The sequence below is a fragment of the Zingiber officinale genome, chromosome 2B (assembly GCF_018446385.1).
Source record: "Zingiber officinale cultivar Zhangliang chromosome 2B, Zo_v1.1, whole genome shotgun sequence".
NCBI lineage: Eukaryota > Viridiplantae > Streptophyta > Magnoliopsida > Zingiberales > Zingiberaceae > Zingiber > Zingiber officinale.
The window spans coordinates 106,597,919-106,670,007 of record NC_055989.1 but is presented as its reverse complement, the minus strand read 5'-3'; the positions used below and the strand labels follow the sequence as shown (position 1 = coordinate 106,670,007).

Genomic DNA, 72,089 nt, shown 5'->3' with positions numbered 1-72,089 from the left:
GTCGAACCGTCGGTTCCGAACCGTGGTCAGGTCTAGCCGGAACAGGGGCAACTGCTGGGAACAAAACAAAAAAACCAAATCATCAATTTTCCTTCCAAACTATGTTCCCAAAACATAACCATTACCTCTACGGTGGCAGTTCCTTGTGTCTAACTGAAACACCCCTCACAACTTGCTGCTGGTGACCTTCTGTGGCCGGAGAAATGGCTGACAGTGTACACCGCCAAAAACCCAAATCCTAACAGCGTAAGGATTTGGTGAAGAAGGAACTCGATAGTGGAAACTAGGGCTCGGCAGAACCCTGCGACCTCAACTAGAGCTCACGGCAACCGTGCTAGGGCTGAGGCTTCGTCAACAATGGCAGCAAGCTTTCTAATGACTGGCTAGGTCAAGAAATGGCGGTGCTGGGTCGGCAGATTTAGGGCAAGGGAGCTTGGTCGTCTGTCGGCGCTCGGAAGAGGAGAAGAAGAATCTCGACACCGAGGAGGTGGCCGGTCGAGATGCTAGGGCAGAAGGGAGACCGGCGGGGTCGCAATCGGGGACCGAGAGCCGTCGGCCAGTGATCGGGATCTCACGGCTAGGGCGACGGGCAGTGGCGAGGGGAAGAGGTGAAACCCTTAGCCGAGGGCTATTGTACGCAGAGGGGAAGAAGAAACAGTCGCGACCGGCGGTTAGTGCTCCGGCGGTTAGGGCTCGGAGGCGGCGGGCGCAAGGGGGAGAAGGTCGCGGCGTCGGGGGGTTTCGGCAAGGTAAGAACAAGAAAACAAATAAAGAAAATAAAAAGGAAAAAAGGAAATGTAATTATAAACATTTCCTCGCTTAACTGGGGTAGCCAAAACAGGCTTTTCCGGGCCCTATTTTTATCCCCGTGAACTCGTCCATACGAGCTCCGAAAAATTCCCGAAAAATTTCCAAAAATTCCGAAAAATTCCCTTATTAATATTCGCCCATTTTCAGGTATTTTAAATTTATCTCTCATAGATCTCATACATCTAAATGAGTTGATCTGGTCAAAATCAGTGCTAAAAAATAGTTTCAGATTAATATCAGTTGACTGCCTCTAACATCAGTCGACTGGTCTCTTCGATACAACCTCATAGAAACATTTTATGGTCGAAAAGCACTGTTACCAATCGACTGGTAATTGCATCAGTCGACTAGTACCCTTTTCCAGGCCAAACTACATTTTGAACCCGATTTCAGAAATGCACCAATAATTCCACGAACATCCAAAAATTTTCAAATTTTGTGGAGAAGTTTGTTTTACCCATGTCTACTTGGAAAAAATATATTTAAATATGTACATATCTCAGATCCCAAGATTGATACAAAATCTAAAACTATCTAAATGATTCAATTGAACCTTGACCTAAAGTCCTAGTTTTGGTTTCCTCTTGATGTATTTGCCCATACTAAACCACAATGCATCCCTAGCATTGGTTTATATGATATCTATACATCCAAATCAATTGTCATGTCATATGACCCCAATGTCATATTTCTAAGCATGAAACACAATCCAATTGTGCCAAATCCCTAGGTTTGAGACTCAAGTCCATCTCCAAAATCCCTTGGCACATTCCATGACTCATCTAGAATCTCAAGTAATACCTACTTGAGATCCATTGGCCATGGATCCCAAATTAACTCTTTGAGCTATCTCTAGAGCTCTTAACCTTAGTCACCTCCCTAAGTGACTTATCTATTGTGGCTAAACCACAATGATGCTCCTTAGAAGATTTTCTTCTCTTCTTAACCTTGGACATTTCATCATTGCCATAATTATATGTAACCCTAGCATATTTCTTCTTGGCTTTGGATGACTCTCCCTTGCCATGATCATTTTCCACCCTAACATATGATTTCTCCTTGTCTTTGGAGGAACTAGATCGGTATCCAAAACCTAATATATCATGGTTGAGTCTTTGGCTATCTAATACCATACTTAATCCCTTAGATCCAACATTGAATCTCTTAAGGAATTGTTCTAACTGATCAAGCTTTGCCTTTAAAGTTTGATTTTCCCTTTCTAGGTTCCTAAACCTAGAGTCAACATGTCCACCATGGACATTCCTATACCTACCCTTTTTAAGCATATATCTCCCCTTCTTGGGATTAATGTCTTGCTTCTCCATTACCTTATTCTCCTTAGGTAATGAGAATCTAACATATCTAGGTTTCTCATGCATAGGTCTCCTACGGTTATGATCTATATTTACCCTATTTCTATCATGATATTTAAAATCAAAAATTTTCATTGCTACATAACGATAATCATTATTTTCCTAGCATGCATAGGAACATAAGAATTTGAATTACGATTCAAATTAAAGTATACCTCCCTTACCCTTGAAGCTCCCTCTCGACTTGAGCTTCTCTCCTTCTTCTCCCATTTCTTTAGATGCTCCAACTTTTTTAGCTCTATCTTTTTTGGGCATTTTGTGTGGTAGTGACCCTTCTCCCCACATGTGAAGCATATGATGCACAATCTCCTTTCTTAGGTTTCTTAATTCCTACAACTCTTGTTAGCATTTGAATTAACTTGAATGAGTTTAAAAGTTACCTCCTTCTTACCCAATGCACACTTACTCTTTAGTGTCCCTTCTCATTGCACCTGAAGCAAGTGATGTGATCCTTTGACTTCACTTCGGTGGAGATGCTCACTAAGTTGACCACTTCCAAGATCTCTTCTTCATCCGTCTTGGCTTCTTCTTCAACCTTTGAGGATGTTTCCTTATCCACACTTATGGATAACATTTCTTCATCCTTCTCTTCTTCAGATGTTGAACATGGCTCAACTTTCATTTGCTCCTCCTCAACTTGAGCAATTAAATTCATCTCCTTGGGTTCTTCTTCTTCTTGTGGAGGTTTAGGTTCTTCCCCTAGAACCATCTTCACTTTGCTTCACAAATCATGGGCGTTCTCATATTCACTTACACCACTTATCACATTAGACGACAATATATCTATTAAGATTGATATTATCTTTGAGTTTGCCTCCGATCGTGAGGTTTGCCCTTTCATCCAATATCTTGGTCGGAGTATCTTTCCTTTCTTGTCTTTTGAGACTTCGAATGACTCCTTAATTACCATTATAGTGTCCCAATCCATGTCGAAGAAGACAGAGCTCATCATCCAAAATGTGATGTCTCATAGGCTTCCTACTTCATACTTTAGCGGTTCTATCAAGCCGATCATCTTCTTAAGTATTGCTCTTCTCGACAGTTAGTCCGGTGAAGTGCGACCTTTGCTCTCATACAATTGTTGGGGATCTTATATGACCATCTTGGGGGGGGGGGGGTTGAATAGACGTTGCTCCCAAGTCGATTGCTTCTTACGTATTCGTTAGTGCACAGCGAAAAATAAAGAATACGAATACAAATACAAATACAAATACAAATATGAAAGCTAAAGACAAGACAAGAAAGCAAACCGCTAACACATTTCTTTTAATGTGGTTTGAAGATTAGGGCTTCTACTCCACGACGGTCTGTATGGTAGACGATTCCTATCCGTCAGTGGATTAGTCCCCGACAAACTTCGACTATCTCAAGTCTCCTTGTGGGTGGAGAAACCTCACCACAACACTCACCAAGACCTCTTAGATTACACAAGCACTTGAGAACTAGTTGACTATTAATTAGGCTTTAACCAAGTCTAATTTCATCACCTTAGCCAGTCATCCTAAGCTCCATCTTATAGAGCTTGGGTAGAAACAACAAGGCTGTTTACTGTTACCAGTCGACTGGTCCTTGCACTAGTCAGCTGGTGTCTGACCAACGACTCTCTCAACGACTCTTTACCAGTCAACTAGTCCTTACACTAGTCGACTGGTCCCTGTCGTTCGGGCACAGAAACTCTCTATGCTCACCCCTAGTCAACTGGTCTTAGTACTAGTCGACTGACACAATCCTAAACTTAGGGGTTTCCTTCCTGAGTACATTTCTCTCGCACTCGGACCGCCATGACTCACTTGACTCTTCTTCACAACTTTGACCTCTTACCTTCAAGCCTACTTCTTTTGGCTCTCGTCTCTCGAATGCATTTAAGCTTGTGGCTCGTCCTTAATGTCATCTTTCGCGTATGCCTCGAAGCCGCTTCCCTCGACCCTTGTCCTTGCTGTCTTGTCCACGGTCCCTCGGATGCTCCATCCTTCACCCGATCGGAAGCCATCAAACTGAGTCATATGTGTATCCTGTAAATCTGCACACTCACATATATATATATATATATATATATATATATATATATATATATATATATATATATATATATATATATATATATTTAATCCCCTTTTTGTCAAACACTCCCACTGTAACCTCTATAAAAGGCTTGACTCCACTACTGCTCAAGTTCATATCCTCCAATATTTGAGTTCGAACCTTTGAGCGCTCAGGTTTGGATCCTCAAGTGTTCAGGCTCGAGCCCTCAAGTACTTGGGCTCGAGCTCTCGATAGCTCAGGATAAATTACGTTAATCGGATATGGCTCACACATTGTCTTACTCTTTGTATTCTTATGTACAATATTTTTAATTTCCGTGTTGACCTGGAGATGAACCGAAGGAGGTATTGAGATAAGTGAATCATTTATTATTAAGGTCAGATTTGTTGGTCCAAAATTTTTTAGATAAAAAAATTTTTATTCATTCATTGGATGGTGGACTGGATCCCACGAGGGTAGATCCTCTGAACCGCAAAAAGTGGTCCAGGGGATGGTCCCTTGGTTTGGATTGGTTCAGAAGATGATCCTCATTCATAAAATAGATAGGGACCATTCATCTCTATCAATCCAAATCAAGGGATCATCCCCTGGATCGCCTTTTGCGGTCCAGAGGATCTGGGCTGAGATCCCACCTGTTAAACAGATGGGATCCAATCCATTTACCTAATGAATGATTAAGGACTAGGATTGGTCCAGGATTGGGATTAGAGGATCCCTGCCCTTTATTATCACCCTGTATAATATTTTTAATTAAGTTAAATTTAAAAAATAGTTTATAATAAATACGATGTAAATATGAAATAATATTAAAATAGTTTTTTTTTAAAAAAAAAATTAACAGCCATCACCATTCACCAAAACGGTAATTTACGGCGTCCTAAAAGAGTTTTATTTTTATATAAATTTACCGTCGATATATTTTTTTTCCTTAGAGGATAATAAAAGCTGAAACTTATGGGCCTGTACGATTCGTGAGGGAATCCCTTCCAACGGCTCCGATTCTCCTTAGATGCACTTTCACCCCACGAGCCTCTTCCTCGAATCGGCTTCATCGCGATGCACGTCAGCAGCAAAACCCTCGCTCTCCATCGTCGTCGCCGGCAGCAGCCGCCATGGTGGAGATGGTCGCCGCAAAGGTGGCTCGTGAAGGTTCGCCTCAAGTGGGTGAAGAATCGCGGTCTCGACCACATCATCGATCGCGATACCAACGTCAAGGCCGCTTGCCTCCTCAAGGACGCCATCGCCGCCGCCCCCTCTGGCCTCCTCCCCGCTCGCTCCCTCGCCCCCTTACAGAAAAACCTCGGCCTCACTGTTCCCTTCCTCCGCTTCCTCCGCCGCTACCCCACCCTCTTCCACGAGCAGCCCCACCCCCGCTTTCCCTCCCTCCCCGCATTCTCCCTTGCCCCCGCTTCCCTCCTCCTCCACCGCCGCGAGCAGGACGCTTTCGTCTCCACTCTCCACGACGACTCCGCCCACCGCGTCGCCCGCCTCCTGATGATGGCCCGCTCCCGCGCCCTCCCCGTCGCATCCCTCGCTTCCCTCCGCTACGACCTCGGTCTTCCCTCGAACTTCTCCTCCGCCCTCCCAGCCGCTCGCCCCGACCTCTTCAGCCTCTCTCGCCGACGCTCCGACGGCGCCCCGATACTCTCCCTCACAGCCTGGCCAGAACACCTCGCCGTCTCCGCTCTCCAGATCCGTCACCGCGACGCCCTCGCCCAGCCTTCCACCGCGCCGCTCGTCTTCCCCATGAAATTTCCACGAGACTACGGCAACATGAACAAGGTTAAGGCCTGGATGGAGGATTTCCATCGCCTTCCGTACGTGTCCCCCTACGAGGACACTTCTGGAATCGACCCCGAGAGCGATCTCATGGAGAAGCATGTGGTCGGCGTCCTCCATGAGCTCCTCAGCCTCACCATCCACAAGAAGACCAAGCGTACCTACCTGCGCAGCCTCCGGGAGGAGCTCGGCCTGCCTCACAAGTTCACTAGGATCTTTAACCGCTACTCGGGCATCTTCTACCTCTCCCTCAAGTGCAAGACCATCACCGTGGTCCTCCGGGAGGGCTATGAGAGGGGCAAGCTGGTGGAGCAGCACCCTCTCGCACTTCTCAGGGACAAATTCTGCTATGTCATGAGAACAGGGATACTGTATCGAGGAAAGGGTTGTTCCAAGCTTGCGTTCGACGAAGATGATTTATTAGGCGAAGGAAATTCCAAGGAGGAGGAGCAGCAGTACAGTGATTTCGATGAAGACGATGCCGACGCCAACGACAGCAGTGATGAACAACACTATGAATTGGATGATTCAGATGATGAGGAATGAACTTTTTAGTCCAAATTTGGTTTCTTGCTCCTTGAGACAGCTCGATGTCTGCAACCTCGGCAAGTTAAGGTGAGTTCTGATTTGATTCAAAAAAACAGTGCATGTTTATGCGAACTAAATAAGAAATTAAGCATGTTAATCAAAATGTTCTTGCCTATGATGTCATTTAGTAGTACAGATTAACCAGATGCAGTTTAACAAACTATTTACAAGCTATTTAAACATCAGTTAGGCTACAGACCAAACGTAATTAAGAAGAAAACAAGGTTTTGGTTGATAGAGATTTCCATTATGTCACAGCCAGTTCCAACAATCAATGATTCGTACTCCAGGGTTTCATCGTGTCGACCAGAATACAAACTTATACTGCGAGCAATCACAAAAGCTTCAGTGTCTGAAAATTATGAAATTAGAAAAAAAAAACGTTCCAAGTAATGAATTATTCTTGCAAGTTTCATATTAACCCTATATTTGGATGGAGTGAGGGAAGGTTCATTAACGGAAAGGGAAGGGAGGGGAAAGAATTTGGGAGGGATGAAAGGTTTGTGTTACTTTGTTTGGGAGGAAAGATAGGGAAATGAAGGTTAAATAAATAAAGTTACAAAAATATTATTTTTTTTAAATTAGAAAATTTTCATAATATTAATATTTATTTTATAAATATAAATTAGATATTTTTAATAATAAAATTAATTTTTTATATTATCATTTAAATTAGCTATTTTTTAATAAAAAATTAATTTTTTTATACTATTCATAATAAAACAATGATTTACCCATAATCAAGTAATTAAATGAGAAATATTGAAAATAATAATTTTAGAAATCTTAAACAAAAAAATTTGAAAAATAACGCTGATAACGAGAATTCCTATTCTTTAAAATTTTATTAAATTTTGATGAAAAAATTAAAAAATAGTAGATATTTTCTTAAATTTTGACGATAAAAATAGTTTCATCCTTCAATTCAGTTAGAAGACGTATCGGATCCCCTCCTCTAATAATCTGGTAGCAAACGAGCTGTGAAGAAGGTGAGGAAATTGAACTCAGGGACATAGTAAAATTAGAAATTGAAATATTTCTTAAACTATTAAGAACAGGGATAGAATTGGAATAAAAAATATTTTGCTTTCCCTTCCCCTTCCTTCCACCCTAATTCGGGGTGTAAGAAAATTTCTCTTTCCATGGGTAACGAAGGTTAAAGCTTACCCTTCTCTACCTTTCCTTCTCTTTCCTCACTCCTTCCCAAATGAGGTTCAAAGTTTCCCTTCTCTTATTTCCCCTTCCTTCCCATTCCCTCACCTCCTCCCAAACAGACTATAAATGTTTTTAGTTTTCTGTATTGCAAATTATGGATATGCGAGGTAGAAAATGGAGGAAGAGAGGGAACCTTCAAGGGATGAAGACCGGCTTTGATCTCGTGAGAGTAGCGTTCCTGTTCGACCGCATCACTCTCCGTCTCAGCGTAGGCGCCGACGGTGTCAGCTGGAGATAGCGCCGCGGAACCCTGGGTCTCCGCTTCCTCTGTCGGCTCCATTGTGCCTTCCTCTCAGCAAGAATAGTTCAATCTATCTATACAGCAGTAGATATGGCTGCCGGAAGGCGGAAGCGAATCGAAGAGAAGTCGACGGAAAAGAAGGTTCTTGGGAGAACAGCGGCCGGCGACGAGGGATTTTTTATTTTTTTCCGTTTTCCGTATGTTAATATTTATAAGGGAAAATCTCCCTATTTAACCTCCTATTTTTTATCAAGCAATATTTTACTCTTCTATATTTTAAAAATAACATTTAATTCCTGGCAGCAAAGGTCTTATCTTTTTTATTAATAAAAAATTTGAAAAAAATTATATTAAATTTATTAATAATTTAGTCCATTTCTATTTTTTTTATCTAAATTAATTTTAGATAAATCTTTAATTAATATTTTCAATAGTGCATTGATGCGATGATAGGGAGGAGAGCCCTATCCCGTTGTCATGGTGGAGGTCAGTGCCATGATGGGAGTCAGTCAAGGCGGTCAAACGTCCTTAGACCACCGGTCGATCGGGTAGCACACTCGCCCGATCGGGATAAAGAAGGCCCGATCCGAAATCATAACAGCTCAACGAAGTTCCGAGCTTCCGACGCTCAGAAAGATTTCCAGATATCTGCAAGAGCATGTCGAGCGGCTTCCCCGCTCGACCCTATATGAAGCTACAAGAACAGAGCAGATTTATGACAGAGCTATTAAGAAATAGAAGGGCAGCCGAGCGGCTTTCTCAGGACAGCGGAAGCGCATGTCGAGCGACCTCCCCGCTCGGCCAGAGAACACACTCATCCGAGCCGAGCGGCAATCCTGCTCGGCGAGTAAAAGACACTGCTAGCTGGATATTAACTTTTTGGGAACATGTGCCGCTAACAGACGACATGGTCGGCGGCTGGTTCGGACAGAAGATCGTACGGCAGAAGCTTCCACTGTCACTTTAGAAATATGCTCGACTCGTTAAGGTATTGTGTCAGAGACACTTTACTGATACATATTTTCAAGGAAAGCTTAAGGAGGCGTGCACGCCTCGGGAAGCATGCACGCGCGCTATAAGAGCCCTATACAAAGGGGGTCCAAGCTTCAGCGGAGGTATGTGATAATCTACTGTTGTTGCTACTATTCGCTACTTTGCTTTGCTTCCACACATCGTCGATGACTGACTTAAGCGTCGGAGGGTCATCGCCGGGACCCTTCCCTGGCTCGACACCGACGTAACTGTGGTTGCAGGGTCTCGAGAAGTCTACACACGGTCAACCGGAGCGCCACGCCCCCAACTTCCGCCCCCTCGACCATCAGACATGATCAAATTTGGCGCCGTATGTGGGAACACGACTTGCATCCGAGCCGAGAGGATGGAAGACGCTGTACGACTTCACACAGTGACGCTTACCCAAGAAGAACTCGACCTGCTCATGCAAGCCCGAGCATAGAAAATTATCGAGTAGCAACAACAGAAGGCGCTAGCCGATCAGCAAGCACAACAAGCAACGCCCGCGGCAGGAGGCTGAGCAGCACAAGAGGACCGTCCGGAGCAACTCTCTATCTGGGGGCAGAATAGGTTGTCGATCGACATGCATGGCGAGGCGCCGCCCGCACCCATACCTTTTCATCGGGCACTGTTCCAAACACCCTCGGAGATAGCTTAAGCCAACCAAGAGCGGGGATCTTCTTTGGACGAAACACCCGTTCGGGACGCACGAAAGGGCAAGGCGCCTCGGGGCAACACTTCTCCCGAGCAAATCAACTGTCAGTTCTCCGAGGACATATTACGAGATCCTCTCCCTAAGCACTACACCCCGCTGGCGATCGGGTCCTACAACGGTTCGACCGATCTAGATGATCATCTGGATAGGTTCGATAATGAAGCTACACTCCACCGGTACACGGATGGAGTGAAATGCCAAGTCTTCCTCACCACACTTTCTGGTTCGGCGCAACGCTGATTTAGAAGGCTACCGGAAGGATCCATATGAAACTTCAAAGATTTTCGAACGACCTTCTTACAACATTTCGCGAGCAGCCGACGCTATCAAAAGGCAACCGTCAGCCTATTTTCCTTGAAGCAAGGGCCGAGAAAAGCTCTACGAGCCTATATTCAGCGTTTCAATCAGGTGACCATTGATATCCCCTCGGTCTTATCTGAGACCATGATGAATGTATTCACTCAAGGACTCGTTGAGGGAGACTTCTTCCGATCGCTCATAAGGAAGCCGCCTAGAAATTATGATCACATGCTCAAGAAGGCCAATGAGTACATTAACGTGGAGGAAGCCCAAGCGGCTAGAAGGAAGGAGACGCTAGCCGAACACTTGGTGCTGACCGAACGCCGTCCGATGAGCAGCCACCAGCCGCCTAAGGGACCAATAGCCAAAGGAGAGTGGTCGCATGAGACAAGGATGCATGCCGTGTAGCATGCCGCTTCCGACCGACCGAAAGCATCAAAGGGCAAGGTATGGACACTTATGTTTTGCTCTTTCCACTAGTCCGCGTCGTACAACACACGCGATTGCCGAGGATTGACGCCCATCGTCAGTCGACCGGCTCAGCGAAACTACCACCGTCGATCCCTCTCGATCAATGATATAGACATCAATCCACTGGGCAACAAGACGTGGGAAGATTGCCCGAGCGACAGCACCAGCGAAGAGAGCATGCTGAGCCTGCCCCGGGTTGGGACGACCGAAGCAGGCCCTCCACTCGGGAGGAAGAGAATCGAAGCAATGCCGCCAAGGGAGAAATAAACATCATCGCTGGCGGTCCGACCAGCGACGATTTCAATCGAGCCCGGAAGTCGTATGCACGACGATTGGAGATACATGCGGTGGGATGCAACCAGGAGAAGGCGAGCGGGTCCGAGATCAGCTTCGTACCTCGAGACTTGGAGAGAGTCAAGATCCCTCACGACGACGCCTTGATCATCCGTGCGGTGATCGCTAATTATACCATTCACCGTATCTTTGTTGACACAGGGAGCTCGGTGAACATCATTTTCAAGAAGGCGTTCAATCAGCTGTAGATCGATCGGGCCGAGTTGTTGCTTATGACGACCGCGCTGTATGGGTTCACCAACAATGAAGTATTGTCGATCGGCCAAGCAAAATTGGTCATTTCACTCGGAGAAGAACCGCTCAAGAGGACCCGAACCACGAACTTTATCGTGGTGGACGCCCCCTCGGCTGTCATCCTGGGTTGACTGACCCCCAATGAGTTCCGGGCAGTAATATCTACTTACTGCCAAAAGATCAAGTTCCCGGTAGATGGCCGGGTAGGAAAGGTCAAGGGCGATCAACTAGCTGCTCGGCGCTGCTACGTCGAGATGGTCAAAACCAAAGCTAGGTCCGCTCGGAAGACTCCACGGCTAGAGGTAAACACTGTTAATGAAAAACCTCCTGCCCTAGCCTATGAAAAGAAAGAGGAAGTCCAAATCCATCCTTGCCGAGCGTAGGCAACTACTTTCATAGTTGCGGATCTAGGAGCCGAGCAGAAGGCTGAGTTGATCGCATGTCTCCAACAAAAGCATGATGTGTTTGCATGGTTAATACAAGAGTTGCCCGACATCTCTCCAAGCATAGCTCAGCATGAGCTACATGTCCGACCGGACGCTCGTCCGATAAAGCAGCGAAAAAGGGATTTTAGCGCCGAGCAGAACCTGATCATCTGGGCGGAGGTAGAAAAGCTGTTGCAAGCCGGACACGTGAGGGAAGCTCAATTTCCTAGTTGGCTCGCCAACGTTGTCCTCGTCTCCAAATCGGGCAACAAGTGGCGAGTCTGCATTGACTTCTGGGACCTGAACAAAGCATGCCTGAAGGACTTCTACCCGTTGCCTCGGATCGACCAGATGGTGGACTCCACTGCGAGATGCGAGCTGATCTGCATGTTGGATGCCTACCAAGGTTATCATCAAGTGTCGCTCGCCCGCGAAGATCAAGAAAAGGTAAGCTTCATTACGGCCGACGGTACGTACTGCTACAACGTCATGTCGTTCGGACTCAAGAATGTCGAGCCACTTATCAAAGATTGATGAATAAAGTGTTCCGACGACAGATCGGCCGTAACATGGAGGTTTACGTAGATGATATCCTGATAAAATCCCTTCGAGCGGCTAGCCTATGTGCAGATATTGAGGAGACCTGCCGGACACTTAGGGCTTATGGGATAAAGCTGAACTCAAGTGGGCGCTTCCTCGGTTACATCGTAACCGAGTGGGGCATCGAGGCAAACCCAGTCAAAGTAAAAGCATTGCAAGATATGCCCCTTCCCCGCAACCTGAAGGATGCTCAGCGACTGACCGGTCGGATCACCGCGTTATCCAGATTCATCTCTAAAACCGTCAATCGGAGCTTGCCATTCTTCAAAATACTACGTCGGGCGACAAAATTTCAATGGGATAAGGAGTGTGACAAGACATTCGAAGAGCTCAAAGAATACCTCAACTCCCTGCCTGTCCTAGCCAAGCCATGTGTTAGCGAGCCACTTCGGATCTACCTGTCGTCCACAGAGCATGCGGTCGGTTCGACATTAGTTAGGCAAAGTGGCGAGGAACAACCGGTGTACTTTTTAAGCCACATATTAAAAGATGTCGAGTCTCGCTACACTGGTCTCGAGAAGTTAGCTTATGCTTTAGTGCTCGCCGCTCGAAGGCTTCGCCCCGTACTTCCTCGCTCACTCTATAATTGTGATGACCAACAGTCCATTGGGGAGAGTACATCTCAATCCCGAGGCATCCGGACGGCTGATCAAATTGACAATGGAGCTCAGCGAGTTCGACATCCAATATCAACCCCGAGCTGCCATTAAAGCACAGTCCTTGGCGGATTTCGTCACCGAGGTACAGGGCCCATAGCCAGAAGCCGTATGGAGGATATATGTGGATGGTTCGTCTACTCGACAGGGGAGCGGCATCGACATGCTACTCATCTCCCCGCAAGAAGATCGAATGCAGTTGGCCGTTCGGCTAGACTACAGGGCCACCAACAACGAAATCGAGTATGAGGCGCTAATAGCCGACTTACAAGCCGCTCGACACGTCAGGGCAGTCAAAGTCTTGCTCCATTCAAATTCTCAGTTGGTCGCTTAGCAACTGCCCGGAGCATTCGAGATAACCAACGGCCGACTCAGGCTTTACGCAGAGGCCTTTGAAAAATTGAAGTCCAACTTTCAAGAGGTTGTCGTACAGAAGATCCTCCGATCGAAAAATCAGGCTGCAGATGAATTGGCCAAGTTAGTTAGTTCGCTAACGCCGATCGTCATAGGTCAGCCGATCGAGCAAGTCTCTTTGGTGGCACACATCGATCGAATGGAAGGACTCACTTTCCCGAATGACTGGAGGACGACTTTGATAAAATTCTTGCGGTCAGGAACGACACTGTCCGATCGGGAGGAAGCTCGGTTATTGAGAAAAAGGTCCAGGCGATTCACTCTAATCGGAGATCAGTTGTACAAGAAAGCCTTCACCCGACCCCTACTTAAATGCGTCGGACCAGAAGACATCGATTACATCCTGAAGGAGGTACACCAAGGCGTTTGTGGGGGTCACCCGGGCGACCCGCGTTGTTCCGAAAAATACTTCTGGCCGGATACTTCTGGCCGACCCTCCAGGAGAAGCCGCTCGGACGGTGGCCACCTGCTTATCTTGCCAGAGATACCACAACATGACACACCGACCGACTGAGGAAATGAAACGTCCACGGTAGCGTGCTCGTTCAACCAATGGAAATGGATATCGTGGGACCTTTCCCTATGACAACCGGTCAGCGGAAGTTCTCGCTCGTCGTGGTGGACTACTTTTCCAAATGGGTCGAAGCCAAGCCCTCAGCCAAGATAACTGAGCAGATGGTCATGAAGTTCGTATGTCAGAACATCATTTGTCGGTTCGGCATCCCTCGCCGGCTCGTCTAGGACAATGGAAGACAATTCGCCGGTCAGAAGCTCATGGAGTGGTGTGAAGGATATGGTATCCAGCAGACCTTCACTTCCGTGGCCTACCCGTAGAGTAATGAGCAGGCAGAAGTCACTAATCGGAAAATTCTTCGAGTTTTGCGCGCTCGACTCGACCATATGGGGGCAGCTGAGTTGATGAGCTCCCGAGCATGCTGTGGGCCCTTCGCACGATGACAAAGGAGGGGATCGATCTGACCCCATTCCACTTGGTGTATGGCGGCGAAGCAGTCGTCCCAGTAGAGGTCGGATTAGAGTTTGATCGGGTGCAGCATTATGATGAAGGCAACGCCGAGCGGAGACTTTTGGAGTTGGACTTAATGGACGAAGCGCGCGCTAGAGCAACCGTCTGATTGATGGCATATCAGCAGCGGATGAAGCAAACCTACAATCGAAGGGTGATCCGAGGTCCTTCTAGGTCGACGATCTCATATGGAAGAAAGTCAAGCCAGTCGGGGACGTCACCAAGCTCGAAGCCCCATGGGTAGGGCCTTTCAAGGTCATGGAAAAGCTCTGATCAGGTGCTTATTATCTCGAGGACGAGACGGGGAGGTGGTTCAACGACCATGGAGCACAAACTATATCCAACCCTATCGGGTCGGATGAGAGGTGCGCAAGTGTAGAATCGTATTTATACATTTTTGTACGTCCTCTCTGAATGCAGGGTCAAAATAAAAGATTTCTAAGCTATACGTTAAATGTGTGTCTTCATCAAATGGTCGAGCGGCGACCTTAAACCCAGTCTTCACCAACGGTCGAGCGACGACCTTAAACCCCAGTCTTCACCAACGATCGAGCGGCGACCTTAAACCCCAGTTTTCACCAACAGTCAAGCGGCGATCTTAAACCCCAGTCTTCACCAACGGTCGAGTGGCGACCTTAAACCCAAGTCTTCCCCAATTGTCGTACCAAATCATCGAGCGGCGACCTTAAACCTCGGCCTTCACTAAATCGTCGATCGACGACGTTAAAACGCATGTCCTCACGAACGGTCGAACGACGACCTCAAATCCGAGCCTGGCCCTTGGCCAAACAGTTAGGCGCAGATACGGGATCAGGGGCATTTACAAGCAAAGATAAGAAAACTGTGAAAGGAAATGCTTCGTCGAACGGGCACCCATATATTAAAACCAAAATTTTCAAGATTGCATTTCAAGATCACAGTTGCACGATAAAGATAAGAGCTTCGCCGAACGGACGAGCTTACATTAAGACTTCAAAAATTTATAATGCTCAACCTCACTCAAGGTAATCCAGAGCGTCATCAGGTAGCGACTCGATCATCTTATCTCGACTGATGACGCTATCTTTCAAGGTCTTGGGAAGGTGTCCACCTGCCTTGAGCTGGTTGATCGTCTCATCTATTGCCAAGTTGCAGAGCCGGAGATACCGAGCCACGACTTTATCATTAAACGTGTCTGAGCGGATGTAGTTCTATCGCATTGTTGCAAATCGGCTCTGCTCAGCGTCCTGATAGATCTTCATCGCCGCTCGGGAGCCTCCAACTCAGTCTTCACTTTTTCTAGCTCATCCCGGGCCAGCTTCAGTGCTGCGTCCTTAGTGGAGAGCTGGCCTTGGAGCTCGGTTTCCCTTGCCGTCTGGCTCGCTCGTTCAGTCACCATAAAATCTTCAGCGTCTTTGAGTTTGCTGGCGAGATCTCGGGCCTCCTTGTTCTTCAGTTCCAGGTCCTCGATGGCCCGGTTCTTTCTAGCGGTGGCCGACTTGATCTTCTTGTCAAATGTGTTGACTTGCTTCTTGAGTCGTCCCAGCATCTCCTCGTGGCCGGAAGATTTAGCCCATTCGGCCTCGAGAAGCTTCGTCGTCTTCTCCAGGTCGGCCTTCAGTCTAGCCATCTCCCTCGGATCGACAGTGGGTTGGAGTTGGAGACCTGGAGTTTCCTGAACTCATCCTCCAGATGAGCTAGCCTGTGGAACATGGCCAGACTCTCCACCCAATACTATAATCAGGTAAAAGGATTAGAGCTGATCGGAAGAAATATAATTATAAGGAGCTTACCCTAGTTATCATCTGGGTATGACTGTTGGCAAACACACCCGGGGGCATCACCGCCGCTCGGGCTCGAGCTTCTTCCCAGACTTGAGTGAGCGGACCTCGCATGATGACTTGATGCCTAGGAGTGCTCGATCGGGCGCTCGACTCGCTGTACTCCTCCTTGGGCAGGTGAAGGATCGCCGTGACGGATTGTCGGCCGCTCGGAGCCGAGTGGGCCGAGGTTGTTGGGCCGGCCGGCCGGGACACAGATGTCGGGAGGATGGGCGATCGCCAAACCCTCGATGGTCGTGATGGCGGCATAGAAGCTAGGGGCTCCACGGCGATAGGCTCCTGTGACAACTCGGCCACCGATGGAGTCCGGTCGGAGGATACCTCGGGCGTAGTCGCAGGAACTGCGGAGGGATTCGAGGTGCCGACCTCGACCCTTTCGGCAGATCCCACCACCGAGGCAACAGAGCGTGAAGACTTTGTGCGGCGCTTGTTACGCCTTGGCAACGACTCACCAAAGGAATCCGAATTCTCCGAGCGGACGATGGGCACTGGCTCGGATGGTTGCTTCGCACCACCGACAACCTCGACACTGGGGGCTTGGCTAGCTGCCCCACCACTCGCCAGGACGGGAGTCGCTACACTCTCGTCTTGAGAGCCGACCGATTGTAGGTCGCGGTTCGCCAATTCCTCAACTGCGACCGCCTCGATCTCGGCATTCTAAAGCTTCGCGAGGTCAGACATCTGAGCACACAGCATGATTTCGACTGCAAAAGAAGCAGAAGAATCAGTTAGAATCAAAGGAGATATATACATGAAATCTCTTACCTAAGCAGTCGGAAGCCCAGTACAGATCGGACTCAGGCCAAAAATGTATAATACACCCTCAAGCAGTAGCTTGTGGATGTCATACTTTTAGTCGGCCAGCATGGAGGCGACATGAAGATAATCCGAGTGGCTCTTGTATTTCTTCAGATCGGGTTGAGGTGGTAAGCCAACTTGCCAGCGGGTCCGAAAGCTCGGTCGTTCGGGGAGGCGTACAAAAAAGAAATATTCCTTCCAATGTTTATTGGAAGTCGACATTTTGTCAAAGAAAACCAACCCGATCTGAGACTGAAACAAGAAGGTATCCAGTTCGGACTGTTTGGGGTAATATAAGTAGTGGAAGGCTTGAGGAGTTAAAGGGATGTCATGCAGTCGGAACAACAATATGCCACCACACAAAAGGCGAAAAGAGTTCGACACAAGTTGCGGAAGGGGAACATGGAAATAATTTCAGACTTCGATGATGAAGGAATGAATAGGGAAGTGGAGACCACCCACAAATTGGTCCATGAATAGACAAATGGTGCCGGTAGGCAGATTGTTTGGCCGGTCGGATGAGGAAGCTAAAATGATCTCGTGATCAGGGGGAATCTCAAAAGCGTTCTTAAGGTTCTCAGTGTCGTCCTCATCGAACCTGGTTTCCATGGTGGTGTACCAGAGCCCAGGAGGGGGGTTCGACGGCTGAGAAGAGCTCGTCATTGCGATAAAAGGCAAAAACAGCAAAGGAAATGCGAACGAAGAAGCAAAAAGATCACCGAAAAAACACCAGGAACAAGGAAAGGCTGGAGAGCAAAAGCGAAGAAGGAAGCTTACGAGGATGTAGGTCACCGGAAGATAAATGGTCGGAGAAGATGCGCAGAAGGCTACTAGAGGAGGAGAACGAAAGATCACCGTATAGCAGGAGACGAGAATGCGGCAGCAGAAGTGGAGAAGGCAGTGAAGGCGGCAAGCTCATATACCCCGGGCCCAGCCGACTGGAGCCGTCCGATCTAGGTCGTGAAAACCTAGGTGATGATCCGACTATTGAATTCAAACCGTCAAATGTCGCCATCAATGCCTGTCACGTCAGGCGTGCAGCGGTTGTGGGCATGACACATAGTGTGCTTTCACTGGTCGACAATTAAGAGTAGTATGGGAACCCGCTCTGCCTTAATGAAAAAGGATTTGCACGAATTCCAAGATATTCGGGTGACGTCAGCCGATCCCTCGCTCGCTCAGGACAGCCAAAGGAAAAATTCTATAAGGATAAACCTTTGTTCTTCCGACCGGATCAAAGAAGTATGATGCTCGGTCACGCGACTTCTTTCAGAAGGCCGATCGGCGAGGATCAGATACGGCCTGACCGGAGTCTATACAATTATAAAGGCCAATCAAGAAGAAATCGGCGTGCACTGGTCCAGTCAGTCGGACTACAGCCTCCTTCAACTAGACTTGAAGGGGAGGTTTGTGATGCAGTGATCAGGGGGGAGGGCCCCACCCCGTTACCATGGTAGAGGTCAGTGCCATGGTGGGAGCCAGTCAAGGCAGTCAAACGTCCCCAGACCACCGGTCGATCAAGTAGCACGCTCGCTTGATCAGGATAAAGAAGACCCGATCCGAAATCATAACAGCTCGGTGAAGTTCCGAGCTTCCGATGCTTAGAAAGACTGCTAGGTATCTGCAAGAGCACGCCAGCAGCTTCCTCACTCGGCCCTATATGGAGCTATAAGAACAGAGCGGATTTACGAGAGAGCTATGAAGAAATAGAAGGGCAGCCGAGTGACTTTCTCAGGACAGCGAAAGCGCAGGTCGAGCGGCCTCCTCGCTCGACCAGAGAACACACTCATCCGAGCCGAGTGGCTATCCCGCTTGGACTAGTAAAAGACACTGCTAGCTGGATATTATCTTTTTGGGAACATGTGCCGCTGACAGGCGACATGATCGGCGGCTGGTTCGGATAGAAGATCGTATAGCAGAAGCTTCCACTATCACTTCAGAGATATGCTCGGTTCGTTAAGATATTGTGTCAGAGACACTTTACTGGTATATCTTTTTAGGGAAATCTTTGAGAGACGTGCACGTCTCAGGAAGCGTGCACACGCGCTACAGGAGCCCTATATAATGGGGGTCCAAGCTTCAGTGGAGGTATGTGATAATTTACTGTTGCTGCTACTATTCGTTACTTTGCTTTGCTTCCATATATCACCGGTGACTGACTTGAGCATCGGAGGCCATCGTCAGGGACCCCTTCCTTGTCTCGGCACTGACGCAGCTGTGGTTGCAGGGTCTCGAGAAGTCTACACACGGTTAATCGGAGCGCCACGTCCCCAACTTCCGTCCCCTTGACCATCAGACAGGATCATGCATGATTAGTGATTTACTAATTAAAATTAATAAATTATATGTAATCTCTAACAATATATAAAGATTAATATTTAATTATACGAATAAAATAAAATTAAGTAGTTTAAAATATATATTTTTGTCGTCCTGGTTGCGCAATTTTCGAATACAATGTATAATAATTATTTTCTTCACTTGCTCTAAATTTAAAATTTTAGATTCGTTTTTGTCTATGATTATATAAGGTTCTGTGAAAATGTACGAAGATATAATTTTCTTTTCTTACATAAAGGTAAATTTTCTTTATCTTTTTCGAGCTCTTTTATTTTCTCATGCATGTACATGAGTCTCACATTTCAGTTCACCACTGACTTAGACCATCAATGAAGGTAACACCGACAATACCAACCTTCAGCTGACAAGTTTTGCTTTACAGAACACGTAGAGCAGACGCACCGATAAATTAACATCAACCACAGATCCGAGCGAGTGAGGAAAGACACAATCACTGAATGCTTCTATATTTTTTTTATTCTTTTATGTATAATTTTCTCCTTGTGCACACCCAGAGCCGTAACTTCCATGAGGCTAGAGAGGCAACCGCCTCAGGGCCCAGCCCAATAAAGGACCCATTTTTTTTATTATACAAAAAAAAAGACATGGACCCTAAATGACAAACCTATTCTCACGGCTCTAAGGCACACACTAACGCATGACTCTTCACGATTTCTTCTTGACGTTCTTTCTACCAAGGCACGAATTCATTGAACAAGAGGTAATCATAATCTTTTTCTTCGACCATCTTCTTCGTCTTGCAACACGCGACACCAATTGTATCCTAATCGTGCAACAACGGTTGTTTGTGTGACCTAATCGAGTTGATTCTCACCTGGCTATCTCATGCGACGTGGGCTGCCAGTTGGCTTTTGCTCGTGTGACCTAATTTCGTACGCGGTGGCTGTCGCACGCTACCCCGGTCGCTTGTGCGAACTACGACACTACAACAAAAACATTAAAAGACAACGGTTAAAAACCATTGTCATAGGCCCTTTAAACCCGTTGTAACTGACATTGTTGTTAAATGTGCGGTAAAAGACAACGGTTTAAAACCGTTGTCTTTGACCACATTAGACAACAGTCATGCAACGGATTTAAAGTGTTGTCTTTTAATACCAAAGACAACAGTTATGCAACAGTATAAAACCGTTGTAATTGCCAGTTTTGCAAAAATTTGATCGCAGTTGATATACTATTAACAACATATACACATGTTGTCTTTCTTCAAATTTTAGTTTAAAACCATTGTCTTAGAATACTTTTCACAACGGTTAAAAATCGTTGTCTTTGTACATTCAGTTGCATGTCTATATATGTACTTTTCACAACGATTAAAACCATAGCCATTGCACACAAACTGCAGGTACAACATAACATTTATACATTCACAAAAATAATTTTCAACATATATACATTCGATTAGTTGTCTTTAATTTATATATACATCTTGTCTCAAACAAAAACTGGTACATGTGTACATTCACTTAAGTTTATAAACAAACATGACCACAAGTAGTATCCAATATATCATGACAACCACAAAAGATGAAACCACAAAATTAAGTTTATAAGACCACAACCTTGCAAACCCAGCTATATATTAAACCCAACAATTTCTCCCTGGTTCTTTTTCTGCATTCCCAGCTTGCAAACCCAGCAATTTCTCCCAGCTGGTTCTTTTTCTGCATTCCCAGCTTGCATACCCAGCAATTTCTCCCAGCTGGTTCTTTTTCTGCATTCCCAGCTTGCAAACCCAGCAATTTCTCCCTGTTATGAAAATAAAATATAGTTAAAGCCATAAAAAAAAAGGATGGCCAAATAAGCACGAGAAACGTTGCCGCTTCACAATTTCATTAGTGAAGCAAGTGAGAACAAAAAAAGTTTATGAAACAGCTGGTTCATATGGCTGTTCGATCCAACCCTTCAAATTCATTTCTTTTGTTAGTTCAAGGCTAATTGTACAAAGTTGGACAAATAGTACAGCAGATAAGTTAAATAAATAAGGTAATTGAATTAAATCGTCTTGTGCATGAAATAGAGCAAAAGTGTGCAGTGGACAAGGACTGAAACCAGGATTAGCAAAAACAAGGACTGAAACCAGGATTAGTAAAAACAAGGACTGAAACCAGGATTAGCAAAAACAAGGACTGAAACCAGGATTGGCAAAAACGTCTAGCAAGCAGATGAAGTTGAATCCAACACATACCAAGTACACATGAGCTATACATAATCTAATATGATAACACCACCCTGCTTAAGTCAAGGTGAAGCCTTACACGGAATATACCAACAATCCCTGTAGCTAGTAACAGCAAATAAAGGAGGGCAGAATACATTGGGAAGAAAAAAGCAGTCAGATCAGAGCAACTCTAGGTAAGTCTAGATAGTTTGTGTATCTTGCATACAGTGATTGCTAAATTGGTATAAGTAAGTTGAAACAACTATGTGAATGAACTTGATCATTGTGATTCTCAACAAAGTGTAAGTTATTTCCATCCAACTTTAACCCATTCCGACCATTCATCATGTCCAACAAATTGCAAATTTCAAATATTTTCAATTTTGTTTGATTGAGAAACCATTTTCATTCCCAAAGAAAACAAGAATCTCAATACTATTAATTAAATTGGTCTTGCTCCTGCATTTTCCCCATGTATTATCATGTTCATAAATCAGGTAACTGCTCAAAATATTTATCTAGCTCACCTCCTTTACGTGTAAATCCTAGTCTTCAGAAAACTGTCCATTAAGAAAGGAAACAATTCATGATGCTCAAAGTTAATCGGTTCATCATAATCTGACAAGTGTGTTAGTCCTATAGAAATGTGTTTACCAGCAAATGATATATATGTTTGAACATCTCAAAATCTTAAGATGTTGAAAAACATTTCATGCATTCCAGTATAAGAATAATAATAAAATAGAGATGTTCTACCTAGATGTCCTACACACTAAAGTTTTAATAATCATGATGTTTCCAGGGGCATATCTGTTAGGATCAGATTATGTAATTTGCATTATATGCAAATACTTGCCGAATAGATCAAGTCATTGTATGATTTTAAATACCTAGTCATAAATATAGTCTTGTATGCATTCTGCCCACTCGGAACGCACTTCATCAATTTCTTCTCTAGAGTACTGGGGTTTGATGAATTGTGAACAAAGATTAGATTAGTAAAAAACAATCAAAAGATGATAAGTGCAAAATGATAAATACACAAATATTTGAGAAGATTGAGAATTGAATGTCAAATATTACTATTGATCGAAGTGAATCTCTCTCGATAGTTGCCAATTCTTCAATAATATCTCTCATATATCTCATCACATAAAAACTACACTGTTTCACATCTGGTTGGCGAGGACCCTATGTTAAAAACAAATTGTAAATGTCTAATATACATGTTTAATTGTTTATAATTTAATCATAAGTAGACATGCATACCTTTACTACTTCCCATGTAACATGTTTTTTTCTCTTTTTTTTTGCCTTGTTTGAATTAAACAATCTTATGCTCCTTTATACATCAATAAGAATGGACATATGAGAGTTTTACTGATTAAAAAAATGCTTAATAAAATTTAAAAATGTACTCACATATCTACTACGTATTTCCAATCCTCGTCATGAATGCAATGACTAAGCGAATCCAACAAATAAACTGTCTCCTTATATGGATCAATGACAGTGAGAATCCAATGATAACTATGCACAAATCACATAATTATTGCATGCATATTTCTCGAAATAATAAATTAAAACTGATATTATAAGTCTTACTTACCCAACATTATGTGGCACCAAAACAAGTTGATTTCTTGATGCTTGACTCAGCTTATCTGCCAAAACACTAGCTCTTTCATTCAACTGCTCGAATTTGCTATTTTTGTCCAGTCGAGTCACACATGCCACATATGGGATAATGTGTGGATTAACAAATCTGATTTTGTGGACATTGTTATATGTTTTCAGCTTTTTATAAAGATGCCTACCATTTCAAAATGAAGAATGTTACAATGCTAAATCAATAAAGTTTATACAATTTATATGGTAAACAAATAGAATAAGAAGACTTACCACATGTAAATTACTATACAATTTGCAGTTATGGGATCCAAATGATAAAAAGGAATGATATCTTCAAGGTGCACAAGGATTTCATATTGATCGTCAAAGAAACCCTCCTCACAAATCATTGATATATTTGTTTCATCATTTAGAGCACTGTTACAATAACAATACAGTAGATGCAATGACCTTGGCACACTTGATGAAATAATTGGGTTATTTCTTTGGACAACACTTCTTTTCCTTTGAGGATTCTAAAAATTACAAATGTACACATGTTAGGTGCAACACTAATCTTTGTTGGACAATTTAACTATAAATATAATATGACATTTACCTCATCTTGCATAACTACCAAGTTAGCCGGCCATCCCACATGTGTTCCAATAGCATCACCAATTGTATCACATTGATTTGGAATTGGACATGACAATTGTGCTAATTCATCCACAGCCTTATCAATGGAGACACGCATACAATTAATAGGTAATGGAACACCATGAAGTAATTTACCAACCGCATTGACATGAACAATTGTACCATAGGCAACAATATTGCTCTTAGAACCCAATGTCAATGCAACCGGTTTACCCTAGAAGATAAGTAATCATGTTATAAATTGATGCAACTCATAGTTTCAATAATACTAAGTAATATAATGACAACTAAATATATACCTGGAAGAAATCATCATTGTTCAAAATTTGCATGTCATCATCATCCAAAATTTCAATATTTGGGACACACTTTTCAATTTTGATATTTTCGTCACTCATGGGATGCAACTTTACTGAGCAACTACCTTTTTCATCCGTATCTAAGTCGCATGCACCCTTTCTGAACATTGCTTCAAGTTTCTGTATGCGTTCATCTTGATTTGATATGCGTGCATTTTGTTGTGAGATTAATATCTTTGCCTCCATCAACTCTTTTTGTTGAAGGATAAACTGCTCATCAACAAGGTGTTTCTGCACTATGCTGCCAACATTAAAATAGAATGTTGGAGTGACATATCTGTAGGACCGTTAGATTCGATAGAGGGGGGGGGTGAATATCGATTCGAAAAAGACGAGTATAATCGCAGCGGAAAAATAAAATAGACACAGATGTTTTTACTTCGTTCGGAGCCTGTGACGACTCCTACTCGAAGGCCCGTGGTCCTTGACCACTTTCGTTGGGCAATCACTAACAAGTCGAAATATGATTACAGAATAAGTACAGGAAATGCTAGTAATAAAGCAATACCGACAAAGAAAATTAAATAAAAACCGGAAGAGCACTTTTATCGGAGCGTAGTTGACGTCGCACTTGAACGTCGAGCAGCAAGATCAGCAGTAGAAGAGTTCTCAGTAAAAGTTGATTCTGAAGCTCCTGCCTGGGGCTTCTTTTATATGCTGTTCCGGGTGCCTGGATCCCTTCCGGGCGCCTGGAGTGTGACGTAACTGCTCAAACCAAGATGCTCCACGTGGCGACGACTTGTCTAGATAAAAATCGCCTTCCGGGCGCCCGGATCCCTTCCGGGCGCCCGGATCCCTTCCGGGCGACCGGACCTCCGGGCGCCCGGATCCCCTCCTGGCGCCCGGACCACCTTGTTCCAAAAAGACTCCTTTTTCCTGCAAAACAAGGTTAGTCCGAGGCAAATATACATCCTGTAAAACAAATTGTTAGCACAGTTAAAGTTCAACATATGGATAAAAAGAGTATGACTTAGATTCCGTCTTTCCGAGACCGGAATCTAGTCACGATCTCGACTTAGGCATCCGAAATGGATCTAAGCCAGATCGACGCCTAATGTCCCCTTCCCGGGAACGCGTCCTCACAGTCACTCCCCTCCACTTATCCGGTCAGCCCGTCGACCTAGCTGGACTTCTCGCCAAGCGTCCGGTCAGCCCGTCGACCCGCTTGGACTTCTCGCCAGCTATCCGGTCAGCCCGTCGACCTAGCTGGACTTCTCGCCAAGCGTCCGGTCAGCCCGTCGACCCGCTTGGACTTCTCGCCAGCTATCCGGTCAGCCCGTCGACCTAGCTGGACTTCGTGCCAGACATCCGGTCAGCCCGTTGACCTGTCTGGACTTCTCCTGCACACTCGATCAAAGTGTCAGACAACAACAAGACTAACTTAACCTATTTGTCATTCATCAAAACCTGGGTTAAATCGTTAGTGCTAGCCGCACCAACAATCTCCCCCTTTTTGATGGAATGACAACCTGGTTAAGTTAGTGAAAGCATATGCAAGAAACAACGCATTTGTGTGGTTTTAAAGTTAGTTTGTGTTTTCAAATTGGTTTAGCTAACTTAACCACCTAACCCTCCTCCCCCTTTGGCATTCATCAAAAAATGAACAAAGGTAAAAAATCATAGTGAAGAGTTACTGTAACAGGTAATCAAATTTTGAAAGATATCTAAGTTTGGTTCAAAATTTGAAAGATAAGAGTGCAACACCAAGTTAAAAAATAGTCAAGTTGACTTGGGGGAGACAGGTTGAGTTTTGAAAAGTATAGATTTAAAGTTAATCAAGTTTAACTCTCAAGCGTGTGGAAATTTTCAAAATAGGTTTTTCAAATTTATTTTTTATGTTTAAGTAACATTTACTTTTCAAAAAAGGTAAAATTTTTTTCAACTTTGATTTTTCAAATCAAAAAAATTAAGTAATTTTTTTAAAATTTTTTTTTTCAAAAATTAATTCTTAAGGCTAATTTGATAAAAGCTAAATTTGGAAATAGTTAACTTTTCAAATCAGGTTTGAAAATTAGGTGAGATTAAAGTTTCACATTTTTTCAAATACTTAGTTAAATTTAATTTTTTGTAAATCAATGTTCAAACATAGGTTAGGTTTTAAGAAGCATTTTTCAAACATACAAAATTTTGAGTTAATTCTCCCCCTGAACTTGATACTTAACTCTAACCAGCTGTCTAACCAATTAGGTACTAACTAACTATCAGAAGATAGTAGCTTTCACTTGGTTAGTCAGATTAAGTTAATTATAACCAGTCAGTGTTTGACTTGACTGATAAACTTTAATCTGATTAATATCTGAATTGTATTTAACGTCCAGACTTATGCTGATGCACTGAAATAAGCATCTTAAGTCCAGACAGTTGGCCTATGCATCTCACCCCTTTCTATGTTTGTCAAACACAAGCAAGGTAAACCTAAGGTGTTGGTGAGATGCTCAACAACTAGTCCTATGGGTACATGCTTTCTAAGGATTCAAGAACTAGTCTAAGGCCAAAACTGTTTTTGAAAATCTAAAAATGGAAGGTTTTAAAAACAAACAAGTTTAACCTATAATTTGATAAAAACTATTTTGAAAGTATTTTTGAAAGATCCTAGTCTATTGAGCACATCCCTAATTTTCGTCGTAAGTTGCTAAATTCACTTTCAGGGAGTGGTTTTGTGAAAATGTCAGCTAAATTTGATTTGGACTCAATGTACTTGAGTTCAATATCACCTTTAGTAACATGATCCCTGATGAAGTGGTGTCTAATTTCAATATGTTTGGTTCTTGAATGATGCACAGGATTCTTGGTTAAGTTAATTGAACTTATATTATCAATTAATACTTTTACATTTGTGATATTTAAGTTGAAGTCTTTTAGAGTATGCATCATCCATAATAATTGTGCAACACATTCGCCTATAGCTATGTATTCTGACTCAGTTGTAGACAGAGCAACACAATGTTGCTTTCTACTAAACCAGCTAACAAGTGATGAACCTAATAATTGGCATCCACCACTTGTGCTTTTGCGGTCTAATTTGCATCCAGCATAATCTGAGTCAGAATATCCTATTAGTTCAAAATTATTTGTCCTAGGATACCAGATTCCTACATTTGTTGTTTGATTTGTAATCCTAAGAAATAGGTTAGTTTTCCCACTAAGCTCATTTCAAATTTTTTTCCATTAGATTAATAAATTCTTCTAAAAATTCTGAATTTGTTGAGCCAAATATTATGTCATCCACGTATATTTGTGCAATAAATATGTTTGTATTTAATGATTTAACAAACAAGGTTGGGTCAATTTGACCTTGTTTGAATCCTTTAGATGTTAGGTAAGATGTTAGCCTCTCATACCACGCCCTGGGTGCTTGTTTAAGTCCATATAGGGCTTTCTTTAATTTAAACACATAATCAGGGTGTTCTAGACTTTCAAACCCAGGAGGCTGACCTACATAAACCTCTTCTTTGATTAGTCCATTAAGAAAGGCAGACTTAACATCCATTTGGTATAGTTTGAATCCCTTATGGGCTGCATAACTTAGTAACATTCTAATGGATTCTAATCTGGCTACTGGGGCATATGTTTCATCATAATCAAGTCCTTCAACTTGACTAAATCCTTTGGCAACCAGCCTAGCCTTATTTTTAGTAATTTCCCCAGTTTCACTTAGTTTATTTTTGAATACCCATTTTGTTTCTATTATTTTCTTATTCTTAGGTGGTGGGACTAGGTCCCAGACCTCATTACGCTCAAATTGGGCTAGTTCTTCTTGCATGACTATAATCCAATCTGGGTCTAGTAGGGATTCTTCCACAGTTCTGGGTTCAATTTTTGAAATTAATGAAATTTGACTTAGGTTTCTAAAAGATGATCTGGTTTGAACTCTTAAGTCTGGGTCACCAATTATTTGATCAGTTGGATGGTTTGGGTTTACCCTTATTGTTTTAGGAGGTTGATTCTCTTGATGTTGTTCCTCGTCTTCATGACTTAGAGTTTGGTTGGTTTCTGGAACAAACTCAGTTGGTTGTGTAGGTTCTATGTCTTGTGTAGTTTCTTTAAATTTTACATTAGTAGTTTCTTCAATTTTTAAGGTAACCTTATTATAAATTCTGTAGCCTCTACTATTTAAGGAATATCCTAAAAAAATTCCATTTTCAATTTTAGAGGTGAATTTTCCTAAGTGTTCTCTTGTATTTAAGATAAAAACTGGGCACCCAAATACCTTAAAGTATTTTATGTTTGGTTGTTTATTATAGAACATTTCGAAGAAGGTTTTGTTATGAGTTTTGTTTATTGTTGTTCTGTTCTGTACATAGCAGGCTGTACTAACGGCTTCTGCCCAAAAATATTTAGGTAGGTTATACTCATTTAACATTGTCCTAGAAGCTTCAAGTAAGGTTCTATTTTTTCTTTCTACAACTCCATTTTGTTGGGGGGTTTTAGGACATGAGAACTCGTGATGGTAATCATTTTCTAGACAAAAACTGTTAAAATTGTGATTTTTAAACTCTCCCCCATTGTCACTCCTAATTCTTTTAATTTTAATATCTTTTTCGTTTTCAATCTGTTTGCAAAAGTTTGTAAGAATTTCAAAAGTTTCATCTTTATGTTTTAGGAATTTTACCCAAGTAAACCTAGAGTAATCGTCTATAATTACTAAACAATATAAGTTTCCATTAATGGATTTGACTCCATGGGAGTCAAAAAGATCTAAATGTAGAAGTTCTAAGATTGAGTTAGTTTGTGGTTGATTTGTTTGTTTGTGGGTTGATTTAGTTTGTTTTCCTTGTTGACAAGCATTACATATAGTTGAATCTAAGTTAGGTAACTTTGGTAAGCCTTTTACAAGTCCATTTAGTTTACTTATATTTCTAAAGTTGGTGTGAGACATTCTCCTATGCCATAACCAAGTTTCTTCTTTTTGTGTTAAATAACACTTAATGGAAGAAATGGTTAAGTTGATGACATAGATGTTGTCTTTTCTAAAACCTTTTAGGCTTATGGTAGGATTATCTAGATGTTTAATTGAGCATTCTGTAGATAGAAATTTGACCTTATACCTAGTATCACACAATTGACTTATACTTAGAAGATTATATTTAAAGTTTTCAATAAGTAAGACATTTGTAATTATAAAGTCTAATTTTAATTCAATATTACCTATACCAATTACCTTGAGTTTGCCGTTGTTTCCAAAGGCAACTGTTCCTAGGCTTTTGTAAGTGAGTTGAGTGAACTTGGTGTGATCTCCAGTCATATGTTTGGAGCAACCACTGTCCAAAATCCACTTGGTTTATTACAGTAAGTAGGATTTCAAGTTAGTCTTTTGAGCATGCATTAATTTAGGTTTAAAATTAAAATTTGGAAATAATTTTTACGTTTAAAATTAAAATTTTGAAATAAATTTTAAGTTTAAAATTAAAATTTTGAAATTAATTTTTAAGTTTAAAATTACAATTTTGAAAATAATTCTTAAGTTTTAAAATTTAGAAATTATTTTTAAGTTTAAAATTAAAATTTTGAAAATAATTTTTAGGTTTAAAATTAAAATTTTGAAAATAATTTTTAAGTTTTAAAATTAAAATTTTGAAATAATTTTTACGTTTAAAATTAAAATTTTGAAATAATTTTTAAGTTTAAAATTAAAATTTTGAAAATAATTTTTAGGTTTAAAATTAAAATTAGCAATTTTTAAGTTTAAAATTAAAATTTTGAAAATAATTTTTAAGTTTAAAAATTAAAATTTTGATGATAGTTGTTAAGTTTAAAATTAAAATTTTGAAAATAATTTTTAAGTTTAAAATTAAAAAAAATAATTTTTAAGTTTAACATTAAAATTTTGAAATTAATTTTTAAGTTTTAAAATTAATATTTTGAAATAATTTTTAAGTTTAAAATTAAAATTTTGAAATAATTTTTAAGTTTAAAATTAAAATTTTGAAAATAATTTTTAGGTTTAAAATTAAAAAAAAATAATTTTTAAGTTTAACATTAAAATTTTGAAATTAATTTTTAAGTTTTAAAATTAATATTTTGAAATAATTTTTAAGTTTAAAATTAAAATTTTGAAATTAATTTTTAAGTTTAAAATTAAAATTTTGAAATTAATTTTTAAGTTTAAAATTAAAATTTTGAAATTAATTTTTAAGTTTAAAATTAAAATTTTGAAATTAATTTTTTAAATTTAAAAGTAAAATTTTGAAATTAATTTTTAAGTTTAAAATTAAAATTTTGAAATTAATTTTTAAGTTTAAAATTAAAATTTTGAAATTAATTTTTAAGTTTAAAATTTAAATTTTGAAATTAATTTTTAAGTTTAAAATTAAAATTTTGAAATTAATTTTTAAGTTTAAAATTAAAATTTTGAAGTTAATTTTTAAGTTTAAAATTAAAATTTTGAAATTAATTTTTAAATTTAAAATTAAAATTTTGAAATTAATTTTTTAAGTTTAAAATTAAAATTTTGAAATTAATTTTTAAGATTAAAATTAAAATTTTGAAATTAATTTTTAAGTTTAAAATTAAAATTTTGAAATTAATTTTTTAAGTTTAAAATTAAAACCTTATTCATCTCACCCGATCTATATTTTCAATCAGGGAATCCTATGATTTCGTGAGATGAAATTGGATTTTTAATTATAGAGTTTTGGTTTAACGTGTGTTAGATTCAGATTTAGTTTTGGTTTCCACAAATAAGCATTTTTCGGATAAACTTATAAGCTTGGTGAGTCACATGGACATCATTAGAAGTAACCAACCTTTCGAGGTTTTCCGAATAGTCCTATCCACGGAACTTAGAACTAAATCTTGGTCTAACTGGTTAGGATTCATTTAAGGGTAGCTTCGGTCAGTTCCACTTGGCCAAATGCACCAGATCGAAGCCATATCTTTCTAGACATGCGATGCCCAAGCTTCCCTAACGTACTATCATCCAAAAATTTCACCAGTACCATGATTCAAGTTAAACTTGGTCTCTTTTTAACTAATCCTAATTACCCTGCCGGGTTAATTTGTTTTGGGTTACCCTGTCGGGTAGGTTAGTTTTGGAGGTGCCAGCTATTCTGGAGCCTCCCCCTGAATTATTGGCCATTAATTTAGATTTTGGTTTTAGGCTTGTGTCGATTCTCTTTATAGTTATAGTTAACTTGGTGATAATTTTGTTGATTTTTAAACTGTTTAGATTTTGAATTTGATTTAGGTTTGTATTTTGGATTTTGGTTTGGTTTATACACTTTTATATAATGTATTTTTTCTTTAGGTATATAATATTGATTAAGTCCTACTTGCGTGGTCAGACACGCTTTCGAAACCCAAGCTAAATTGGTTGACTTGTATTGGGTTATTAATGATTTGAAGGTTTTATTTGAATTTGACTTATATCCTAGTCCGGTTTTATTATAACATGCTTTTTGATTATTTAGGATTAGGTCTAAATTTTTTGATCTTGTTGTGAATTTTTCTAACATCTCCTTTAAATTGTTTATTTCATTTTTTAATGATAAATTCTCCTCCTCAAGTGTTAGATCTTGAGTTGGATTCGAATTTTTTAATTGTTCCTTGAGGTTCTGATTTTCCTCAAGAAGTAATTTGTTCTCATTTTCTACTTTGGTTAATTTACTATTTAAACAAGAAATGATTCTAAAAATTTTTTTGTTTAAATTAAAATATACCTCATTCGAGCCTTCGGAAACGAGTACGGACTCGTGGCTTGTTTCGGGTTCGGACCCGTCTTCATCTTCCGACTCATTTTCAGTTTCGGCTTTGCGAGGTGGCTCTGATGTTTCTGCTCTTCTTCCTCTGATTTGTCCGAGGAGTCGTCCCACGTTGCTTTGAGTGCTTTCTTTTTTGTTGGCTTTGGTTTGTCGAATTTTAGTTTTGGGCATTTGTTCTTGTAATGTCCCTTTTTGTTGCAGCCGTAGCAAGTCACGTTCTTTTGTTCTGAGGGAGAGCTGATCTTTTGAAGATCCTTTTTGCTGAAGCTCCTCTTTCTCCTGGTGAACATTTTTCTTACCAAGTTCACCAGGTGTTCTTCGTTTTCGGAGTCTTGGTCAGATTCTTCTTCAAATTCAGGCTTGCTTTTCTTTTCTTTGGAGGACCCTGCAAATAGAGCTATACCTTTCTCGGCTCTAGCATTAGTTTGTTCGTGTAATTCTAATTCACAGAAAAGCTCATCTAATTTTAAATTAGAAAGATCCTTAGAAATTTTGTAGGCATCCACTATTGATGCCCATAAACTATTACGTGGAAAGACGTTTAATGCGTACCTTATTAAGTCTCTGTTCTCCATCTGGTGGCCTATCGCATGAAGCCCGTTGAGGATGTCCTTGATCCTCGCGTGTAGTTGATTCGCTGTTTCTCCTTCCTGCATTTTTATATTAAAAATTTTATTTAAAAACAGGTCTCGTTTTGTTACCTTAGCGTCGCTCGTTCCCTCGTGCAGTTCGATCAACTTGTCCCATAGCTCTTTAGCGTTCTTGTGTGGACCGACTCTGTTCAGTTCTTCTCTTGTCAATCCGCACTGTAGAGTGTTGATTGCTTTATTTTCTGTTGATACTTTTTTCTTGAGATCTGCTGTCCAGTCTTCTGGATCCACTAGATTCCCGGCGTTGTCCACTGGAATTTTGTAGGGTCTCGTGATGCTCATCCACTGGTCGAAGTCTGTTTTGAGGTAGACCTCCATGCGCTTCTTCCAGTAAGGGAAGTCGTCCCCGTTGAAGAGTGGAGGTCGCACTGTGCTGAATCCTTCTTGTTGGGATATTCTGTGCACAGGTAAATAACCAGAAAAAATCCCAAGACTTGGTCTTGGATTAGTAGTGCGGGAAGAGAAAAAATAGAAAAGAATCTAGATTCGTGTTGCACTAATTTAAATTGTTTAGAGAAATATTAAGTTAACGAAACAAAAGTTAATTATAAAAAAAAAAAAAAAATCACCCCCTATCTGATTGGTGGTTGCACCAAATCAGAGCGGTACCTGCTCTGATACCACTTGTAGGACCGTTAGATTCGATAGAGGGGGGGGTGAATATCGATTCGAAAAAGACGAGTATAATCGCAGCGGAAAAATAAAATAGACACAGATGTTTTTACTTCGTTCGGAGCCTGTGACGACTCCTACTCGAAGGCCCGTGGTCCTTGACCACTTTCGTTGGGCAATCACTAACAAGTCGAAATATGATTACAGAATAAGTACAGGAAATGCTAGTAATAAAGCAATACCGACAAAGAAAATTAAATAAAAACCGGAACAGAACTTTTGTAGGAGCGTAGTTGACGTCGCACTTGAACGTCGAGCAGCAAGATCAGCAGTAGAAGAGTTCTCAGTAAAAGTTGATTCTGAAGCTCCTGCCTGGGGCTTCTTTTATATGCTGTTCCGGGCGCCTGGATCCCTTCCGGGCGCCTGGAGTGTGACGTAACTGCTCAAACCAAGATGCTCCACGTGGCGACGACTTGTCTGGATAAAATTCGCCTTCCGGGCGCCCGGATCCCTTCCGGGCGCCCGGACCACATTGTTCCAGAAAGACTCCTTTTTCCTGCAAAACAAGGTTAGTCCGAGGCAAATATACATCCTGTAAAACAAATTGTTAGCACAGTTAAAGTTCAACAGATGGATAAAAAGAGTATGACTTAGATTCCGTCTTTCCGAGACCGGAATCTAGTCACGATCTCGACTTAGGCATCCGAAATGGATCTAAGCCAGATCGACGCCTAATGTCCCCTTCCCGGGAACGCGTCCTCACAGTCACTCCCCTCCAGTGACTTACCTCACTTACCTGCCAGACGTCCGGTCAGCCCGTCGACCCGTCTGGACTTCTCGCCAAACGTCCGGTCAGCCCGTCGACCCGCTTGGACTTCTCGCCAGCTATCCGGTCAGCCCGTCGACCTAGCTGGACTTCTCGCCAAGCGTCCGGTCAGCCCGTCGATCCGCTTGGACTTCTCGCCAGCTATCCGGTCAGCCCGTCGACCTAGCTGGACTTCGTGCCAGACATCCGGTCAGCCCGTCGACCTGTCTGGACTTCTCCTGCACACTCGATCAAAGTGTCAGACAACAACAAGACTAACTTAACCTATTTGTCATTCATCAAAACCTGGGTTAAATCGTTAGTGCTAGCCGCACCAACAATATCCTCCAACACCCCTCACACGCCCAGAATGCTCCTCAGATGAAAGTGCTTTTGAAAGGATATCCGTGTTTGCCTCTTCTAAGTGCAACTTACCCTCCCGTTTTTGTTGCACATAATCATCCTGTCATGCAAAAGAAAACAAAATAATTACTGGTACAAAATTAATTACTGGTAAATAACTCCCTATTAAGTACTAACACTAATATGGATATACAAAAGCAGATGCAGAAATCATCTATTAAGAAACGATTTTGATGCAGAAATCATCAATTAATAACTCCCTATTAAGAAAACAAAATGATTTTGATGCAGATGCAGATGCAGAAGCAGATGCAGAAGCAGATGAAACGATTTTAATGCAGATGCAGATTTTGATCAAGAAGCAGATGCAGATTTTGATTTTTTTCTACAATGCTGTAGTGTACATAAATGTAACAATATATTATTGTTGCGACAATAAAGGACAGAGGCATAATAAAAACCATAAAGGCATAATAGATTTAGTAGGAAAGATGCATAATGAGCTTGCTTACAATCTTTTCTATTGCCATTTTCAAATCATCGCCTTCAAATTGCCCCTTCTTATTCATCTGTCCTTTCTTCCAAATAATCGCTCGATTAATCTCTTCATCATCACATAATTCATCTCCCTACAATCAAAATGTATAATATATACAACTTTATAAATCACATTAATAGATTTAGTAAGAATAAAATATAGGCAGATTCTAGATCATATTTACCGAATTAAGCAGAAATACTTACTATTTCATCAGCAAAACGAGCATAACCTTTACGGGCAAGCCGATGTGGGTATACATTCTGCTTTCTTCTCTTCTTTTGCTCATCACTTACTTTCTAGTTAATTGAACATTCCTCATATATACCAGCTTTAAAACTAAAACAGTGGCTTGTGATCAACTCAATTGAAAATAGCAAATTATAATCCTTACCTTGAAGTCGTCCGACATGCGACTGATTACAAACGCACTCCAATCATCTCGTGTAATACCATACCCAATTGGTGGTTCTTTCAACTCTTCCGGTTTAGCAAGCTTGCTAAAAATAAACTTATGAGTGAGGAGAGCTTTATATTGCCGCCACTTACTATTTGCCGAATTCAAACACCCCTTTTTCCATCTGGGGTCAACATTGTAACTCAACTATAAAAAATATTAACCCATTACATTAAATAGATCATAAACATATATAAGGTAATTAAAATTTTCAAAAGAAATTTAACTTACATTAACTGATTCCCATATTAAATCCTTAACGCCACTTGGAACTTGCTTCCATGACTTGTAACTTATCCTAACCTTTTCCCGAGCGAGAATGCCGATATAACTTTGCATTTCACTAGCAAAGTCTCCTATTGGCTGTCCAAATTTATTGAATTTTATATCCTTTCTAATTCCGTGGGCCCTTTGCCTAACCAGCTTATCCAAACGAGTGCGACCTCTTGAAGTTCTTGTTGTTTCGGTCTCTTGAGATTCCATTACTGTACCAGAATTTCCAGAATTTCCAGAATTTCCAGAATTTGTCATATTACCTTCTTTGGTTCCTACAATATTTCCATCTACCTGAATTCCCTTTCTTGTACTCTTTTTTCCACGAGATGTCATAGTTTCCACAAAGCAATGAAGAGATACAATTCCAGAATCTTGTTAAGTTCTTCAATGATGCAATTCCTGCATTATGCATTGACAACTTGTTAGCCATTCATAAAATTATACTATGCACTGCATTGGTAAATAAAGTACAGTAGTTTTCCATTTGCATCATACATCAATGTCATTCAAAATGCTACTCATACAAGAACCATAATAAAAAAAAAGGAACATGTTCCATCACTTATTTATTGATAACCCAAGTCCCATCACAATCTTCACGGCTACATGGTGGTTCTTTCTCATCTATTCCATCAACATCCATTGATAGAAACCCTCTTGTAAAACATTGGTAGTGGATTACATCATTTTCCAACTCATCATCATTTATATATTCAATGTTCTCCCTAGTAGGTGTTGCAAGTACAACATGCCATGTAGGCTCTTGAGGATCTTCAATGTAAAATACTTGCTTTGCTTGACTGGCCAATATAAAAGGGTCAGATTTGAATCCAATTCTCTTGAGATTTACCAGCGTGAAACCAAGATCATCAAATTTAATACCATTATTATTCTCAACCCAATTACATTTAAACATTGGAACTTGAAACTTTTGATAATCAAGTTCCCATATTTCTTGAATGACTCCATAAAACTTTTGATAACATGATTTAGCAAAAAAAACTTCTAGTTATAGATCATGCTTGTATGGATTGACAAGTTATATGGAACCATGTTTTCGATCTTTATTGGCATCATATCAAACGTATTGTGATTTCTTATTAATTGTCGGACAACTTCTTACCTATGGAAAACTTGAACAAGAAGTAGTGCAAGCTCTTGTTTTAAATTGGGAAATCTAAAACCAGAAGTAGCGTGTTTAAATGCATCGCTAGTATATTCGTTTCCCTCATCTCCTTTTTAGTTGAGCTTCTCTTGTTTTAAAAAAAATAACTTGTGTTCAAATATTGCTCCTGGTAGCATGATGTTTCTGATATATTTTGATTTCCAAATTGTGTCTTTTAGCTTTTAATTTCCATTATCACTACAGGTACCAGATGTCTCCCTGTTTTAGTTGCTGTACATGGTCCACAGCTAACCAAATCAAGGGACTCACATGAGTTCCTGATCTGCCCCTGAAACTAAAAATGCAGACTTGCCTATAAAATTATGAAGACATTCATGGAGACTTTACAAGGTCCATCTCCATTGATTGGTATCAAGATAATTTGTTCAATTCACATAAGTGAAACAACCACTATGATATACTTTACCAAAGTAGGGAAAAAAAACCTTTTTGGTATGTTGTTTACAAACTCCATATAACAATGCATCACAATGGTCTTTTTCTAAACCCTTCTAAGAAGATGAAAAAAATACTATAAACCCTTCTAAAAAGATGAAAGAGTTTTTCCAGCCATACCTGAGTTATATCAGTGTAACTATGGATTCACCCCATTTGAAAAGGGAACGAAGGTGGCTTGTTCAGATGTTCAGCGGAAGAGGGTTAGTCTGAGAGGAGTTCGAAGGAGAGGTTCAAGGAGAGGGGTTCGTCGGAGACTTTCAGCGAGAGAGGTTTAGCCAGAGAGGAGTTTTGAGGAGAGGGGTTCGTGCAAAGGGGTGGAAGGCAAAAATGTGTGAGGAGTGGAGAAGATTGTGTGAGGAGATCGGGAAGAGGAGATTCTGTGAGGAGAGGGAGCGTGAAGAGATCGCGGGATGAGGAGAGGAGAAAGACACAGTTGCCTAGGGTTCCCGAAGAGATCGCAGGATGAGGGAGGGAAAACACGCGCCAAAATATATTTAAGAGAGGAGAAGACATTAAACCAGGGCAATGGAACAAAAGAATTAGGTTTACAACGGTTTAAAAACCGTTGTAAAATGTGTAATCCTCTAAAAAATGCGCTTAAAAACAACGGTTTTAGGAAACCGTTGTAAAATGTGTTGTTGATTATAAAACAATTCGCTCAACGACAACGGTTTTTACAAAAACCGTTGTCTTTTGTTTTTCTATAGAGCTAAAAGACAACGGTTTTGTCAAAAACTGTTGTCTTTTGTCAAATTAACAACAGTTTCCTCAAAAACCGTTGTCTTTATAGTGTTGTCTTTTAACAAATTTATTGTAGTGCGACCTAATTGCATGGTGATTACTGCTTGTCGCCTTGCTACTGACTACAGTCACCGCATTTGTCTCAATGTTACGAGATACACTAAATGAGTTATCAATGTTATCGATTGAAAAGGAAATAGTCTGGCAATTGGATTATGCAAATTTGATTAAATATCTCTAAAACAGCTTGACGAGTAGTGTTTATATAATTATTTTAAATATTTATTCACTTTTTATTGATATAATATATTTATTTTTAGTTTATTTATGTATTTATTATATATATTATTTGTAAATTAAATTTTATCATTATTTACCGCATCAAAAGGGTCACTTTTTAGTATATTTTTTAGTATGCGCTTCAGGCCCCGTTGAACACAGGTACGACTCTGTGCACACCGTCGATCCAACTAATCAATAATTAAAGAGCCTACCCAAAGATATATATAATTATTTTTCACATCAATTCAATATATTTTTTTCTCTTAATATTATAAAAAAATATTAAAAACATAAGGATATATGATTATCTTTTATAATTTTTTTTTCACATTTAATTTTGGTGAAAAGGGGATTAAGTATTATTTTTTTTAAATACATGGATAAAATACCACTTGCTATAATATAGGATGGTTAAAAGTATTTTTCCCTATTTATAAACACACAGGATTAAACTAGAGCAGGTTAATCTCACAATGCCCTTCAATTATCATTTTGTCTAATTGGCCCCAATGTTGTTAAATGTAGGGTAAAAATAAAAGGCGCCCCAAATTAAGTAAATTATCAAAAGCGTATCCTTTTCATAAAAACAATTAAAAGGGCTTTCCATCCTATATTGTATCTTGAGAATATTTTACTTCTAACACTAATATAGCAGCTACAACTAATTAGTATAAATGTAGCTATCATGTGTAATATAATATAAAATTATTGTAGTATTGTAACTGTTACCATTATTTTCAAGTGAGTTTAATTAATTTAAAATAATTTTGATATAGTTTAAATAATTTTATTTAAATTGGTAAATAATATTTTAATATAAAAGTGTTCAAAGTTTATATTTAGAGTTTAAGATTTTAATGAAATGATTGATTTTTTATATTGTAGTAACTATTAAATAGCTTTTAAATATGATAGTAGTTATCGAATAATTTCTATACATTGTGACTAAATCCTATGTCTTAAAATCTTAAATCCTAAACTTTAAACATTGCAACTACCAAATATCTTTTACATGTTGTAACTGTTACCAAATAGTTTCTACATGTGTTGGAACTATATAGTAATTTTGATGTGATCAACCAGGTTAAATTAGGTCCTGTTGTGTTTGATCCTTGTGTCTAAGTGTACAGGAGTTTAGGAACACAAGAAGTTGAGCGGAAGATGCAGCTAGCGAGAAGGATGATATGGGAAGGGATCCGACGGGCTCGGTGCATTCAAGGAACGAGGTGCTGCGAAAGAATACATCGGTGGATGAGAAAGACATCCACGACGTTCCGAGGGATGAGAAGCCGGAGCAGAAACCTACTCGAGGAGAAGACCAGAAAATGGGTCCGGGTGAGCCCTATTTTGGATGGCCACGATCACCTAGGCAATCAGAGCAGCAGAAGAGCGAAAGGAGGTTGGAATTGTTGTTGGAGGCGCCTTCAAAGTGAATTGAAGGTGCCTCCGCATCTTCACTGTGGAAGGCACCTTCCATGGATGAAAGACGTCTTTGATGAACAGTACGAAGACGTCTTCCAATCCTATGGAAGGCACATTTAATCAGACTGATTTTATCTGTTGCCAAAGGATAAAGCTCCTCGCTGGAGGCGCCTTTCAACCCTATGGAAGGTGCCTTCAAGCCACAAATAAGATTTTTTTAGGGGCTATAAAAAGATCCCTGGACCTAAATAACAACTCCTGTATTCTTTTTCTAGCAATAGTCTGAGCGATTAACGAGTGTAAGAGGCTTCTCCACCTTCACTGAAGGAGATTTTTAGAGATTTCATTGTCCTTGGATTAACAACAACCTACGTTGTAATCAAGTGAATCCTGCACCTTTTCCTTCATTTTCTTGTTGTTTATTTGAATTACACTATTGCTACTAATTTGAGTTGAACGGACGAGAAAGGTGTTTGTTTTACTTTTTGACAGGCAATCCACTCCCTCAAGTCGATTGCCAAGGGTCCCAACAAGTGGTATTAGAGTCAGGATGTCTCAGAAGGACTAACCACTAACTGAAGCAACGAGACGATGACCAGTGCAAGCATTCACCCACCAAAATTTGAGAGAGACTTCGCGCAATGGAAACGTCGTATGGAGGTATTCTTTAAAGCAGATTTTGGAATTTTGTTAATCATGAAATATGGTTTCGCAGTTCCGAAAGACAAAGAAGAATATCAGTGGACGAAGAAGGAGCAAGCCGACTTCGTGGTGAATGGTAAAGCAAAATTTCATCTGCTCAGCATCCTTCCACCCTAGGAAGTCAATCAAATCGGCAGCTACGACTCCACCAAAGAGCTCTGGGAGAAATTCCTAGAACTCCACGAAGGTACTTTTGAAGCAAAATTGGCAAGGCGAGACATCCTCCGAACCCAGCTGACAAACCTACGAATGAACAATGGAGAAAAGGTAGTGCAATTCCAATCACAGATCAAAAAGCTCATCACTTAGATCAATAATCTCGGAGAAACGGTAATGAATCGAGATTCAATTCGATATGTACTCAACGTCTTCCCGAGAACTCCAGAGTGGTCATCCTTAGTAGATGCATACTACATCTCTAAGGACTTCGAGGTAAGTACACTAGAGAATTTGTTTTCTACCTTTGAATTTCATGAAACTCGATGTGCAGATTCTAAAGAAATCGAAAAGTCGAACAACAATCTTGCCTTGAAAGCCAAGATGGAAGATCTTGACTCCGAAGCGTCGATCGACGAAGATGAAGCAACACTACTAGTAAGAAAGTTTAATAAATTTATTAAAACTAATAAATTTAAATCTCAATCAAGAAAGTATTATCGGAACAAAAGGAAGATCCAATGTTACAACTGCAATGAAAAAGGACACATCAAGGATGACTATCCAAAATTAAAGAACATGGACAAGGAGAAAGACAAGGGCAACAGACCAAAATATAAGAACTTGAAGGCCACATGGGACAAATCATCATCCTTTGAGTCCAAGATCGAGGCCTTCTTCGGACTAGCCCTAATGACAAGCCATCAAGAAGATGAAAGCAGCTCAGAAATGAGCGTCAACGAAGGGGGGATCCTCAGAGGAAAGCTGCAACAAAGGGGGAGTGTTAGATCATGAGGTAAGTGAGGTACGCGCACTATTTCCTGAGCAGTTTTTTAATTTTATCAAAATATTTTCTAAAAATTTGTGTAAATTAGAAAACGAAAATGCTAAGTTAAAATTAAACTTAGTAAATTCATGTCCCTTAGAAATGTATGATAATTTGAAATTAGAAAATGATAAATTAAAAAATCAAGTCAAAAGTTTGAAGAATGACCATGCATGCTTGACCAAAAGCTAAAAAGTATGGTAAACTAAATTGGTATATTAGACATCACCAGGGACAAATTAGGAATATTCCTAAAAATTATGTACCCCCTAATTTTTAATTAACCCAGTAGGTACGAACTTATATTGGGTTCCAAAAATATACTTAGAGTAAAATTCTTTTTAAAAGGGTTGAATACAAGAAATAAAATTAAATATTAATTTATTTAAAAAGCTGTCTAAGAAAATGGTTGTTGCTCCAATATCTAAGAAGGCTTAGTGTCTCGCCACAGCCTGGGAGTCTATTATTGAACAAATATTTAATTAACTAATTGTTAAAATGATTTACTGTTATAATCTGTTAACAAAGTTAGAAATTCTTTTTTTTACAAAATGTTTTTTCGTTAACTTTTTTTTAAAATACAAAGTATAACGTTATGAAAATTTTTAACCATTCTGTTTACTATTTTATTAAGTATCCCTCAAAATTAATTTTAAATTATTCTAACTTCTTATGTTATTTTTTGATGTGATCAAACGGGGAGGAATATGTACAAGTTGGAGATTTTAGGGGGAGATTTTAAAATTTTGAATTTTATTGCAATTTCTTTACAATACTTTTATTGCATTATTTTTTTTACCCTAACTTGAACTTGGGTTGATGTACATCAAAAAGGGGGAGATTGTTAGAACCCCGTGGTAGTTTTGATGTGATAAACTAGGTTAAGTTAGGTCATGTTGTGTTTGACCCTTGTGTATAAGTGTGCAGGAGCTTAGGAACACAAGAAGTCAAGTGGAAGACGCAGCTAGCGAGAAGAATGACATGAGAAGGGAGCTGACGGGCGTGCATCTGAGGGATGAGGTGTTGAGGAAGAGTACACCGGTGGACGAGAAGGACGTGCGCGACATTCCGAGGGACGAGAAGCCGGAGCGGAAGCCTACTCGAGGAGAAGGTCGGAAAATGGGTCCGAGTGAACCCTATTTCAGATGGTCGCGATCACCCAGGTGATCGGAGCAGAAGAAGAGCGAAAGGAGGCTAGAATTGCTGCTAGAGGCTCCTTCAAAGTGAATTGAAGGTGCCTCCGTACCTTCAATGTGGAAGGGGCCTTCCACGAATGGAAGGCGCCTTCCACGAATGGAAGGTGCCTTCCATGAGCAGTACGAAGACGCTTTCCAACCCTATGGAAGGAGCCTTCGACCAGGTTGATTTTAGCCGTTGCCAAAGGATAAAGTTTTGGCGCCTCGCTAAAGGCGCCTTCCAGCCCTACGGAAGGCGCTTTCAAGCCACAGATAAGATTTTCTAAGGATTATAAAAAGATCACTGGACCTAGGAAATAAACAACAACTCTTGTATTCTTTTCCTAGCAATAGTCTGAGCAATCAACGAGTGTAAGAGGCTTCTCCGCCTTCACCGAAGGAGATTTTTAGAACTTTCATTATCCTTGGATTAACAACCACCTAGGTTGTAACTAAGTAAACATTGCGCCTCTTCCTTTATTTTCATGTTGTTTATTTGAATTACAATATTGCTGCTAATCTGAGTTGAATGGGCAAGAAAGGTGTTTGCTTTACTTTTTGACAGACAATCCACTCCCTCAAGCCGGCCACCAAGGGTTCCAACAACACGTTGTAACAGATAGTTAGTAGTTTCTATCTATTATGACTAAATCCTAAATTTAAAAATTATGAATCCTAAATTCCCAATATTATTATATCAAAATTACTTTAAATTAATCAAAAATATTTTAAAATAGTTGTAGCAATTATAGAATACCTTTCTATTCTAATAACTAGTTGTAGTTATTATAATAACTCTGGAAGTAAAGAATAATACTGTAGCACTTTCTTGGTAGCTATTATAATAATCCAATAATGTTGGATGAAGGGGGAAAATAATTTTTTTTCCTAATGCCATGCATCAAAATATTTCATCCTATTTTACTTTTATTTTTCAACAATTTACTAAAAGGCGTACGTGGAATATGAAAATTACAAAAAGACGTAATGTAGTTGTGTATTTACCAAAGGACGCAGTAAAGTGATGTGGAATTCCTATTTTAACCCTCCTACCAACCTCCTCTCCTCAGTCGTGATTTTTCAGACATCCAAACCACATTTAGAATCATTTTGATTTAAAAATAATAGTGATGGTGATGAGTGATTATTTTTCTCCCTCCCTCTCTCAACTTATACATGCCTCGCTGCTCTTCATAACTCTGAACTCTCCGATTACAACTTTATTTTAGTGGTAAAATCATCATCCCACTCAAACCCTAATGGTCTTCATGTGTCCCTCAGGTGGCATCAAGCATTTCCACCTATAAATCCACAGTGATCGCGACTCTGCAGTGAAAGATTTTAGGGTTTATGATAATAATCTCCTTTCATAATAGCGCAAAGAAGTGGATCGGGTGTATTATCCTCTGCACTTCAATTATTTGCAAAGGCATCACCTTAAAAACTCTTTGATTTTGAAAAGCTCAACAAGTTTGATTAAAATGTTTTATTTTTTCAAATTATAGAGTTCGGTTGATGTTAGGCAAAAATTGTATTGGAACAGTGTCTTAGGCCACTTTAAAGTTTTTTTTCAAATATCCACAAAGAAAGGAAGGCATCATGGATCTATTATTTTACATGATCGACACATAGAGATGATCAAATAGTTACCCTTTAGTATTTTTTTGGATATACAAGATATGCAGCATATTCGTGGTATATTGGCTAATATATTTCAATTAAAGTTACGAATTTTAATTAACACCATTTAAGTTACAAAAACAACAACTGCCAATTTATTTTTAAGTCAAAAATAGTTAGAGATTAAAACTATGTTACAATACTATTAGAAATTTCCTATCTCATGCTATAGACTTAAAATCTATTGTTTGACCTAGCCTATTGGAATTTCTATACTAATTTACAACCTGCAGTAAGTTTTTAGTTTATAGAAGAGAGATCTAGTCTCAAGTTTTAGAAATCTATCAGGCTAACGTTGGGTCTGATAGTATTCCATATCAGACCCAAAATGAGGCTGAAATTTTTCACAAAGTTTGATTATCTCTAAAGAGCTTTAAATCAGTAATAGATAGGATCATTGGAGTCCTTGCAATACCAAAAATTCACAAGAATTGAAATGAGTGCAATCAGAGGTGTCTAGGTCCATCATTGAATTTTGACAAAAATCTACTGATGGCCCTACAGTACTTGGATTTATTTAAAATCACGTTTTATATGAAGGTTTGAGAGAGCATAAGCTATATATGGTGTCAAAACTTAGTTATAAACCCTAGCTAAGAAGTTCTTGCTCCGTGTCAGTTGGCACAAAACAATGCACCTGATTTGTATTCAATGAACAACAACCGAGAGGAGAAGATAAGAAGTTCTTGCTCCATGCCAGTTGGCATGGAACAGTACACCTAATTTGCATTCAATGAACAACAACTGAGAGAGGAGAAACTTTAATATATATATATATATATATATATATATATATATATATATATATATATATATATATATATATATATATTAAAATTTTAATTTGTTTATTTAATATTTTATCTATTTATTTTATTCTATATCTTATGCTTTTTTTTTAGTGTATTTGGATTTCTTCAAATTCACATTCTATAGGAAGGTTTGAGATAGGAGAAACAATAAATTTTAATGAACACCATTTAAGTTACAAAAACAACAACCACCAATTTATTTTTAAGTCAAAACGTAGTTAGAAATTTCCTATCCCACGCTATAGACTTAAAACCCATTGTTGGACCTAACCTATTGGAATTTCTATACTAATTCACAACATGTAGCAAGTTTTTAGTTTATAGAAGGGAGAGATGGTATCAAGTTTTAAATACCTATTAGGCTAATGTTGGACCTAATATGATACCATATTAGGTCCACGTTGGGCCTGATAGTATTCCATATTAGGCCTAAAATGAGGTTGAAATTTTTTATAACGTTCGATTACCTCTAGAGAGCTTTAAATCAATAATAGATAGCACCATTGGAGTCCTTGAAATACCAGAAACTTACAAGAATTGAAATGGGTGTAATCAGAGGTATCTAGGTCCATCATTGGATTTTGATCAAAACCCACTCATGACTCTACGATACTTGGATTTATTTAAAATCACGTCCCCTATGAAGGTTTGAGAAAGGAGAAGCTAAATATGATGTCAAAACCTTGTTATAAACCCCTAGCTAAGAAGTTCTTGCTTCGTGTCAATTGGCACATCACATGTGAACCTTATGAATTTTAATGAACACTATTGAAGTTACAAAAACAATAGCTACCAATTTATTTTTAAGTCAAAACTTAGTTAGAGATTAAAGCTATGTTACAATACTATTAGAAATTTCCTATCCCATATTGCAGACTTAAAACCTACTGTTGGACCTAACCTATTGGAATTTCTATACTAATTCACAACCCATAGTAAATTTTTAGTTTATAGAAGGGAGAGATGGTCTCAAGTTTTTGATATCGGGATCATAAACTTGGTAGTGATCGGTTGAATAAAGTGGCCAAAGTCCCAATTTATCAGACTAACACTGAGCCTGATATGATACCATATTAGGCCCAATATGGGCCTGATAGTATTCCATATCAAGCCCATAATGAGGCTAAATTTTTTTGCAATGTTTAATCACCTTTAGAGAACTTTACATCAGTAATGGATAGTACCATTGGAGTCCTTGCAATACCAAAATGTCACAAGACTTGAAATATGTACAATTAGATGTGTCTAGGTCCATCAGTGGATTTTGACCAAAACTCACTGATAGCCCTACGGTATTTGGATTTCTTTAAATTCATGTTCCTTATGAAAGTTTGAGATAGCAGAAGCTATATATGATCTCAAAACTTAATTATAATCACTACAAATGAAGTTCTTGCTAAATGCTAGTTGACACGGAATAATGCACTTGATTTTTATTCAATGAACACTGGTATCCTATTTTATTTTTCAAGCACAACAACAATCATTTTGTTTAAGTCATAACTTATTTATAGTTTAAAACAAATTTATAAGACTTTGAAATTTCAAACCCTAACCTATTGAATTGAAATGCACAGTTGGACTAAGCCTATTATATTTCTGAATTTTTATAATTGCGAGCGCATTTTTATTTTACAAAATAGAGATATGGTGTAAAGTATTGGTTCTGCCTTGCTGGGATTGGTTTACACTTCTTATATCATAGATAACACTATATTAAAAAATAAATACTACATACAAAGATATAACAGTAACATCACTTTGCATAACTTTTTTCTTATAATTCTATGGATGTACTGCATGCAAAATATATGGATCCACTCCTCCTAGTTACAACTATTTAAATCAAGCATAATATTCCTTTATACATATACAAGTAAGTCAAGAACTAGGGGCTGACGACATTCTACAAGTCCTTATATTATGACCTATTTGTTTGAACCGGTTGTATTTGATTTTTACCTCCCCATTATGTTTCGACTCGATCCGTGCCTTCTTTCACCTACCCAGTTGGACAAGGTTACAGGGACATAGAACTATAATGTTGTTTACACCCCTAGGCTAAAATTTCTTACTTCAACAGGGGTAAATACGATCCATGTATATTGCATTCTAATTCTGTGAATGAAAATAATGCTCATAATATGAGAGTGTATCCATGTTCTAGTGAATAATGACGACAATAGTTGTGAGCAAGGTAGTCCTGAAATTTGAAATTTCCCATAGTTACAATATTTTTTTCTAAATCAACAATGAATGAAGCATCCCATGTATGTCGCTTCCTATAATAGTTAGTACGCACAGCGAAATACAAAAATAAATACTAACAATAGAAATCAAACCTAACACGTTGATCTAACGTGGTTAGGAGATAAAGCTCCTACTCCACGGCTGTCCGTAAGGTAGACGATCCCGATTCGTCGATGGATGATTCCCCGGAGAACTTCCGGCTAGCTCGCGTAGCTCCTTGTGAGTGGAGAAACCTCATCATAACCTTGTACAAGCATGCTAGATCACTTGGGCACTTGGAGATTCTAATTAGGGTTAACCATCACTAATTTCGTCAATCTTGGCCAAGCACCCCGAGCTCTATTTGAAAGACCTACTGTTTTTCCCGCCACCAGTCGCCTGGTCTTAAGTGAAATTTGACCGTTACACGCCAATGGTCGCTACCAGTCGACTGATGAAAACACCAGTCGACTGCTACAGTAACGCTACAGTATTGCTACAGTAAAATCCTAATCCTATGATCTAACCCCCGAGTACATTCACTCAACACTCGTTCTCACCCGACCAACCTAGACCTAGCCTTCTAGCCTCCTCCATCAGCCTTGCGCCCCTCGGATCCCTTCCCATCCTTCACGTCTTGCCTTCTGGAGCTTCCATCGGCCTTGTCATTGTTGTCGGGTCTTCCTTTTCCAAGAGGTTGTACTTCCGGGACTTCATCCATTGCCAAGTCACACTTGGACTTACGTTGCCAAGACTACGTGCTTGGACTTACACCGCCAAGACTCATCTTGGACTTTCCTCCTTTGCCAAGATCACACTTGGACTTTCCTTGTTATACCACACTTGGACTTACGTTGCTAAGACTACGTGCTTGGATTTACACCGCCAAGACTCATCTTTTACTTTCCTCCTTTGCCAAGATCACACTTGGACTTTCCTTGTTATACCTGTATCCTGCACACTCACAATACATATCAAATACAACAATAAACCTAACTTAGACCTTTTCCCAAACATCAAAACCTAGGGCACCTAGATTGCTTCAACAATCTCCCCCTTTTTGATGTTTGACAACTCGTTTAAGTTAGAGAACCAATATAGCAATATATGTGCAAATAAACATACAATCTACACATGCATAAGTTATAAAACCTAACCCTAGGCTCCCTTTTCACCTAAGCTCCCCTTGAGCTAGGATTTCCTCCAAAGGTAAACTTCTCTTCCTCTGCCAATAAATGAGAAATTGCTCCCCCTTCACCTAAGCTCTCCCTTGAGCTAGGATTTCTTGCAAAGGTGTGTAGGTTTCCCACTTAAATCTAAACTTCTCCCCCTTTGCCATACATCAAAAAGAGCTCCAACAATATCCCAATTATTAGATTCTTTGACATCTAATGACTATAAACATCATGTATTAATACCCCATAAGATTACATACATGTTCACTACTCTTTTGGTCATTTTTGAATGTTGGAAAATATTTTCAAATTGTATCAGTTGACTACATAAGTCCCAGTCGACTGCATCATCAAAATGAGCTTACAGAGACATTCTGTGCTCATGAACAGTATTACAAGTCGACTGGTATAAGCCCCAGTCGACTGCCCTCATCAAAATGAGCTCACAGAGACCTTTTGTGCTCAAAAATACTGTTACTAGTCGACTGATACTCTATTTATGCAAAAATCAACTTTTCTGACCCAACTTCAGAAATGCACCAGAAATTTCACAGACCTCCAAAAATCCTAAATTTTATGGAGAGGTTTATTTTATCCATGTTTATTTAAGAAAAATATATATAAAAATATATTTATTACAGATCCCAAGATTGACACAAAATTCAAAACGATCTAAATGGTTCAATTAAACCTTGACCTAAAGTCCTAGTTTTGGATTCCTCTTGATATATTTGTCCATACTAAACCACAATGCATCCCTAGCATTGGTTTATATGGCATATATACATCTAAAACTAATTTTCATGCAATATGAAACATTTTTCATATTTTCATGCATGATACTCAACCTAATTGTGTAAATTTCTTGGATTTGAGACTCAAGTCTGTCTCTAAACCACTTTGGCACATTTAATGACCCATTTTGAGTCCCAAGCATGGTCCTCTTGAGATTCATTTATCATATATCCCAAAGACTCTTTGAGCTCCCCCTAGAGCTCTTAGTCTTAGCCACCTCCCTATGTGACTCATTTACTATGGCTAGGCCACCTCGGTGCCTCTCGGGTGACACTTGGCCTACAAAACTCACCTTCTTAACCTTAGACATATTGTCTTTGGTTAGTTTCTTCTTTACCTTAACCTTGGACACCTCATCCTTGCCATAATTATATGTCACCCTAACATATTCCTTCTTATTGGCTTTGGATGACTCTTCCTTGTCCTTGGTCACACCTCCCTTACCAATGTCATGTGCTACCTTAGCACTTGACCTCCTTTTGGTCTTGGAGGGACCTAATTTGACATTTTTGGGTCTTTGACCACCCAAATACATGTCAAGTCCTTTAGGTCCAATAATAAACCTCTCTGGGACTTTCTCCATTTCCTCAAGCTTTGATTTTAAGGCTTGATTTCCCAATTTTAGGGTTCTAACGCTAGAGTCAACATGTCCACCTAGGACATCCCTAGACCTACCCACCTTCCTAGACATATGTCTCCCTTTCTTGGGATTAATGCTTAGGTTTTCACCTACTTTCCTTCCCTTTGGCAAAGTGGTTTGAGTCTTATTAGATCTACTTTTACTAGATTTAGCATGAATAGGTTGTTGGATCGTGAAAGTCGATAGAAGGGGGGGGGGGGGGGGAATATCGATTTAAAAAAATGAGAGTATGCAGCGGAAAAGACGAAATCAAAACAATGCTAACACAAGAACCTTTTACTTGGTTCGGAGACTTTGGCAACTCCTACTCCAAGGCCCGCACACAAGGGTGCTTTCGATGGGCAATTCACTAGCAATTTGGAAGTTATTAAAATCTAAGTACAGGAAATGCTAAAATAAACTCCAACAATAATAATAAAGAAAAGAAGAAAATGAAAAGGCACTTTGTCGGAGTAGCGTCGCAATGTCGCAGGAGCACAAGAATGCAGATTGTGAGTTGATTCCTCTGACTCCAGCCTTGACCCTCCTTATATAGGAGGTTCAGGGCGCCCGCAGCCCTTCGGGGCGCCCTGAAGTGACGTAGCTGAGCCAACCAGCGAACTCCACGTGGCACAGCGACGTTGGGGATAAAACTTTACCTCCGGGCGCCTGGGTACCTCCGGGTGCTCGGGTACCTCCCGGGCGCCCAGACCTTGATTTCCAGCAGCTTGCTTCCTGCAAGAAGACGTTAGTCCAAGACACTTATATCTCCTGTAAAACAGATTATTAGCACAGTTCATAGTTTAACAGAAAGAGTATTAATTAGATTTCGTCTCTCCGAGATCGGATTCTAGTCAAGATCTCGACTTAGAGTTCTGAAATGGTTCTAAGTCGGATCGGCGCCTAAGTTCCCTTCCCGGGAACGCGTCCTCACAGTCACTCCCTTCTAGTGACTTACCCTTACTTACCTGTCAGACATCAGGTCAGCCCTTCGACCCATCTGGACTTCGTGCCAGCAATTCGGTCAGCCCGTCGACCTAGTTAGACTTTGTGCCAAACGTCCGGTCAGCCCGTCGACCCATTTGGACTTCGTGTCAGCTATCTGGTCGGCCCGTTGACCTAGCTGGGCTTCGTGCCAGACATCAGGTCAGCTCGTCGACCTGCCTGGACTTCTCCTGCACACTCGATCAGAGTGTTAGATAACAACGAAACTAACTTAACATATTTTGTCATTCATCAAAACCTGGGTTAGACCGTTAGTACTAACCGCACCAACAATCTTCCCCTTTTTGATGGAATGACAACTTGGTTAAGTTAGTGTAAAATGCAAGTAAAACAAACATTAACAGGTTTTTTAAGTTAGTTTTTATTTTCAATTTGTTTTAACTAACTTAACCATCTAACCCTCCCCCTTTGGCATTCATCAAACATAAACATAGATTAACTAATCATAAATACAAAAACATTGCAAAAAGAATGCAAACACAAATCAGATCGACTTAGGGGAGTTAAAATATAATTAGAAGTTTTTCTTTAAAATGTATCTCTTATCCTTTTCAAAATGGCTAAGTTATAAGAAAGATAACTTAGAAAGAGTAATTTTTAATAACATTTCCAAAATAGCTAAGTTTTGAAAAATGACTAAGCTAGAAAGATAACTAATTTAGCAACATATCTTAGTAGTAAGTTTGCAGATTAATTTTCAAAAGATAATTATTGCAATCATAAATTTATAAAAGCTAATTTTTCAAATATAAGTTAAAAAAATCCAAAATTCCAAACATAAGTTTATATGTTCCAAAATTTTTCAAAATAAACTTGAACTTGAAACATTTTTCAAACAAAAATTCTATAAAGAAAATTTTACAAAAGTAAAATTTTTAAAAATCAAGTAAAATTCAATGTTCAAAATCTAATTTTTCAAAGTTAAGTTTGTGAAATCTAATTTGCAAAACTAAGTTTCTATTTTCTTAAATTAATTTTCACCATTAAGTTTGAAAAATCATAATTTCAAAACTAAGTTTGTAACATTCGATTTTCAACGGCAGTTTTCAAACCAAGTTTATAACATACAATTTTCAAAACCAAGTTTTTAAAACAATTTAACATAAAACTTAGTTTTACAAAGGTTATGTTTCATAAACATATTTCTAAAACATTTCAAAAATATTTTAAATAAAAAATGTGAAAATAATTATTGCTCCCCCTGAACCTGACATTATTAAAATAAAGCTTTTGAAAATATTTACTAACAATATTTAATATAAGATTTTCAAAGTATTTTTTTAAAATAAATTGAGGTAGAATTTTCCAAAAAGATTTTAAAAAGAAAACTAAAAAATAACACTTAAGGAGATAATTAAAAAAATAAGCTCCCCCCTGAATTTGATACTCCTTTAATTTATTACTCTCTCTTAATTTATTAATCCTCCTTATTTTATTACTCCCCCTTAATATAATGCTAAAGTTTGAGTGTGTTAAATTTCAAAGCCCTAACACATTTTTCTACCTAAGTGTTCTAGGGGATGATTTAGCAACACTTATATTATTATCTCTATATCGTTAATATCCTTATTTAATTTAATTAATTAATTATTCCAAAAACAATTAATTTTAGATTCAAGTGTAATTTAGAGCATCTCCAATGCAGCTTTTTTAACAGGTTTGTAAAATTGAAAAAGCTCAACAAAAAAGCTCTAATGAGTGAAGACATAAGCTTTGAGGTTTTTATTTTAAGAGCATGTTTGATATTTTAAACCTGCTTTTTTCTCTTGAAGATGGAGCCATTAATCATTGAAAAATTAATATTGCATGTTTGATTTTTTAAAATCATTAAATATTTATTTAATAGTTAAATTATACACTTTTCTTTTGAAAATAAATATATTTGGTAAGTTAAAAAAAAATACAAATGACTATAATTAAATTAAAATTCATAAGTTAATTAAATATTAAATAAAAATTACAAATTAAATTAAATTAAAAATCATAAGTTTATTAATTTATTAATTAAAAATTACAAATAAATTAATTTAAAGATGAGAATTAAATAAAATATTAAGTAAAAATTATATAGAGATATTAAATGAAAAAATAAAAATAAAGATGTATGATTTGTAATGTAGGACCCACAAATTAAGTAACTTACGCTGATGACGAGAATCTCCGATGCAAATTTTGTGAAAGATTTGTAAAATTGAAAAATCTAATTAAAAAGAGATTTTATGATTGTGTAAGTGAAGTTTGGGATTTTTAATTTAAAAATATATTTGAGTTTTTAAATCTATTTTTTTTCTCTTGAAAGTGATTATTTCTAAATAATTAAAAATAAATTATTTGGTGTAATATTTAATTATAATATTTTATTTCATAAATAGTTAATAATAATTAAAATGTTTTTTTTCTTTTAAAAATAACTATATTTTTGATAAGTTAAAAATATAGAAATGATTATAATTAAACTAAAATCATAAATTTATTAATTAAAAATTATAAATAAATAAAATCAAAATCATAAATTAATTAAAATATTAAATGAAAAATATATAGATATATTAAATAAAAAATTAACAAATAACAATATATGATTTATAATATAGGACACACACAAAAAATTGTATGGAAGTTTTTTCATTGTGGAGATATAGTAGATGTTTATGCTTGTGATGTGACATGATTTGGCATATTGAAAATTATAAAAAAGCTCATTGAAAGGTTTAAACATTGGAGATATTTTAAAAGCTTTTTATACTTGTGATGTGGCATTGATGTGGCATATTAGAAACTACAAAAAACCTTATTGAAAGGTTTAAGCATTGGAGATGCCCTAAGTTAAACTTTTAGTTTTAAGGTAAAATTAGATAAGTTATTATTAATTCAATAACAGTGAATCATTATCGATAATTGGTTAACTTTTACTTGATTTAATAAAATAATTTAAATTTTGTATTAATTGATTAATGAAAGTGTTTGTTATAATTTCTCATTTACTTTGTTTTACGTAGAATTAACTTAGTTTAAAGTTAGTAGTACTTTGAATTTGAGTTTATTAAAGTTATTAAAAAAAGTTAAAGTTCAATTTAAGTTAATTATGTTAAATTACATTGAAATTTAAATAACATAGATTTAGAAATAATTTTAATTTAACTTTAACTTTAACTTTAAGTTTAGTATAGGTCTAACTTAATTTAAAATTAACTTTTAAATTTAAGTTTGAATTTAATTTTACTTGATTTTTAATTTTATTTTAGTTTAACATAATTTTTAGGATAGTTTTTCTTATTAAAACTAAAAATATTTGTAACTTAATGTTAATAATTTGTTTTTTTTAATATATATATATTTTTAAAGAAGTTTAAAAGGTTTTTAAAATGATTTTTAAATAATTTTTAACGAATAAAATTTTAAAGAATTTCCAAAATAAAATTTTAAAAGATTTTTAAAATAAATTTTTAAAATGAATTTTTAAAATGAATTTTTAAAGAATTTTAAAAAGAATTTATAAATAATTTTAAAAATAAATTTTTAAAGAATTTTCAAAATAAAATTTCTAAAAATTTTTAAAATAAATTTTTTAAAGAATTTTTAAAATGATTTTTTAACAAATTTTTAAAATAATTTTTTAAAGAATTTCTAAAATAAATTTTTAAAAGATTTCTAAAATGAATTTTTAACGAATTTTTTAAATAAATTTTTAAAGAAATTTTAAAATAAAATTTTTAAATGAATTTTTTAAAGAATTTTTAAAATAAATTTTTAAAGAATTTTTAAAATGAATCTTGAAAAGAATTTTTAAAATGAATTTTTAACAAATTTTTAAAATGAATTATTAAAGAATTTTTAAAATATTCTTAAAATGAATTTTTAAAATATATTTTTAAAATAAATTTTTAAAGTATTTATAAAATGAATTCTTTACAGAATTTTTAAAATGAATTTTAAAATGAATTCTTTAAAGAATTTTTAAAATGAAATTTTAAAGAATTTTTAAAATAAAATTTTAAAAGATTTTTGAAATGAACTTTTAACGAATTTTTAAAATAAATTTTAAAGAATTTTTAAAATAATTTTTTAAAGAATTTTTAAAATGAATTTTTAAAGAAATTTTAAAACAAATTTTTAAAGAATATTACGACGAATTTTTTTAAAGAATTTTTTAAATAGATTTTAATGAATTTTTAAAATAATTTTTTAATGAATTTTTAAAATAAATTTTGAAAGAATTTTTAAAATTAATTTTTTTTAAAGAATTTTCAAAATATTATCAAAATATTTTTAAAATATTTTTAAAATGAATTTTTAACTAATTTTTAAAAAACAAATTTAAAAAAATTCTAAAAGATTTTTAAAATAAATTTTTAAAATAAATTTTTAACGAATTTTTAAAATAAATTTAGGAAAGATTTTTAAATTGAATTTTTAAAATAAAATTTTAAAGAATTTTTTAAAGTTAATTTTTAATGAATTTTTAAAATAATTTTTTAAATAATTTTTTAAAATTAATTTTTAAAAGATTTTTTTAAATAAATTTTCAAAGAAATTTTTAAATGAATTTTTTATAGAATTTTTAAAATGATTTTTTAAAGGTTTTAAAAATGAATTTTTAAAGGATTTTAAAAATGAATTTTTAAAGGATTTTAAAAATAATTTTTAAAGAATAAATTTTTAAATGATTTTTAAAATGAATTTTTAAAATAAATTATGAAAGAATTTTTAAAATAAATTTTTAAGAGATTTTTAAAATGAATTTTTATAGAATTTTTCAATATAAATTTTTAAAAGATTTTTTAAAATAAATTTTTATAATGATTTTTTAAAAGAATATTTAAAACGAATTTTAAAAATATTTTTAAAATAAATTTTTAAAGAATAAATTTTTAAAACATTTTTAAAATAAATTTTTATAATAAATTTTTAAAGATTTTTAAAATAAATTTTTAACAAATGTTTAAAATAATATTTTTAAAAGATTTTTAAAATGAATTTTTAAAATAAATTTTCAATGAATTTTTAAAATATATTTTTATGTTAAATGGATTCTAAAATTTTAAGTTAATTTTTTTTTAAAAAAAATTAATTTGAAAAAGATTTTTAGTTTTTAATTTTAAAATAATTTAAAGTTAAAATATTTTTAATTTAATTTAATTTAATTTAATTTGTGTTTAATTTAATTTAATTTTAATTTTAGTTTAAATGAATTTAATTGAATTTAATTTAATTTGAATTTAATTTATATTAAATTTTATTTTAGTTAATTTGAATTTAATTTCCTTAGTTATCTCACCCGTTCTAAATTTTCAAACAGGGAAACCTATAATTTTTTGAGATGAATTAGATTCAATTTTTAGGATTTGATTTAATTTTGTGTTAGATTTAGGTTTAGCTTTGGGCTCAACAAACATACATTCTTTGGATAAACTTCTGGGCTATGGTGAGTCACCTGGACATCATTAGAGTAACCATGCCTTCGAGGTTTTCCAAATAGTTCTATCCACTGAACTTAATACAAAACCTTAGTCTAACTGGTTAGGATCCATAAAGGGTAGTTTCAGTTAGTTCCACTTAGCCAAATGCACCAGGTTGAAGCCATATTTTCCTAGACATGTATAGACTAAGCTTCTCTAACGTACTATCATCCCAAACTTCACCGGTACCGTTGGTCAAGTTAAACCCTATCATTTATTTTAGTCCTAATTGCTCTGCCAGGTAGGTTGGTTCTGGTTACCCTTATCGGGTAGATTATTTTTGGAGGTGCCAGCTATTCTGGAGTCTCCCCCTGAATTATTGCCCTTTATTTTTGATTTTTATTTCTTGGTTTGTGTCTATTTATTTTATAGTTATATTTAACTTCATGATATTCTAAGTTTTGGTGGGTTTTAAAATATTTAGTTTTTGAATTCGTTGATTTAGTTTGGTTTTTGATTTGATTTATTCGATTTTATATAGTATATTTTTTTTAAAGATTTTTGTATAATTGAAGTTAGTTTCAGTTAAGATTTAATGTTTAATTTGTAATTTAAATTTAAGTTTTTAATTTTGAATTAATTAAATTAGTCAAATTATCTTTCTTTAAAAGAGTGTATTTAATATTTCGATTTTCTTTCTATTTTAATTTTATTAAATTAATTGAATTGTCTTTATTTAATAGATGATAATTAACGATTGAATTTTTATTAATTTTTAAATTTGAATTAATTAAATTGTTTAAATTATATATTTCTTTAAAGGTTTATCTTTTAACCTTTTATTAGCTGTTAATTTTGAATTTTCTAGATTATATTTGTTTAATATGTTATCTTTAATATTTAATTTTAAGTTTGTTAAATGTATTTTTGATTTTATCAGAGTGTTTAATTTTATCCTTATATTTTCTTTACCTTTTAGGTTGATATAATTAGTGAATTTGAATTTTTAGGGTTATTAATTATTTTTCAGATTTTTTGAATTTTCTAAATTAATTAGATTTGTTTTATCAGAAAATATCCTAGGGGTATATTTGTAAGTATTGTCAGCTACACTATTTTCACAAATATTTTCAGAAATATCCAAATTAACATGTATATTCTTTAAACTACTATTAGCAGGGGTATTTTGATAAATATTACTAATCTTGAGCGCAACCCCTAATTCTGTAGGCTTTTCTGTTGGATCTGACTCAAGTTTGGATTCGATTTCGACTTGATCGTCCAACTCCAACGGCTCCTCGTGAAGTTTGATCAATTGTGTCCAAAGCTCATATGCATTCTTGTACTTTTCTAGTCTTCATAAAACATTGTTAGATAAAATATTACAAATAATTTTACTTACATTTTTGTTCAATTCCAAGTCTTGAGAAGGTTTTCTCAATATTAGCACATAATCGAAATCTAAGCTTCCTAAGAAGCATTCCATTAATCGCTTCTAGTAGTTGAAATCTTCTTAATCGTATGGTGGTGGTTTGTGGGGGTTCCGTCCTTCCTGAAGAATCATTGAATGCTGAAGATGGAAAACTAAAAAGTGGTGCCAAGACTTGGTCTTGGATTAGTAGTGCTGGGAAAAAAAATATAGTATTGCACTAATTTCGAGAAAATAATAAAAAAAATTAATAAAAATATTAATAAAAATTATTAATTCGAATTTTTTAAAATGTAATATTTTGTCAATACTAAGCAATGGTGAAAAGATGACGATGTATTTTTCAAAAACAGTTTTGGAGGGAAAAAAATGAAAGGCGGTATCTAATTTTTCTTTAAAAAGACACCCCCTTTGCCTGATTGGTGGTTGCACCAAATCAGAGTGGTACTTGCTCTAATACCACTTATTGGATCGTGAAAGTCGATAGAGGGGAGGGGGGTGAATATCGATTTTAAAAAAATGAGAGTACGCAGTGGAAAAGACGAAATCAAAACAATGCTAACACAAGAACCTTTTACTTGGTTCAAAGCCTTTGGCGACTCCTACTCCAAAGCCCACACACAAGGGTGCTTTCGATGGGTAATTCACTAGTAATTCGGAAGTTATTACAAACCAAGTACAAGAAATGCTAAAATAAACTCCGACAATAATAATAAAGAAAAGAAGAAAACAGAAAGGCACTTTGTCAGCGTCGCAATGTCGCAGGAGCGCAAGAATGTAGATTGTGAGTTGATTCTTCTGACTCTAGTATTGACCCTCCTTATATAGGAGGTTCGGGACGCCCACAGCCCTTCGGGGCGCCCTGAAGTGACGTAACCGAGCCAACCAGCGAACTCCACGTGGCACAGTGACGTTGGGGATAAAACTTTGCCTTCGGGCGCCCGGGTACATTCCGGGCGCCCGGACCTTGATTTCCAGCAGCTTCCTTCCTGCAAGAAGACGTTAGTCCGAGGCACTTATATCTCCTGCAAAACATATTATTAGCACAGTTCATAGTTTAACAGAAAGAGTATTAATTAGATTTCGTCTCTCCGAGACCAGAATCTAGTCAAGATCTCGACTTAGAGTTCCAAAATGCTTCTAAGTCGAATTGGCGTCTAAGTTCCCTTCTCGGGAACTTGTCCTCACAGTCACTCCCCTCCAGTGACTTACCTTTACTTACCTGCCAGACGTCAGGTCAGCCCTTCGACCAGTCTAGACTTCATGATAGCTATTCGGTCAGTCTGTCGACCTAGCTGAACTTCGTGCCAAACGTCCGGTCAGCCCGTCGACCCTTTTGGACTTCGTGCCAGCGATCCGGTCGGCCCGTCGACCTAGCTGGGCTTCGTGCCAGACATCAAGTCAGCCCGTCGACTTGTCTGGATTTCTCCTGTACACTCGGTCAGAGTGTTAGATAACAACGAAATTAACTTAACCTATTTTGTCATTCATCAAAACCTGGGTTAGACCGTTAGTGCTAATCACACCAACATAGGTCTCCTAGGGTTATCTCCTATATTAACCCTATTCCTATCATTATATCTAAATCCATGATTATGCTTGGGTAAATAATGAAAATTATTTGTAGAATGCATGGAAGAATTTAAATTTGAACTTGAATTCAAGTTAGGGTTTACCTCCCTTACCCTTGAAGCTCTCTTCTTCTCCCACTTCTTCAAGTGCGCCAATTTCATGAGCTCTCATTTCCTTGAGCACTTTGTGTGGTAGTGACCATACTCACCACACGTGAAGCATCTAATATGCTTCTTCTCCTTCTTCCTATAATTCACATTAGTTTCTAAATTAACTTTAGTGAGTTTAGAATTTACCTTCTTTACCTTCTTGAGAGAAGAACACCTACTCTTGTAGTGTCCCATCTTACCACACTCAAAGCATTTTATGTGGCTCTTCTCGCTCTTCTTGGTAGTTGAGGTTGAGGGTTGATCTTCCAAGACCTCCTCATCCTTGGATTGCTCTTCTTCTTCTTCACTTGAAGATGTGGATGGTTCCACTTTGTCCTCCCTTGAAGATGTGGATGATACCTCCTTATCTTCCTTCTCCTCCTTAGATGTTGAACCCGTGTCAACATCCGATTGGTCCTTCTCTTCTTGGACCAATGAGTCCTTCTCCTTGGGCTCCTACTTTTCTTGGATGTGTGTAGGACTCTCATGAAGAGCAATTACCTTTTTCCAAAGGTTGTTTGCGTTCTCGTATTCACCTACATTCAATACCGCATTAAGAGGTAGTAAATTAATTAAAATTCTAGTTACCTCCTTATCTGTCTTCAATTGCTCTCTTTGCTCCTCGGTCCAATATCGAGGTCAAAGACGCTTTCCCTTCTTATCCATTGGAGCTTTAAACAGTTCCTCCAACACAATCCATTGGTTCCAATTCATTTGGAACCACATCTCCATGCGCTTCCTCTAATAGTCGAAGTCCTCGTGCTCGTATGGAGGTGGGATTCGAATGTCCCATCCGAGAGGTCCTTCGGACTCCATCTTCCTCTAGTGCTTTGCTCCCTCAGTGATTAATCCGTAGAAGAGTGACCTGCTTTGATACCACTTGTTGGGACCTTGATGTCCGCTAGAGGGGGCGTGAATAGCGTCTCACCCAAAATGTTGCTTCTTACAATGGTTAGTACGCACAACGGAATACAAAAACAAATACTAACAGTAGAAAACAAACCTAACATGTTGATTTAACGTGGTTCGGAGATAAAGCTCATACTCCACGGCTGTCTGTAAGGTGGACGATCCCGATCCGATGGTGGATGATTCCCCGGAGAACTTCCAACTAGCTCGCGTAGCTCCTTGTGGGTGGAGAAACCTCGCCACAACCTCGTACAAGCACGCTAGATCACTTGGGCACTTGGAGACTTTAATTAGGGTTAACAACCACTAATTTCGTCTACTTGGCCAAGCACCCCAAGCTCTATTAAATAGAGTTTGGTAGGAAAACACCTACTGTTTTCCCCGCCACCAGTTGACTGGTACAACTACCAGTCGACTGGTACAACCACCAGTCGACTGACCCTAAGTGAAATTTGACGGTTACATGCCAATGGTCGGCTACCAGTCGACTGATAAAAACATCAGTTGACTGCTACAGTAACACTACAGTAATGCTACAGTAAACCCCTAATCCTAGGATCTAACCCCCGAGTACATTCACTCAGCACTCGTTCTCGCCCGACCAGCCTAGACTTAGCCTTCTAGCTTTCTCCATCAACCTTGCGCCCCTCGGATGCCTCCTCATCCTTCACGTCTTGCCTTCTAGAGCTTCCATCGGCCTTGTCATTATTGTCGGGTCTTCCTTTGGCAAGAGGTTGCGCCTCCGGGACTTCATCCATTGTCAAGTCACACTTGGACTTACGTTGCCAAGACTACATGCTTGGACTTATACCGCCAAGACTCATCTTGGACTTTCCTCCTTTGCCAAGATCACACTTGGACTTTCCTTGTTATACCTGTATCCTGCACACTTACAATGCATATCAAATACAACAATAATCCTAACTTAGACCTTTACCCAAATATCAAAATCTAGGGCACCTAGATTGCTCCAATATCTACTTCCAGTTTAGATTGAGAGTAGGGTTAGACTTTATATCATCTAGCTTTCTCTCTCCTTGAATCCATTTATTTGGTAGCATGAGGTGTCAAAGCAACATATCATTTCGAGACTTCCTATGGTTAAAGAACCATTGAGCTACATTTCTTCTGGTATTATCAATTAACCTATTTATGGGAATTTCACGTGTATGCTTGAATAAAGCATTTAAACTCTCTACACAATTGGTAGTTAGCATTGTGTACATTCTCCCACTAAAGTATACATTAACCCACCTTTTAGGGTCAATGTTCTGAAGCCACTTATGGGTATCTGGATATTTTTCAAGTATGGATTGTATTATGAGATCATATTGGAGTGTTGTGTTTGCTCGAGCTGCTACCCAAAATAAGCCTAAACTTGACCTACTGCTAGTATCTGTTACCATATTACAAGAGATGTAGTGGCAACAGAAAGCATGATGGGTGGTTGGGTAGAAATTCCTAATTGATGATATAATGCCGCAATGTTTATCTGATACTATGCTCATTGACTGTGCATCAACAATAAAGAATCTCTTCGTATGATCCAAAAATCACTCTTAGGCAGACCCACATTCAACTTTAGCGATTCCAAATACTACTGGGAGGACATTGTTGTTGGTGCAATATTCCCCAGGTCAAGGTTGACCGTATTGACTGAGCTTGAATTGAGTCAAGCTCGAGTCTTGATGTTGTGTTGATGTTGTGGTTTCGATGTTTGACAATATATGTAGTCAATACATGGAGATTGCAGGTGCAATTGTTCATGTGGGTAGATTGTGAAGGAGAGTCAAGTAGGTCAAGGTTGACTGGATACTTGACTGGAAATCCTGGTGAGTGAAGTCAGGTGAAAGACCTAGTGAGTGAAGCTAGGCAGAAGAGAAATCCTGGTGAGTGAAGCCAGGTGAAAGTCCTAGTGAGTGAAGCCACGCAGAAGAGAAATCCTGGTGAGTGAAGCTAGGTGAAAGTCCTAGTGAGTGAAGCTAGGCAGAAGGGAAGTCCTAGTGAGTGAAGCCAGGCAAGGAAAATCAAGATGGATCAAGGATGATCGTACATCTGGTGTTGGGAAGTCCAAGTAGGTCAAAGGAATTAACCGAACACTTGGCACAAAAAAAATCCAGGTGGATCAAGGTTGATCGGACACCTGGTGAAGATAAGTCCAAGTGGGTCAAGGTTGACCAGACACTTGGTGAGCGAGTTCTAGCAGGTCAAGGGTGACCAGATGCTAGGCATAATGTACCAACAGGTCATAGGTGACCGGATGTCGTTTTAAGGGGTTTTGGACTTGATTTTGGGCAAAATCAAGGAGCTGGATCGATAAGCCGATCGATTGGATCATGCCCAATCGATCGGCCGATCGATTGGGTGAGTCCCAACGACAAGCTTCCTCCCAATCGATCAGTGGATCGATTGGGGAGAAGTGTCACGCGAACAGAACAACTCTGGATCGATCGGTCGATTGATCCAGAGCCCCCAATCGACACTAATCGATTGGGAGCTGTGATTTCGCGTGACAAGCCCTGGATGGATCAGCCGATCGATCCAGGCAATTCCCGAGAGAATAGAGGCGCTCTGGATTGATCAGTCGATCGATCCAAAGCCTCCCCGATTGATTGGGAGCAATCCAATCGATCGGGATCCAACCGTTGGTGTCGATTAAAGCCGTTGTCGAGCTCTTTCTTCGCCAGCTCTTGCACTATTCATCGTCGATCAACACAGCAGCTTCTCCACAGCTAGTTCCACTCTCGTTGCCAGTTCTTGAAGGATCTTGGAGAGACATCCAAGTCAAGAGGCGTGACTACAACAAGAGGAAGAAGTTAGGGTTAGGGTTTTCACTGCATATCTTGTAAGATATTTCTTGTATTTGTCTTCCCTTGCTTTCTTGTTGTATTGAGAGTATTGTAGGGTTTCTCCGCCTTTGGTAGTTACCATAAAGGAGTGTTATTCATAGTGGAGTGTGCGTGAGTGTGTGGATCCTTGAATTAGTCACCTCTTCTTTGTTAGGATCTTCGGATAGCGGCTAAAGAGGGGGGGGTGTGAATAGCCGACCCCAAATTCTCGTTTCTTCCTACAATTTGAGTTAGCGCAGCGGAAATAAAGAGTAGAAACGAAAATGGAGAAGATCAAACCTCAAACACGACGATATAACGAGGTTCGGAGATGATACTCCTACTCCTCGGCTTGTCCGTAAGGTGGACGAATCCTATCAATCCGTCGGTGGATGAGACCCCGGAAAATCAGCTAATAAGAACTCCTTCTGGGTGGAGAAACCTCACCACAATTCCTTTTGCAACAGCAATAATGGAGTACAAAGAATAGAGTAAGAAACAGTGGACAATATGAATGTAAAGACACCCTATCAGGTTTGCTTGCCTTCTCGTTGTCGACTGGAGTCCGTTGATGAAGCAACAACTTCACAATAGCAGCTAGAAAACCAGCAGATGGAAGCTCACACGAAGCTTCAGAAAAATGAAGAGCTCAGCAAAGCTCTGGTCGCAGTCTTGAGGAGGAAGAAGTTCTTCTATCCACCTTCACTGTAGAGGCTTATAAACTGCACCTGCGAAGAAGATACAGAAGACACAGAAATCTAGCTGTTGTGACTCAACGGCTAGACATGGACCGATCAGGCTTCACCCTGATCGGTCCACAAGACATCTGATTGGTCTGTGGACCGATCAGGCCCTAGGCTGATCGGTCCCCAGACCGATCTCCAACTCTCAGAGAGTTGGTTCCACAAGCCTGATCAGTCTGTGGACCGATCAGACTATAGGTGGATCGGTCCACAGACCGATCCCCTCCTATCGTCCATCGCTTCCTGATCGGTCTACAGACCGATCAGATAACCCACAGTAAGCTTCTGTTTGGTTACTGATCGGTCACCAGACCAATCAGATAAACCAAAGTATCACTGGATCGGTCAACAGACCGATCTAATGCCTATGTAGGTTTTAGAGCTTCCCAGCCCTAAACCCTAAACCTTCCTGATCTAGAGAACGAGCTACCGAGCCCTCTCTGACCTAGTCTGGAGAACGAGCTACCGAGCCCTCTCCAACTTCGTTCGGTCCAGAGAACGAGCTACCGAGCCCTCTCTGACCTAGTCCGGAGAACGAGCTACCGAGCCCTCTCCGACTTCCACGTCCGGTCCAGAGAACGAGCTACCGAGCCCTCTCTGACCTAGTCCAGAGAACGAGCTACCGAGCCCTCTCCAACTTCGTCCGGTCCAGAGAACGAGCTACCGAGCTCTCTCTGACCTAGTCTGGAGAATGAGCTACCGAGCCCTCTCCGACTCCATCCAGTTCAGAGAACGAGCTACCGAGCCCTCTCTGACCTCTCATGCCAAGATTCCATACTTGGACTTTTCACCGTGCCAAGCTCCCTGCTTGGACTTTTCCCGTGCCAAGCTCCCTGCTTGGACTTTTCCGTGCCAAGTCTCCATACTTGGACTTTTCCCGTGCCAAGCTCCATACTTGGACTTTTCCCGTGCCAAGCTCCCTGCTTGGACTTTTCTGTGCCAAGTCTCCATACTTGGACTTTTCCCGTGCCAAGCTCCCTGCTTGGACTTTTCTGTGCCAAGTCTCCATACTTGGACATTTCCCGAATCAGGTCAACTCAAGTCGGGTCAACCAGATCAACCTTGACCAACGGTTGCACCCACAATTCCCGAAGTTCCTATTCTTATCAAACATCAAAATACAACTTCTCTATTCTTGTCAAACATCAAAATATACCTCGAGTCAGGTCAACTCAAGTCGGGTCACCCAGGTCAACCTTGACCTAAGGTTGCACCAACAATCTCCCCCTTTTTGATGTTTGACAAAAATCATAATCAAGTTAGGTTAACCCGATAACCTAACTTAGGTTTTCCAATAGTTCTCCAATGTTCTTCCTTGAACATTCTCTGAACATTCTCCCCAAACTCCAATGTTCTTCCTTGAACATTCTCTAGACATTCTCCCCCTTTTTGACGCACATCAAAAAGAGTGGATCAAGGTCAAGAGTTCCTTCTTAATGAAAGTCTCATACCTTTTATTGAAACCCTTAATTTCCCTCTTGATACTAAAATCAACAATCAACCTAGTGATAATCCCATATCACTCATCCTCAGAAATCTTGACGAGTAAAAACTCCCCCTAAAGGTCAACTCCTCCTTGACCATTAGGTAAAACTCCCCCTAAAGGTCAACTCCTCCTTGACCATTGCACCAACAATGTCTTGGAGAGTTTCAACCCTTTAGAAATCTAAAACACCAACTTCCATAGCTGAAATTTCAGACAACAGTCGGAAAATCAACATTTTGGCACGCTCTGATCGGTCACCAGACCGATCAGGACTCCACTGGATCGGTCCAGTGACCGATCCAGACTTCCCTGGACCGATCAGGATTTTCTCTGATCGGTCCACAACTCTCTGATAAGGATTTCTGATTTTTTCTCCCGAAATTCAGAAATCCCTAAAAAATACAGAAAATTCCAAAAATTGTAAAATTTTGAGGATACATTCCTCATAACATATATTATCATGGAAAAATAGTTTTCTATGAAAATAACTCCCATTTTTTAATCTTGATACAAAGTTCGAAAGACTTTGAAATAGCTCAAGGTTAATCCATCTTTGTATCAACTTGCTCAATGATGAATGCTATCACTAGAAAGGCTTCATCAAGGTTTTTCAAATCAATTTTGAAATGATTTTAAACCATTCAATTTAGGACCACAATCTTAGGACTAAATGTACATGACTTGTACACAAGTTTTCCCTATGATCCTCAATTTCGAATTAGGCTCATCTAGGTACAAGAACTATGCACCTTGATCCTAACTCATAATCCTAATATCTCACACACATCTAAGGTGTATCAAACACATCCAAGTCAATTTTGATGTGAGATATGGGTTTAGGTCATCTTAAGCTAAGTTCTCATGCATTTTCTAAACAACAATTAGATCTCCATATCAAATTATGTTTTTATCCTTAAATCAATTTAATTGATCATAAATGCAAGAGATGATGACATGGCATAAAATAATATCATAAGTGGAAATAAGTGCCAATGTCATGATGTCATGACATAAATTATGAAACTTAAATAAGGCATGACATATAACTAACCTAAGTATTATCATGACATTTTAAATGATAATAAGTTAAATATGATGTCATGACATGACATATGACAAACAATGTATGGAAAATAACATATAAAGGTATAGAAAATACCTAATTCTAGCCTTAGTTGCCATTTTTGATCATTTTACCATGAATTCTATATTCCTAAGTATAATAGACCTAAAATCATATACTAAAGATTTTTAGATCACTATGTGCCAATTAGATTGATCCTAGAAAACTTCTCAAATGTGGTTGGCACATCCTAATTACCTTAGGAATAATTTTTAATTTCATTTTCAAGGCTTGAACACACCTTGAAAATTCTAAAATGCCACCTTTTGCCATGAGTAGGTTAACTACCTATTCAATTAAGGTTGTCACACCCTAAACCATCTAGCGTGAAGGAATCACGCTCCTAGGAACCCAATACCTATTTGAGCTCATTGGGTTCACTAAATATTCACTAGGGATGACTTCCCTAGCAACCCTCCTAATGACCCTCCTAGGCTTTAAAGCCTTGGTCATTTGGGACTCATCAAGATCAACTCTAGGGGTGACTCCCCTTGTGACCTTGGTGATAGTCTTCCTAGCCCTAGATCTTGTTCCATAATCGAATGGAACATTATGATAAGCAGACTGGACCACTTGAGACTTAGGTTTATGACCCAAACCTCTCATGTCCTTGGGCTTTGATTTTTGACCCTTAGACCCTAGAGTTGACTTCTCCAAATTCTTAAGAGCCTTTTCTAAAGTGTCAAGTCTTGATCTCAAGACTTGATTTTCCTTCTTTAATACCTCAAGCTTTAATTTTCCATTTTTCTTTGAGGTATTCCTAGGCATATGTCTAGTTGTTTTGGGATTCCTATCTAGGTTTTCCTTAACCTTAGATGAGTTAACTCTAGGGTTGCCATTTCTAGCATTGTCCTTACCTAGGCTAACATGTTTGGCACCTAAGCACATGTATCGGTTTCTATGGTTATCATGCTTATCATTATTGACAATTGCAATAAAACTACTAGCATGTGTCTTATTAGAATTGCAAGAATGTTCCTTAAAGGATACCTTAGGGTTTGCCTTAGCTCCCCCCATAGATGTGCTTGGTCTCTTTTCCTTGTGAGGTTGCCTCCCCCTTGGACATTGACTCCTATAATGTCCCCTTTGCTTGCATTGGAAGCACACCACGTGCTCCTTACCCTTGCGTATCGGGACTCCGACTTCCTTGACTTTTGGTGCCGGTGGAGTCTTCCTAATCCTCTTTGGACATTTACTTTTGTAATGCCCATATTCCCTACACTCAAAGCACATTATATGTAATTTACTTGAAATTAAGTTGCTTAAGTTATCTAGGGTTGAGGATGGATATAAGCTCTCTCCTTCATCCCTTCCGGAGGTAGAGGTCTCTTCTTCTTGCTCCAGTCTTGAAGAAGAACTCTCCTCCTCTTCTTCCTTAGATGTTGAGTAGCCCTCAACTTCTAATTCCATACCTCCATGATGTGAGCTACTTGGCTCACTTAACTCCTCTTCATGACTTGAATTGGAGCTCTCCTCATGGAACTTAGCCAAGTTGTTCCACAACTCCTTGGCATTGTTGTATCTACCTATCTTACACAAGATATCATTAGGTAATGAAAATTTAAAGATTTTCGTTACCTCGTCGTTGATTATGGATTGGTGGATTTGTTCCTTCGTCCACTTCTTCTTCTCGAGAGGTTCTCCTTCTTTATCCACCGGATGAATAAAACCTACTTGTACACAATTCCAATTTACTAGTTTAGTCATAAGAAAATACTTCATTCTTAGCTTCCAAAATGCGAAATCGTCGCGATCGTAGAAGGGTGGAATCGTGACGTCTTCTCCAAGTTGATCCATTCTCTAGCTCGTGCTCCCCCGGGTGTTAATCCGACGAAGAGCGACCTTGCTCTGATACCACTTGTTAGGATCTTCGGATAGCGGCTAGAGAGGACGGGGTGTGAATAACCGACCCTAAATTCTCGTTTCTTCCTACAATTTGAGTTAGCACAGCGGAAATAAAGAGTAGAAACGAAAATGGAGAAGATCAAACCTCAAACACGACGATATAATGAGGTTCGGAGATGATACTCCTACTCCTCAGCTTGTCCGTAAGGTGGACGAATCCTATCAATCCGTCGGTGGATGAGACCCCGGAAAACCGGCTAATAAGAACTCCTTCTGGGTGGAGAAACCTCACCACAATTCCTTTTGCAACAGCAATAATGGAGTACAAAGAATAGAGTAAGAAACAGTGGACAATATGAATGTAAAGACACCCTATCAGGTTTGCTTGCCTTCTCGTTGTCGACTGGAGTCCGTTGATGAAGCAACAACTTCACAATAGCAGCTAGAAAACCAGCAGATGGAAGCTCACACGAAGCTTCAGAAAAATGAAGAGCTCAGCAAAGCTCTGGTCGCAGTCTTGAGGAGGAAGAAGTTCTTCTATCCACCTTGATCGGTCCACAAGACATCTGATTGGTCTGTGGACCGATCAGGCCCTAGGCTGATCGGTCCCCAGATCGATCTCCAACTCTCAGAGAGTTGGTTCCACAAGCCTGATCGATCTGTGGACCGATCAGACTATAGGTGGATCGGTCCACAGATCGATCCCCTCCTATCGTCCATCGCTTCCTGATCGGTCTACAGACTGATCAGATAACCCACAGTAAGCTTCTGTTTGGTTACTGATCGGTCACCAGACCGATCAGATAAACCAAAATATCACTGGATCGGTCAACAGACCGATCTAATGCCTATGTAAGTTTTATAGCTTCCCAGCCCTAAACCCTAAACCTTCATGATCTAGAGAACGAGCTACCGAGCCCTCTCTGACCTAGTCCGGAGAACGAGCTACCGAGCCCTCTCCAACTTCGTCCGGTCCAGAGAACGAGCTATCGAGCCCTCTCCAACTTCCACGTCCGGTCCAAAGAACGAGCTACCGAACCCTCTTTGACCTAGTCCAGAGAACGAGCTACCGAGCCCTCTCCAACTTCGTCCGGTCCAGAGAACGAGCTACCGAGCCCTCTCCGACTCCATCCAGTTCAGAGAACGAGCTACCGAACCCTCTCTGACCTCCCATGCCAAGCTTCCATACTTGGACTTTTCACCGTGCCAAGCTCCCTGCTTGGACTTTTCCCGTGCCAAGCTCCCTGCTTGGACTTTTCCGTGCCAAGTCTCCATACTTGGACTTTTCCCGTGCCAAGCTCCATACTTGGACTTTTCCCGTGCCAAGCTCCCTGCTTGGACTTTTCTGTGCCAAGTCTCCATACTTGGACTTTTCCCGTGCCAAGCTCCCTGCTTGGACTTTTCCGTGCCAAGTCTCCATACTTGGACATTTCCTGAATCAGGTCAACTCAAGTCGGGTCAACCAGATCAACCTTGACCAACGGTTGCACCCACAATCCCCCAAGTTCCTATTCTTGTCAAACATCAAAATACAACTTCTCTATTCTTGTCAAACATCAAAATATACCTCGAGTCAGGTCAACTCGAGTCGGGTCACCCAAGTCAACCTTGACCTAAGGTTGCACCAACATTCTTGAGGTGGATACCAAGTAAATCCTTAGTGTTAGCGTTGTGTTTGTTTTCTTTGTATTTTCCGCTGCATATCCTTGAAGGAACAAGCAACGAAGAGCACGACGAGCGCACCGAGCTATTCACCCCCCTCTAGCTACATAATCGGTCCTAACAAGTGGTATCAGAGCGAGGCCGCTCTTCACCGAAATCATCGCCGGAAGGGTCAACAAGCTAGAGGGTGAAGAAGTTGAAGCAATTCTATAAGTCGAAGACTTCATCACAAGAAGCTCAACTTCAATGGAATTCCAAGACGGACTTGGATTCGATACACGGGTGCCTCCACCATTCACAATGATGAGCTTCGATCTTTGGAGATCAAGGATCGAGAATTTCTTAATGGTGGAGATAGAGCAATGGTTTGCTCTGATGGAAGGCTTCGAAGCTCCAAAGAATTCAAGGGGCAAAATTCTCAAGAGGAGCAAGTGGAGCCAAGACCAAATCCAAAGATGTGAGGCAAATGACAAGGTGACCAAGCTTTTGGTCAATTTATTGCCAAGTAACATCTTGGAGCAAATTGGAGGTTTTGAAGATGCCAAAGAGCTATGGAGCAAATTGGCAAAGATTCATGAGATCCCCTCCACTGTACTAAACCAAGAAGAATCCAAAGAGGGTGACTCATTAGATCAAAACCAAGAGAAGGAGGACTCCGAAGTTGAGAGATGCTCAACTTCCCAAAAAGAAGAAGTCCAAGAAGCCTCATCTTCAAAGGAATGCAACGAAAAGGGCAAAGAGGATGCATACTCTTTGTTTCTTGTAGAAGATGAAGATGAAGAAGCCTCCACCTCTAGGATTGAGGGGGAGCGACCTTCGATGACACCGGATCAAGAAGAAGGAGAAGTCTCCACATCCGGGTCAAGAGAAGAAGAGGATGAAGAAGCTTCCACCTCCACAAGTCGAGACAAATCTATTGGAGGAGCATCATTATCGGATCAAGAGGAAGCTTCTACCTCCGGATCAAAGGGAGAAGATGCTATCCCTACACATGAAGGTATAAACATTTCAATTAAAAATAAAAATCATATCATATGTTTTGAGTGTAGGGAGCATGGGCATTACAAGAGCAAGTGCCCCAAGTTGGCCAAGAAGAAGAGTCAAGTGGCACTAAAGGGCAAAGAAAAGCCCAAAAAGACCGCTCCCTCAACAAAGAAGAGTAAGGAACACATTGTGTACTTTTTGTGCAATCAAAAGAGACATTACCGGAGCCAATGTCCCAAGGGGAAGAAGGCGGTCAAGGCTCTTGGAGGAAGCACAAGTCAAGGGGGAGACTCCAAGGTAAAAAGTAAGGTATCATTTATTGAGCCTACTCCCTTGAATAATGGTAAAAAGCATGCTAGTTCTAATCTTTATCATTTTAATGCTATTTACCATAAGAATAGAAAGTATGAGAGCCTTAAAGAAAAACATATGGCTCTACATGCTAAAACTACCATACCTAGGTTTAGGAAGGTAGATAAGAATTTAGGCAATAACACTAAGGACCATAGTTATAAGCCTAAAAATAAAAATGCTCAAGGAATTAATGAAAAATCAAAAACTAAGGATTTAATGATAGAAAATCAAGTCTTGAGGTCAAGACTTGATAAAATGGAAAAGACCCTAAAAAGGATGGAAATATCCTAAAAGGGCAAAATGAGCAAAACCTAGGTCTAGGAGTACAACAAAGGTCATCCAATGGCCATAGAGGTTTGGGATACAAACCCAAGGCTAAGAAGGATGTAACTTCTTACCATAGGGTTCCATATAGCTATGGAATCGAGTCTAGGTCTAAGGGTCAAGTCAAAAATACTAGGAAGGTTATTCCTAAGAGTATTTTGCAACTAAAGTGACTAAGACTTCTAAGAAGTCTAACAAAGTCACTAAAAAGGTCACAAGGGAAGAAATCCCTAGGGTTGACCTAGAAAATGTGACCAAGGCTCCTAAGAAGCCTAAGAAGGTCACTAGGAAGGTATCTAGGGAAGTTATCCCTAGTGAATACCTAGAGCATCCAAGGAGCACCAATAGGTTTTGGGTTCCTAAGAGCATTTTCTCTACCCCATAAATGGGTTAGAGAGTGTCAACTCTAATTGAGAGGGTAGTTAACCTAATCATGATGAAGTTGGCACTCCAAGAGCATTTTCAAGGTTATTGTTAACTTTTGAAAATGATAAGGGGTATATGTTTACTCTTGGGAAGAGTAAAATGTGTCACATTTTGAGAAGTTGGATAATATTCTAAGTGACACAGGGAAAATCAAAAGAACTACCAAGTTGGGATTTTGGTATGTTC

At 38.7% G+C, this 72,089-nt stretch overlaps 2 protein-coding genes across 2 annotated transcripts; one reads left to right on the top strand and one right to left on the bottom strand.

Annotated features, from left to right (window-relative positions):
- Window positions 1-5,177: 5,177 nt before the first annotated feature.
- LOC122046685 (protein WHAT'S THIS FACTOR 9, mitochondrial-like) lies at window positions 5,178-6,682 on the top strand. The gene has a single exon (XM_042607494.1). It carries the CDS (start codon window positions 5,283-5,285, stop codon window positions 6,549-6,551), a length of 1,269 nt encoding a protein of 422 aa, XP_042463428.1. The 5' UTR covers window positions 5,178-5,282; the 3' UTR covers window positions 6,552-6,682.
- A 16,751-nt stretch (window positions 6,683-23,433) lies between these two features.
- Window positions 23,434-35,857, bottom strand: LOC122048540. Its single transcript, XM_042610095.1, has 9 exons — window positions 35,719-35,857; window positions 35,383-35,636; window positions 35,089-35,298; window positions 34,901-34,993; window positions 34,669-34,785; window positions 34,138-34,256; window positions 23,967-24,303; window positions 23,627-23,881; window positions 23,434-23,445 (listed from the first exon to the last, which is right to left on the bottom strand). Exons 1-9 carry the CDS (start codon window positions 35,855-35,857, stop codon window positions 23,434-23,436), a joined length of 1,536 nt encoding a protein of 511 aa, XP_042466029.1.
- Window positions 35,858-72,089: the final 36,232 nt, after the last annotated feature.

What these genes read in the sequence shown, in the direction of transcription:
- LOC122046685 (XM_042607494.1), top strand. Translation starts at nt 5,283, where the DNA reads ATGCACGTCAGCAGCAAAACCCTCGCTCTCCATCGTCGTCGCCGGCAG.
- LOC122048540 (XM_042610095.1), bottom strand. Translation starts at nt 35,857, where the DNA reads ATGGCTAACAAGTTGTCAATGCATAATGCAGGAATTGCATCATTGAAG. An exon ending in TAATATGGGAATCAGTTAAT is followed by an intron (nt 35,299 to 35,382) that starts GTAAGTTAAATT and finishes TATTTTTTATAG; the next exon opens with TTGAGTTACAATGTTGACCC. An exon ending in CGTGTGAGGGGTGTTGGAGG is followed by an intron (nt 24,304 to 34,137) that starts ATATTGTTGGTG and finishes ACGGTCCTACAG; the next exon opens with ATATGTCACTCCAACATTCT.